At 37.9% G+C, this 72,089-nt stretch overlaps 3 protein-coding genes and 1 non-coding gene across 5 annotated transcripts; 3 read left to right on the plus strand and 1 right to left on the minus strand.

Annotated features, from left to right (window-relative positions):
• Positions 1 to 4,746: 4,746 nt before the first annotated feature.
• LOC127811818 (protein trichome birefringence-like 12) lies at positions 4,747 to 12,859 on the plus strand. The gene is made up of 4 exons (XM_052351996.1): positions 4,747 to 5,475; positions 10,758 to 10,895; positions 11,528 to 11,777; positions 12,289 to 12,859. The coding sequence occupies exons 1-4, from the start codon at positions 4,958 to 4,960 to the stop codon at positions 12,583 to 12,585; spliced, it is 1,203 nt and encodes a 400-aa protein (XP_052207956.1). The 5' UTR covers positions 4,747 to 4,957; the 3' UTR covers positions 12,586 to 12,859.
• A 240-nt stretch (positions 12,860 to 13,099) lies between these two features.
• On the plus strand, positions 13,100 to 38,397 carry LOC127811819 (fatty acid amide hydrolase-like). 2 transcript variants are annotated; one of them, XM_052351997.1, is made up of 6 exons: positions 13,100 to 13,213; positions 13,383 to 13,512; positions 13,654 to 13,731; positions 13,805 to 13,952; positions 37,681 to 37,725; positions 37,811 to 38,397. In XM_052351997.1, exons 1-6 carry the CDS (start codon positions 13,205 to 13,207, stop codon positions 37,974 to 37,976), a joined length of 576 nt encoding a protein of 191 aa, XP_052207957.1. In that variant the 5' UTR covers positions 13,100 to 13,204; the 3' UTR covers positions 37,977 to 38,397. The 2 variants fall into 2 exon arrangements, with proteins under 2 accessions (XP_052207957.1, XP_052207958.1); XM_052351998.1 differs by having other exon boundaries at positions 13,178 to 13,311.
• A 22,782-nt stretch (positions 38,398 to 61,179) lies between these two features.
• On the plus strand, positions 61,180 to 63,324 carry LOC127811039 (cytochrome b561 and DOMON domain-containing protein At2g04850). Its single transcript, XM_052350723.1, has 2 exons — positions 61,180 to 61,949; positions 62,157 to 63,324. The coding sequence occupies exons 1-2, from the start codon at positions 61,249 to 61,251 to the stop codon at positions 62,665 to 62,667; spliced, it is 1,212 nt and encodes a 403-aa protein (XP_052206683.1). The 5' UTR covers positions 61,180 to 61,248; the 3' UTR covers positions 62,668 to 63,324.
• TRNAL-CAG (transfer RNA leucine (anticodon CAG)) lies at positions 63,074 to 63,154 on the minus strand. Its single transcript has one exon. It is a non-coding gene; the product is annotated as a tRNA-Leu (tRNA).
• Positions 63,325 to 72,089: the final 8,765 nt, after the last annotated feature.

The following is a 72,089-nucleotide window of genomic DNA, read 5'->3' on the forward strand; positions in this document are numbered from 1 at the left end:
GAATGTTACAGTAAGTACCCCTCAAGTACTTAAGTAACCATTTTAACGCTTCCCTATGAGTAGGACTAGGGTTTGTCATAAATCTACTCATAGTGCTAACGACATAAGCTAGGTCTAGTCTAGTGCACACCATAAGGTACATGACAAATCTTATTGCATTCAAATATGGAATTTTACTCATATATTCCTCTTCTTCTTCGTTAACATGAGATTGTTCTTTTGACAAAATAAAATGGTTTGCTAGCGGTAAATAAATGGGTCTGCTATCATGCATGCCAAATCTTTTCAAAACCTTTAACACATATGATGATTGATGCAAAAACAATAATGAATTTAACCTATCTCTTTCAATTTCCATACCTAAGATTCTCTTAGCAATCCCTAGGTCTTTTATATCAAATTCATTACTTAAAGTTATTTTTATGCCATTAATCATCTTAACATTTGAGCCTATTAGGAGCATATCATCAACATATAATAAAAGAAACACACAGTCCTTATTATGATGTTGAAAATATAAGCAATGATCAAATTCACTCCTTTTGAAACCAATTGAATAGATAAATGAATCAAAATGTTTGCACCATTGTTTAGGAGATTGTTTTAAACCATACAGAGATTTCTTTAAGAATCACACAAAATTAGGTTTTCTCTTATCTTCAAAACCTTTAAGTTGAGACATATAGATTTTTTTTCTTCTAGATCACCATGCAAAAAAATAGTTTTCTAATCAAGTTATTCAAGTTCCTAGTGAAAGTATGCAACAAATACAAGCATGACACGAATAGTGGTATACTTAACAACTGGCAAAAAAATCTCTTTATAATCAACCCCCTTTTTTTTGTGTGTGAATCCCTTAGCTACTAATCTAGTCTTAAATCTTACAAGATCATTTTTACTAGTACCCTCCTTAACCTTAAGGATCCATTTACAGCTTACAATGGACTTGTTTTTAGGTTTTGACACTAACTCCCAAGTTTGGTTTTTAAAGAGAGAACACATCTCCTATTTCATTGCTTCTACCCACTCCTTAGAGTATTCACTTCTAATAGCCTCTTCATATGTGTTTGGCTCATTGTCAGTTAGTTCTTGATAGCTAGTATAGGCTAATTCAAAATCTGATGTTAGCCTTTGGGGTAACCTACGAGGTCTTCTTTCCCTATCTCGGGCATTGGTAATCAGTTAATGATGGTTGGTCAATAGAGTGTTCTACTACTGTCTTGCTTTCCTAATCTAACACCGGTTAACTTTGATTCTCCACCTCGCTCGAGGTCATGGGAATGAGATATTTGTTCTACTGGACTCCTCTTGAGATTTCTCATTCTCAATTTTTGATTTTAAACAGGGCATCTCAGACTCATTAAAGGTGACGTCCTTACTCACAATAATTCTCACTACATTTTAGCTTTTATCCAAAAGTCTGTACACTTTGACTCCCCTCTAAGTATCCTAGAAAAACACATTTCCTAGCTCTGGGTGCCCTGATTATAGTGAGAAAAGGTAGTACAACCAAAAGTTCTAAGATGTGAATAGTCAATGCATTTTCCATGCCATTTTTCATATGGAGTGTTACCATTTAAGGCAACTGATGGGGTTATGTTAATTAGGTAACAAGCAGTCATGACTACTTAACCCTAAAAGGACTTAGATATACCAGAACTGATCATGATACATCTAACCTTGTCCAAAAAAGTCATATTCATTCGTTTTTCCACCCTATTCTGCAAAGGGGTGTAAGGAACAGTCTTATGCCTAGTAATCCCACATTCCTTAAATAAATTATCAAAATCAGCATTGTAAAATTCTAGACCGTTATCAGTTCTAAGATATTTTATCTTCTTGCCTGTTTAGTTCTCCACTTAAGTTTTCCAAATTTTAAAACTCTTAAAGGTTTCTGATTTGTCTTTTAAGAGAAAAATCCAAACTTTCCTAGAAAAGTCATCTATGATGGAGAAGAAATATCTATTATCACCAAATGTGGGATTTGAAGTCGATCCCCACAAGTCTAAGTGAATATACTCAAGGACCCTTGTGGCCTTTTTCACACTAGATGAGAATGACAACTTGTGATGCTTTCCAAGCACACAAAGGTCATAAAAGGGAATATCGGACACACGGTCTTTACTAAAAACTCCATTATCATTCAAGAACTTAAGCCCTTTAACACTCACATGGGATAATCTATTGTGCCATTTATGTGTGTCATCAGTGTTAATTGAGGCAAAGTGGGAGCCTGATCCACCCATTACCTCGACAGTTGAGATATGAATATCATTTCTTCTAACCCCTTTACAAACCACCATTGCTCATTTAATTATTTTTAACATTCCATTTTCAATTTTTTTTCATGAATCCATTCTTTTTTTAACTCACCTACTGAAATTAGATTCCTAACAATTTTAGGGATATACTTGACATCTCTCAACTTTAAGACGTATCCTGTGTTTAACTTAATAGTGATGTCTCGAATCCCAATGACCTTATATGTAATATTGCTGCAAACTATAGCATGACCACCTTCTGATTCATGCATGTTTTCAAACCAATGTCTTTGAGCTGTGACATGGAATGATGCACCTATGTTAAGAATCTATTCTTGCACATGTGACCTAAATGCAACATTTATTTCAATAGAGTTAGAATCTAGGAGCACATATACCTCATTGTGGTCATAAGAGGTCACTACATTGGCTTATTATCGTTCTTTTACTTTTTCCTTTTGTTTGCCTTTCTCGACATAATAGTCTTTAATGAAGTGTCTGATTTTTCAACAACCGTAACACTTTCTTCCCTTCCATCGGGCTTTAGATTTAGACTTACTTTTTCCTTTTTTCTTACCACCTCCTTCTTGACTCTTAGATTGAGATCTACCCCTAATTATGTGGATTTCACCATGTTTTCTCTCATTCCTAAACTCCATTTCCTTACTCCTAAGTGAATCAATGACAATCTCAGGTGTTAAAGTATCCCTACCATACTTAATGGCATTTAAAAGAATTATGGTCTTATATTCTTCAGTCACTTTTTCACCACAATTTGTGATATTTTGAAGTAGTTTGTTAAAGACATCTAGGTTGTCATCTAGATCCTTAGAGGGGTCAATTTTAAAATTGAAAAAATTTTCAAGTAAGAAAAGTTTATTAGGAGTAGATTTCTTAACATATAAATCCTCTAATTTTTTTCGAGGCTCTTGAGTGGTATTAAGTTTACAAACTTTCCTTAAAACTGAGTCAAAGAGGTGTAAAATTATAGAAGTGAATGCAAGTTCATCAACTTTTGTATTTTGTTTTGCAGTGTTAGTTACTGGAAACTTACCATCAATGGCTTTTGAAACTTTTTGTTAAACTAGAATACCTTTCATCTTTTGTTGCCATATAGAGAAATCACCATTCCCATTGAAAACCTCAATTTCAAAATGATGTGCACTCATGTTCACAAAGAAAATGCACAACACAAAACAATATGCTACTAAGGATATAAGAAACACACAGTTTCACCCAAAGTCCTAAGTAACAAATATATAAATTGAATTCAACCAGGGATAGATATTCTAGTAATAACAACAAGAGAAAGTATCACAGATTTACTAAGTAGTATTTAAAAGAGCACTTAGCAATTAAATAGGTGTAAATAAATCACACAAAAATATTCAAATCAAAACATTGTTACCACTACAAAGATCATTAGCAAATTCTGATACTAAAAAGGGTAGAAAATCGAACCGTCGCCGGGTCCACATGTCGCTGCCAGTTGCTCCACTCGTTGTCGCTGGTCGACAAGTGGGCTTACACGCGCCACACAGATGGGAAGCCCAATAGGCACTAATTTCGAATATGGGGTTCTTTCACCCCAACTCAAAGCCTACACAAAGTAATTTAAAGAAAACAGATTCAATTCGGTCACAACTTATCGTGAAATCGGATTGAAAAAAACTCAAGGATTTTTCTGATCTGGTTTCGATTTTGCACAACCTAGAAGCCTAACAAGGCTCTGATACCATTTGTGAGCGGAAGATCTACAAAAAATTGATGTTTAGTGCAAGTATTAATTGAAATCAAAAAATAAAAAATACACAAAGTATAGAAAGAACTCCTTGGCAGTCACGATAAAGGCGTTCAAGGGTTAGATTCAGGCAACTGAATCACCGCTTAGGCAATACTGAGAATAGAACCACCAAGCCTCAACAAAACCCAACCCCAAAACACCCCTCTTTCTCTTAACCAAATCTAACCCCCTTCTCTAAGAGCTAAAATGCTCTACACGGAATAGAGTTCACAAATGAAACAACAAGTATCATAAAGATAATGAGTCAAAGAAGCCAAACTAAGAAAGCTTCCTGTTTAGCAATGGATCAGCCAAGTCGAATATAAAGAGAGGACCAAGAGCTACACAAAACAACAAATAGATGTTGCACGAAATAGCAAGTCAGGCACCGCTAATAGAGAGGAAAAGGTGTTGGCCGACAAAACTGAAGCATCGCTGGCCCACAACAAAAGGAGCATGGGAGAAAGGAAAATGGCATTGACTAGAGGAAGGGAGAGGGAGTGTGTGAATGAGTCTCCAAAGACCTATATATATGTGGGCAATTAGGGCAAAGAGATGTGGGGCTGGGTTTATCATTTTTTGAGCATCCTCTAAAAAAATGATTAATGGGTTTGTGGCTTAATTTTTATTTTAAACTATCAATAAGTGATGATATGAATTTAAGTTATACTTCAATCATGAACCGAGACGTACCAAGATTTTAGCCACCTGAAAAATCGTCACCGGGCTTATTAGGTAACACAAAACCAACACTGCTTCCCGCGCGCTCTATGCTGATCTCGAGTTTTGCGGCTATTGCTTGCTATTGATGATCGCAATCAAGACGACGGCTATTTAGGAACCAATAAACTCTCTCTCTCTCTCTCTCTGTAATCCGTATCGCGTTCGCTTAGGCTCCCCGAGATGATTAGCAATGGTGGTTCTTAAACCAATCTTCACGTGGGCCGTCTTCCCAACATGCTTGTTTATCTTCCTCTACTCCAGGCTCCTTTCTCTCCACCCACAACCTCAACCCTCGGTTCTCTCTCCCCGTCCCCCACCTTGCGATCTCTTCAACGGCCGCTGGGTCATTGACCCCAATCGCAGACCCATGTACGACGACACCTGCCCTTTTCACAGGAACTCTTGGAACTGCATCAGGAACAAGAGACTCGACATGGCTCGGATCAATTCGTGGAAATGGGTCCCCCACAGGTGCGACTTGCCGCGCATCGACCCTTCAAGGTTTCTGGATCTGATGCGGAACAAGAGAATTGGGTTCATTGGGGACTCCCTGAATGAGAATTTCTTAGTGGCTTTTCTTTGTGTTTTGAGGAGTGGTGATGTGGGTGCCACTAAGTGGAAGAGGAAAGGGGCTTGGAGGGGTGCTTTTTTCCCCAAATTCAATGTTACTGTGTCGTACCATCGCGCTGTGTTGCTGGCCAAATACGAGTAAGTAAAATGTAAGCAGCAGGCTGAAAATAACTTACAATGCATTCTTGTCATGCTTTTCATTGCATTTGCATGCTCTAAATATGCCCAAGACTTAGGTATAGTCCCTAACACTTTGCTCATGGATTTAGTATTGCAAAATCCACAAAAAACATGCACAATTCTGACCTGGAATGCAACTAGGCAATTTATATGACCTGCTGCAATACTTTCTCCTCAATAACTTAAAGTCAAATATTAATTCCTCTTTATCATGTAAATTGGTTTTTGGGATTCTTAAGCTTATGGATCTGCTCCCAAGTTAATATATTGCTGCTTGCCCCTTGGTTTGACTTGCCAACCATTTTTGTCATTTCCTTTTCAGTTCAACATGTTAGTATCTTTTTTTATTTTCTTAATAATTCAGATTGTGTGCATGACAAGCCTGCCACCCTGGTGCACCCCGGTAGCCCTCTTTGCAGCCCTTCATTGGTATGGAACTCGCCTAGGAATCCCTTGTTCACGTTGCTATCAGCACACTAAGACCCTAAATGAAGCAATGAAACCCCTCGTAAGGCATCTTATAGGCATGCAGCCCTCTCAAGTACAGAGCCTCTAGGCTGCAGGCTGCCACTCTAGCAACCTTTGTATGGCTTTCTTATCCCCATGTGAGCTTATCCCTCATGCTATCATGCCAATGCTAATGGATGCAATCATGCAAACATACTTCAGCATGTTTAAGGTGTAGGGAAGCACATTCTTCTCAAATAAATTTTATCCTCAAAATTGTCTTATAGTTAGAAAGTTATCTTGCATCAAGCCTGAACAAATAGTTGGGGTTTTCTTGATCCTCGTGTCTTCCTCTCTCTCTCCCAAGTGCCATTTTGAACCCCATCTCTTGCTATGCTCCATTTAATGTCATGCTTGCCACATAAAATCAGAGAGCAACTAATCTAGTTGCATTCCAAACACTCAATTCAACAAAATCTTGGTTGCTAGCAAGGTAAACTCTCCATTGTCTCAGGACAAGATCTAGCTAACTAATCCCAATACTCCTTTTATCTTATTTAATCATCTGGTTTTTCCATTTAATCTCCCAATTAGGTTCCTAAGTACCTGAACTTTTGCGTACAAGTCATGCAAAATTTCTGTGTCCTGCCATGCAAACCAGAAAATACACATAGCAGGCTGAAAGTAACTTGAAGTGCATTCTTTTCATGCTTCCCATTTCATTTGGATGTTTTAGAGGGGATGCAAACCTTAGGTATAATCCCTAACAAATTGGCCCTAGGTCTAGTTTCCAAAAATTCACAGGAAACATGCACAATTCTGCCACGGAATGCAACCTCTTAGCAGGCAATCTATGTGACTTTCTGCTACATTTGGCTCTTAATACCTAAAGTCTAATTTCAGTTAGTACTGAACATGCAAAATGGCTTCCTAAAATGACCCTTGAGCTTATGAATCAGGGTCCCTTATTTTCAAAGTTTTAGCAATTGTGCAGGCACCCTACCTTAGTAACATGGTAGCTATTATGCTGCAGCAGGGTCTTGGTTTGATATACTAATCAGTTGCAGTTTTTTTTCCCCACTGTCTAATAGCTATACATGTTTTTCCTTTTATTATCTTTATATGTAGTCAATAAATTGTCATGATCCAAGGATCCATAGAGGGGCAATAGGGTAATAGGCCTATAATAGTTAGAGGATATTTTAGCAATTAGTTAGAAGCACATGAGTGTGTTGTGCATGCTATTAGGAGCCAGATATGCCTATATAAGGCTACTGTAAACAAATGGGATTCTCATGCTTAATTTGATAAATGAAATTTTTATTTCTCTCTAGATTTCTCTCTCAATCTCCCTCTTGTTTATCTCCTCCCTCATTTCTGTTCTTGGTCCCAAATCATTTGGATTCTTCCGATTTACAATCCGACCCTAGGCTAAACCCTAGGTTCATGACAAATTGGTATTAGGGCAGTCAATCATTGGCCATGGTTTTGATTCGAGTTGAAGGTCGGTGAAATCAATTTCAGTGATTGAGGTCCAGATCGAGGAGGCTTGAAGGCGACTACTGTGAGGTGAGCGATTTCCCTTTGTGATTACGGTAAGGGGGATTTCAACGGCAAGCTAGCCAAACGAATTCCGATTGGGTTGAAGCTACCACTTCTAGACACGATTAATTTCCAACGTAGGACTCTTAGTGATGAAATTTGGTGAGTCGTGTTTGACGGGGAAAGGTGAAGCAATTCCAATGATATAGGCCACGATTGTCAGCGATCTAGGAGCGAAGCAACATCAGACCAATTCTCAAGGAGTTACGCGATCGAGGCAGTGAGGCTTTAGGCGATTCAAGTGGTCCAGTGAATTCAACGGAATCGATAGTCCTAACCATTGACCAAGCCGACTTCCAAGAACGAATCAGGCAGAGCGCTTGAATTCTGGAGCAATTTGAGGTAGTAGAGATTCGGAATTCGACTCGCGTATAGGAGACGAGTGATCGATTCCGACGCACTAAGGTTGAGCATTGGCTGATAATTGAGCCCTAAGGTGAAAGGTGAAGCATATCCAATCGCAGATTTGGACCGGGCGAGCGTATCTTAGATTTAATTTCGAAGGAGAAGCCGAAGATTGATTCTCGACTGCGAATTCTGGTTCCAGTAAAAGATTCGTGAGCCTCTGCTATGGGTTCAATTCAATTTAAGGGAAGTGGAGACAGATCGAGTCATAGGAGTCTCGTTTCAAATTCTGGAGGAAAAGTAGAAGTTGAACGCGTTGCGGTAGTTGTTTATAGAAACGAAATTCAGTGTTGAAGCTCTGGTGACTTTGGAAGCTGCGAGTAAGGCATCACAGAGTGAGGCAACTTGTAGGAGACTGAATTGAGTCGATTAAATCTTCGGCCAGTGAATTGGTTTTGGAAGAATCCAGGTAGAGTCGCTTAATTCCGAAGCAACTGGAAATAGTATTAGAGATGGATGATTTTCAAAAATTGACTTAGATGCCTGGGGTGATAGACGACTGTTGTTGTGTTGAGGATTGGAGTTCGAGAGGTGGACTTCATCGGCAAGCTAGCTAGGTGAATTCCAATCCGTTTAGGCTATTATTGGCCAGCATCGTTAATTTCCAAACGATAGAGCAGCCCTCAGTTCAGATGTGTGAATTTGGGAGGTGAAGCAGGGTGGAAAGAGTTCCAATTTCTTGGCCTGTGGCTGGTTCCACCTGTGAAAGTTCTGCTAAGACAGACAACATAGACGTGAGGCCATGGGAGACTCAATTGCAACAGAAGAATGCTGCATTTTTAGTAGGGTGTCCTACTTGTGAAGCCAGGGGAGGTAGTGCACCCATGAGGCAATTAGAGTCTCAATGGCAACAGGAGAAGACTGCATTTTTAGTTGGCAACAATAGGAATAATGAACAGTTTAGCTAGAAGAATCTAGCAGGGGAAAGGTTGGATAGTGAGTCTAGCCGAATTGACAAGAAAACCAACAGCGGGATACATGGAATGTGCAAGGAATTCAAACATATGTTACACGAACAGTTACAGGTGTTTGCAATGATACTTACTAAGAAGTATCATTATAGCTTTTCGTTGAATTCTTCGAGGATTATCGCGGAAGTCTTAACAAAGAGGAATTTCTTAAAATGGAGCAGATGAAGGAGAAGTTAAGAAGGCGGGAAACTAATTCACAACCTACCTCCAATATGGAGTGGAAGAAGTATACCAGTTTCAGCAGAATTATCAAGGACGATGACTGCAACATCAAAGAGGATATTGGTGGTGAAATGCATTATCCAAAGGGAATCTGTAAGGATCAGGTGGATAAGGCAGTTGCGTAGGGAGATTCCATCAAACACAAGAGAAAGGGAGTTGTTGAATTGTTTGTGGGGAATCAGGAGGTTCCAACTGAAAATCCAGTCAATATTAAGGAAGAGAGTGCTGGAACTGAAGTAAACTTGTCAAGGGTAACGCAGGATCCCAAAGAAGAAAGGAGATTGGATAAAGAGATCCGTGCAAACCACATTTTGCAAGAGCAGGAAGTTGAAATTTGGTTGAGGATCAGACTACAAATCATATTAGGGATGAAGGTTGGGATGGAAGCCATGTTTTAGCCATTGAGGATCCTATGGAACCTTCACATCCCTTCCTATGCAATCAGTATGACCATACAAGAAGGGAAATTGCTGGGAGAGACATTGGGACACCATTGGGGGAGAAAATTGCGAAGGATAAATCTGGGGTGTATGGCAGCGAGCAGGAGGCAGTTGGGAATGATAAGAGGAAGACAGCACCAGCAGGAGGAAGTCTTGCTAATCCTAAACAGTGTCATCGTGTTGCTATCATTTTTAAAGATGATGAGAAGAGGGGAACATATGTGGTAACCCGTCGGATAGGTGAATTTCAGAATGAACATCATTTGAAGGCTTTAGGGTTGCAGGTTTCAACTGCTACCTACGACAGGGAGCAGCTAAATTCATTAAAGGCACTTGATGTGGACATATTGATAGGTTTTGGAATCATAGTGGATCCTCAGACAGTGTATCAGCAATCTTAATTTGATAGCTGTTGCAAACCCAAGGAAAATGGTCTGTTACTCCTTGGAGGTAGATGCAGCCTTGATTGCAATAATCATCATTTTTGTTCTAGTTGAGAATCTAAGAACGAAGAAGCGGCCTAGAAGGAGAATCAAAGAAGGAGAATAAACTAGATAGAGAAGGTTGGAATTGGATGAAGAGCCATGGTTATTTGTTGCAAGTTCTTGGGAACAAAAACTCTCTCAAGGAGGTGGGAATTGTCATGACCCAAAGATCCATAGAGGGGCAATAGGGTAATAGGCCTATAATAGTTGTTAGAGGATATTTTAACAATTAGTTAGAAGCACATGGGTGTGTTGTGCATGCTCTTAGGAGCAAGATATGCCTATAAAGGCTATTGTAAACGGATGGGATTCTCATGCTTAATTTGATAAATGAAATTCTTATTTCTCTCTCTAGTTTTTTCTCTCAATCTCTTTCTCGTTTCTCTCTGCAATTCTCCTTCATTTCTATCTAATATCCTCCCCCATTTCTATTCTTGGTCCCAAATCATTCGGATTCTTCTAATTTACAATCCAACCCTAGGCTAAACCCTAGAGGTTCATGACATAAATACTTCTACCTAGATGATTTGTATTGAATTAGATATAAGTTGGAATACTTGCCTTTTGCTTCAATTATGCATTTCCTTGTTAATTGAGGGTGTATGAGTTGCTTTTTTCATCTCATTTTGATAGTAGCAGCCTTACATGCTCATGACTGATATGACTAGGTGGCAGCCAAAAGACTCATCAGTATCTGATCAAGATGGCTTGAAGGGAATATTTCGAGTAGATGTTGATATTCCAGCAGATGATTGGGCTAACATTACAGACTTCTATGATGTCCTTGTTTTCAATACAGGCCACTGGTAATACCTTATGTTCTCTGTTTGCTGGTCATCAAAAACTATTTTCCAAAGATAATATGTGGAATTTAGAAGCTATAATTAGCTCAATGACATCACAGAGAGCTCATTATATGGAATGTATATGGTATTAAGGGTTTGGGATAGGGTTGCCTACCACTCAGTTGCTGGAAACTGCAAAATTTTCTTTTTGGATTTGATCTCCTTTATCTCTCTGGGCTATTTTGACTCTTCATTGTAGATTAATCTGTCCCCTTGATAAGCTTGAATCGAATGTCGATTTACCAATTCAAAAATAATCAGATCATAGCTTATCTTGACGAACTGCCTCTTTCCCTAGTTCGACCATCTTTTTAATTGTTTCTCCCCATTGTCGAGTACAACATTGGTTAGCTACTGAGTAGAGGAAGTTGATAGGATAGGAAAGGGCAGGAAACAAAATCTTGATGGTTCACTTCATGACTGGATATTTGTAAGCTGCATGTGGTGTCTTTACAACTATGTTGATAAGTCAGAAAGATGTAAATTACCAGCTATTGGTAGTTCTAAGCTGGTTGGTTACTGCAGAGAAAAATTAGACACTTAACTAAAACATTATTAGTTGACAATGAAATTGTCTTTTTAACTTTTGCTAGGTGGGGTTTTGATAAGTTCCCAAAAGAGAAACCTCTTGTTTTCTATAAAGGTGGGCAACCCATAGTTCCACCCCTGCAGATGCTGGATGGACTTAAAGCTGTTCTAGATAGTATGGTTTCTTACATACAAAATGAATTTCCAAGAAAGACACTCAAGTTCTGGCGATTGCAGTCTCCAAGACATTTTTATGGTGGAGAGTGGAATCAAAATGGTAGCTGCTTGTTCAATGAACCGCTTGATGCACTCCAGGTATGAACTGACAATTTTATTTATGTACCTTTGTACAAAGTTTATGTTTAACAAGATATGAGTCTTGGTACCAGTCGCAAAAGTTTTTGGATGGGAAATCTTACTGCCAGAGCATCATTCAATGCGTTAGGGAAACTCATTGAGGCAGATGAGTACTTCTTGGCCTACCTGAGATGTTTATTTTGACCAACCTCAGAGAGAGAGAGCACTGACCAATACTTTGGCAGTACAACCAAGCCCTTGTTAACTTTTTATTTTTTGGCTAGATTGTTGTAAAATAAATTTACTGCAACTGAAAATTTTCCACGACCATAATGGGGATGCAGGGGGGACTGTTTAGACAGCCATAATGGGTTCCCTGCCACGTGGTGGGGAAACTAACTTCAGTGTGAGGCTAGAAAGATAGTGGTTTTGCTGTATAAACTTGCTCCATAATTTGGAAGGGTTTGTTTATAGAAAATGTTGGTTATTGGAAAAGGTAGAAGAGAATTTAACTTTGATACCTGGACAGCTTGACTTGTGGTTTGATCCAAGCAACAACGGAGTGAACAAGGAAGCAAGATTATTGAATCATGTAATTGAAGAGGCTGTACAAGGCACTGATATTCAATTACTTGATCTGAATCATTTAAGTGAGTTCAGAGCAGATGCGCATCCAGCAATTTGGTTGGGTCAGAAGGATGCGGTGGCAATCTGGGGTCAGGACTGCATGCATTGGTGCCTGCCGGGCGTCCCAGACACATGGGTTGATATCCTGTCCCAACTGATCCATCAGGGCTTGGAGACTCATCAGACTCTGCAACAGTGACTTGGAAATGCTTGATGATGTCAGACAATGTAAGGCCTGGATGATCACCATCCCCACCCCCCTCAATTTTCCTGTCTAAGAAGGCAACAGAACATTAATGTGGAAGATCAGCTTCTGATACAGAAATGATTAGGAGATTTGAATTGTGTAATATTTCGAAGACGATTGGTTGTTACCTATTTATTTTCAAGTTTCTGATATATATTTGTTCATGAGCATCATACTCGGAAATTTTAATTCTTAATCTGCTAGAGAGAGACAACTATACGTGACCCAACAGCAATTAATAAGCATCCTGATCGATCCTACTAGCGTTGTCTTGTCCATTGCTCCAACAACTCAACAACTCCGATGGATTGAAGGGATCCTTCAACTTTTGTTATTGTTATTATTTGCTTGCTTCAAATTCAAGTTTCTATAACATATATACATATATACTTACAGAAAAAAAAACCCGTATATACATATATATATACATACATACATACATACATAAAGTTGTGGGCTGACTCAATCCGTCCATGGCAATGCAAGCATCCATTGCCTATTCTTGTCAGTTTGGAAGAAGATGGAAAACCTGAGGGTCGTGTTGAATTAGCCTTGCGGAGTCTTCCACAGTATGATGCTGGTAGGTGCTAGACTGGTGATTTAACTCCATCCTTTGATTATTGGAAGATACCTGATTTTGCTTATGCTTACCGGTCTAGGCTGGCCACTCCATCCATGGTATCCTACTCTTTTGCCAGGTTTCATTATCCTCTTTAACTACCACAGGAATAATTTCTGTCAAAATATAGGTTGCAGAACGTGTGATTTCAGACATGGAAGAGTTCAGCAATAAGAAGCCCCCGGCACCATTATTGATTTCTTTTGATGCCGAAGAAGTAAGAAAGCAAGCTGCTGCTTCTACTCAGAGGTTTGAGGAAGGTACAATGATTTTATATTTCAACTCCCATTTTCTTACCTATTGAATGGGTATTGATTTATAATGGCTACCCTTGTTTATGAGTGCGTTTAAGTTATGCTGAGTTCTTTTATGCAATTGCCAAATGGCTGTTGGTTGTGCAGGAAAACCATTGTCAATCCTGGATGGGATTTTTGTCTCAATCAAAGATGATATAGACTGTTATCCACATCCCTCAAAGGGTATATATAAATTTTCATTGTTGCACTTTTTCTAAATAAAGTAATAATTTTTGTCACTATGCCATGGCAATAGGTGCAACAACATGGTTTCATGAGGTGCGCCCTGTTAAAAAGGATGCAGTTTCTGTATCAAGATTACGTAGCTGTGGTGTGATTTTTGTTGGAAAGGCAAATATGCATGAGCTGGGCCTGGGAACGGCTGGAAACAATCCAAATTATGGGTAAGTTATCATGTAATGGTCATAAACAAATAGCTAAATATAGTATCTGTATTCAAATATTTAAAAATGCATGACAATGTGATCTCAGTGATCAATTGGCAGATAAATTATTTCAGTAGTTACACATTTGACTGTGATGGGCACTGTTTGAATCAACACCTATGCATATGAGCTTGCTTTGCTAAATTGCTTTACTGTATTTGCTCTTGCAGTTCACAAAATTCATACCTTTTGTTTGGCATGTTTTTTAAATTTCAGTTGTACTTCTCAGGTGTGATTCTTGTGATATGTTTATTTCAGTAGTTACACATTTGACTGTGATGGGCACTGTTTGAATCAACACCCATGCATATGAGCTTGCTTTGCTAAATTGCTTTACTGTATTTGCACTTGCAGTTCACAAAATTCATACCTTTTTGTTTGGCATGTTTTTTAAATTTCAGTTGTACTTATCAGGTGTGGTTCTTGTGATATGTTTATTTTAGTAGTTACACATTTGACTTTAGCTTCCACTTGTCCCCTTGCATCTCTCATATAATTGCTCTATGTATCCAAAAGAAACAACTGCTGGTGCCTGAGGGTTATGATGGCTTGACTCAAGATGAGGGGTGAATTGAGTCAATAAAAAAATTTTCAATTTTAAATCTCTTTTACATTGTTTATCTTGTTAAGTGCTGAATATAAAATGAATAAGCAAACCAAACAATCACATTATGCACAAGTCTTTTATAGTGGTTTGGTGCCACTTGCACTTACATCCACTCTACAATATTCAATCTCTACAATATTCAATCCAATCTTGTTGTTTCACTATTCAGACATTGGGGTTTTTCTCACCCAAGCTCACCTCAAAAACTTGTACAGCCCCTAGATTCACTAGCTCTAGGTATCCAACACACCACAACTAGTAGGTCACTGCTTGCCTTTACTAGTCAAATAAAGTTTAAAATGATTACAACGTTTTACTTGCCTGGCACTAGCAGGTTACCAACACAACCTTTATGCTTCATTTGGATTGGTACTCACTGTGATAAAGAGTAATTTATTTAATGCTGGAAGTGTTGAGGTGATTATTTAATCCGCAAGCATAGGTTATCTATCCAAAATGAAATCATCATCATTGGAAGCCTCAATCCTACTAAGTGAGGTTGGTCACATGAATTCTAGCTCTCCAATTATCTTTATCCATGGTCATATTTTCGGTAGGGTCATTATATCTTATGTCATGTCAAAGCATTCTTTTACCAAAATTTCTTCAGTCTTATTACCTCTTTTATTCCATTCTATCCACTCGCTTAACAAGTGTGTCTGGCCTTGTCACATGTTTTATCATCTTAACAGCATCTCATGCATCTTATCTTCCTGAGGCATATTTATCTAAAGTGTTAACAGAATAATCTTCTATATTTTTATTTATATACAGCTTTCTGGTATATATGTACAAAGGATATCTTTATAGGGAAAAGACTTAGATCCTAAATCAAAGGAATTGACTCCTAAATAAAAGGGATTTGGAAATCAGATCCCAAATCATGGGGAAAAAAAAATATGAAAGTTCAATCACATATTTATTATTTACATTTAAACTAAGAGAGAAATTAGAGATTTCTAACACTTCCCTCAAGCTGGTGAATAAATATTAGTCATTCCCAGCTTGCTTGTTAGTTTCTGGAATCTGTGTACAAAGTCCCTTAGTTAAAACATCTACAATTTGTTCTTCAGATGGCACATCTGGTAGGCTAATAAGTCCTGCTTCTATCTTTTCTTTGATGAAGTGTTTGTCTATATCTCCACATGTTTGGTTCTGTCATGTTGCATCAGATTATTTGCAATGTTAATCGCTGACATATTATCATAGTAAACCTTCATCTTCGTATTTTCCCAAATCATCTAAGATGATCTTAAGTCACATTAGCTCACAAATACCAAGTGCCATTGCTCTGGATTCTGCTTCTACATTTGATCTTCTCCACATTACCAAATTATTTCCTAGGAAGTTGCAATAGACCAAGGTATATCTTCTGTCAGATAATGAGCCTGCACAGTTAGCATCAGTGTATGCTGTTAGGGATAGATCTTGGTTAGGTCGTGTTGGAAAAAGATAGAGATAAGCCAAAAAAAGGATCTATAAACCGAATGGATAAGGGTCAAAGGTGATCACAACAAATCAAATTAACAGATAAAGAAGAATAAGGATAAAGCAGCCTCGGAATCAACTAAAGATATCCAAGTCATGCTAATCCAAATCTATAAATTAGTTAGCTAAATTTATGTTGAATCCCTTGGATCTGACATAGTTCTCTCCTCTTTGTAGAGAGAATTTAGGTAGAAATTGAGATGGGGGGAAGGGAAATTAGAGAATTAAGGGAGAAGAATTGAGAATGAAATAAGAGGGAAGAGAATTAGAGAGGGAAATTGAATGAGAATCAATTCAAATGGTATTCAATGATTCACAATGAGTTTAGGACGAGCCTGGCGGGATCTGACAGAGTTCTCTCTCCTCTTTGTAGAGAGAATTTAGGTAGAAATTGAGATGGGGGGAAGGGAAATTAGAGAATTAAGGGAGAAGAATTGAGAATGAAATAAGAGGGAAGAGAATTAGAGAGGGAAATTGAATGAGAATCAATTCAAATGGTATTCAATGATTCACAATGAGTTTAGGACGAGCCGGCGGGAGGTTGGCGCCAATAACGGTTACCACTTCCCGCATTCAAATTTTACACTTCTCCTTAATTACACTTGTCCTACTGACATTCTTACTTATTACAATAGTCCCCCTTATAGGTACACAACAACTCCCCCCTCCTTAAGCTATTTCTTGTCCTTAAGAATGCTAAGTAAGCTGGCCGCGCTTGGGAATTGTTGGAGGAACTATGGTAGATACTCCCAAGTGTTGTTGTCAAGGTGCAATGAGGACCATTGCACTAACACTTGGGTGAGTGGGTTGGAATTTCACCCTCTTATCCAAGATAGCTACTGGTGTGGCTGTTGGTTGCCCCTCTTTGAGTGGTGGTGGGAGGAATTGATTGGCTGTCTGATTCCAGTTGCCTTTTTTGAGGAGGGACACATGGAACATGGGGTGAATTTGTGTTCCCTTGGGTAGTTACAGCTGGTAGGTTATCGGCCCTACCTTTGCAGTGATGGTATAGGGGCCGTAGAACCTAGGGCTTAGCTTAGTAATAGGCTGCCTTGAGAGGGATCTCAAATGGGGTTGACTAAGCTTGAGGTATACCTCCTCTCCTACCTCAAACTTCCTCTCACTCCTCCTTTTATTTGCCAGCTGCTTCATCCGGTTTTGGGCCTTGGCCAACTTTGTTTTTAAGGTCTGTAGGATGTCCTGCCTGTGTTGCAGATAGGCATCCACAACAGCTACTAATGTTGGCTCCACCATAGATGGTAGTAGGTTAGGCTTGTATCCATACAAAGCCTCAAATGGTGTCATCCCAATGGATCTATGGTAGCTGGAATTATACCACCATTGTATTAGAGACAGTCATTTGTGCCACCCCTTAGGCTGCATAAAACAGAAACACCTCAGATAGGTCTCAAGGCATTGGTTAACCCTCTTCGATTGGCCATTAGTCTCCGGGTGGTAGGAGGTGGACATGTGGAGCTTAGAACCCAACAATTTCAGTAGATCTTGTCAAAACAAGCTAGTGAACACCTTGTCCCTGTCCGAAATGATGGTTTGGGGCACCCCATGTAATTTCACCACATGGTCCAAGAATACCCTGACCACTTCTTGTGTTATGAATGGGTGGGACAGACTGAGGAAGTGGCTATACTTAGTCAATCAATCCACCACCACCAAGATACAATTCTTCCCCTCTGACCTGGGCAATCCCTCTACAAAATCTATAGTTTTGTTGGCCCAAGCCTGATCTGGGATCCCTAAAGGCTACAGGGGGCCTGGCCTTGCCACCGACTCGTGCTTGCACCTCTTGCATGTGTCACATTGCAATACAACTCCATCACTGCCTTTTTTAAGCCAGGCCAATAGAACACCTGCTTTACCTTTCGGTAAGTGTTCTGGATACCAGTGTTCCCCCAAGGGGGAATCATGCATGGTCTGGAGGATTCTTCTCTTCAATGCCTCACAATCCACTATTAGGAACTGCCCTCGGTATCTCATTAAGCCATTGCAAATGGTGTACCCGTACTTGCTATTGCCATCCAAGCTGAGCTGCTCCAATAGCTCCCTTGCCCAAGTCTCTTTATCATAGCTTGTTGTCACCTCTTGGTACCAATCTAGTACCAAAGTTGTGATAGTTGCATAGTCTCCCTCCTCATAGCATCTTGATAGGGCGTCAGTAACCCTTGCGGGCATAACCCAATGGTCAGGGGCGAGCATGTCTTTAGGATGTTTAGACTGTAGCCGCTACATAGCTGGTGAGAGGTCCCATGTTCGATCCTTAGCTGTTGAGTTCCGTGATTAACCTCCTCTCCCCATATGTGGGGTCGGCAGGGAGGGGCCCTTAAGGTAAGGGATTTCACCTTTTTTTTTAGGGCGTCAGTAGCCACATTTTCTTTTCCTTTTCTATACTGAATCACAAAATTCAATCCCATTAGTTTAGCCATCCCTTTCTTTTGCAAATTGGTATGCAACTTTTGCTATGAGCAGAACTTGAGACTCTCATGATTTGTCCTCTGATTGTGAATTGTCCCCCCTCCAAATAGTGTCTCCACTTATCCACTGTCATAAGCACGACCAATAACTCCTTGTCATAAGTGCTGTGTCCTTGATGCCTTGAGGCTAAGGCCTGGCTCATGAAAGCCAAGGGTCGGCCATCTTGTGATAAAATAGCCTCTACTCTCGTTCCACTAGCCTTTGTCTCCAAGGTGAATGGCTTACCAAAATTAGGGATCCCCAACACGAGCATCTCACACATGGCTTGCTTCAATTGCCCAAAAGCAGCCTTTGTCTCTTCACTCTATCTAAAGTTATCCTTTTTTTTAATAATTATGTCAATGGTTTGCTTATCAACCCATAGTTTTTCACAAAACGTTTGTAATAGCCCGTCAACCACAAGAACCCCCTCAAGGACTTGATGTTCCCTGGTCTAGGTATAGTCGAAATTTTCTTGGGGTTAGTGCTAACTCCAGCACTAGAGATAACATACCCTAAATACTCCACCTGCTTCCAAGCAAAGGCACATTTGGACTTTTTGATGCATGGCCTATTGAGTCTAAGGACCTGAAATGCAGTCCGAAGGTGTTCTAGGTGCTGAGAAAAGGTAGGGTTGTAGATCAATATATCATCAAAGAACATTAGCACAAATTTCCGAAGGTATGTTTCAAAGATGTGGTTCATTAGGGCTTGAAAGGTTGCTGGTGCATTAGTTAATCCTAACAGTATCACTGTAAACTCATAATGCCCATGGTGAGTTCTGAAAGCTATTTTGGGTATATCGATTAGGTTCATTTGGATTTCATGATAGTCGGATCTTAGGTCAAGTTTGGAGAATACTGAAGCATGGCTCAATTCATCTAAGAGGTCTTTAATAATAGGAATAGGAAATTTATCCTTGACAGTGATGTGGTTTAGCTGGTGGTAGTTGTCAGCAGCTAGGGTTTCCCTAAGTAAAAAGAAACAACAGCAAGAGTAATGTTTCTGTATTGGGAAAGATGGCAGCTGATATGGAATGATTCAATCATTGATCGGTGATTGATTAATTGATGATTGATTGATTGATGATTCAATCATTGATTGGTGATTGATTAATTGATGATTAATTGGTGATTGATTGATTGATGATTCAATCATTGATTGGTGATTGATTGATTGATGATTGATTGGTGATTGATTATATATGTTTCCTAGATTGATTGACTGTATATATTATTTCCTAAAAGTAAAATTGTATCTTGTAGATTAGATTATGTTTTTTATCTTGGTTGTATCCTAAATTGTATAGATCCTAGGATTCTTTCCCAAAGTTAGTTGTTTCTTATTTTTGTAAAGAAGCTTGTATAAATCAAGCTTTTCTAGTGAATAAAAAAAGTGAGACAGTAAGGTTATTTTTTTCCAAAACTTAACATGGTATCAGAGCCTTAGGGGTTGTTTTTGTTCTACAATTCTTTGGGATCTATAAAGCCTATCCTTACCAGTCTTCCCATCTTTCGTTTGTCATCTGAATCTTAGCCAAGAGATGTCTTCCGTCCAAGAACCTACATCAGGCACAGCCAATTCTTGCCATACCTCAGAAGTTCCAATTGTTGGAACTCAAAATGGGACCTTGGGAGGAGAATTGCAGTCTCTCCAGGCAGCCTATCGTTTGAACGGGAAAAACTATCTAAAGTGGTCACAGCTGATCCGGACCTTTCTTAAAGGGAAGGGGAAGCTTAGCCACTTGTTAGGAATGGGACCAAAAGAAGGTGATCCAGCATTCGTAGCATGGGACAAGGAAGATTCCTTGGTAATGTCCTGGCTTTGGAATTCCATGGTTCCTGAGATCAGTGACACTGTCATGTTTTTTACCACAACTAAGGATATTTGGGAGGCCATAAACTTGACCTATTCCAAGGTTAAAGATGCAGCCCAAATCTATGAAATACGGGCAAGGGTGGCAGCAACCAAACAAGGCTCAAAGACCATCACAGAGTATGCAAATATGTTGCAAACTCAATGGCAAGAGCTAGATCACTACCAATGTTTGAAGATGAAATGTAGTGAGGATGCTGCACTCCATAAGAGATTTGTTGAAAAGGAGCGGATATATGACTTCTTGGCCGGCCTCAACAGTGAATTTGATGTGGTTAGAGTACAGATTCTTGGCAAGGAGGATTTACCTTCCTTGAATGACGTAATCTCCTTAATAAGGGCAGAAGAAGGGAGAAGGGGTGTGATGCTAGAAGCTATCTTTGGTAAGAGTTCTGCCAAAACTCATAATCAAAACAAAGGCCCTAGGGATGAAAAGAAACCAGTGGATAGGTATTCTTTATGGTGTACCTTTTGTAAAAAACTTAGGCACACCATAGAGAAGTGCTGGAAGCTCCATGGAAAGCCATTTAGAGGGGGACCAGCAAGGAGTCAAGTGCATATAGCAGCAGCCAACGGTCAGCAACAACTGGAACCGAGAGGATTGGAGCATGGGGGACAATCTGTTGAACTCAACAAGGTAGAAATTGAAAGACTAAAAAATTTTCTGGGATCTCTAGACAAAAAGGCAGAAAAAGGTAGCTCTCTTGCTTTCACAGGTATTGCTTCCTTCACTTTTTCCCTACATGCTTCAGAAACTTTACACCAACATTGTTGGATCCTAAACTCGGGTGCTTCAGATCACATGACATCCCATCCACAATTGTTTACTTCCTATAATCGTTGTCCTAGCTCTAGAAAAATTACAATGGCAGATGGCTCACTCATTACCGTTGCTAGTCAAGGAGATATTCTTTTCAATGATCACCTAACCCTCAAGAATGTCCTTCATGTCCCCAAATTATTTGCTAATCTTATATCTGTTCAAAAACTTTTTGAGGATGAGATGTGGTTACAGCATTATAGAATGGGTCATCCCTCCTTATTTGCCCTAGTAATGGATGAACTCACTAAAGATATTCAGACAGATGTGCTATGATGTATGCTATTTGCAGATGACATAGTGTTGGTGGATGAAACAAAAGAAGGAGTGAACACTAAGCTTGAGTTGTGGAGAAACAATTTAGAATCTAAGGGATTTAAATTAAGTAGAAACAAAACAGAATATATGGAATGCAAATTTAGTAAAAATGCAAGAGTGGATGATGTTATAATAAAATTAGAAGACCAAATCTTACAAAGAAAAGACCATTTTCGATATTTGGGATCAGTGATTCAAAAAGATGGAGAAATCCACAAGGATGTCGCACATAGAATTAAGGCAGGTTGGCTAAAATGGAGAAATGCATCGGAAGTGTTATGTGATAGTAAAATCCCATTAAAATTGAAAGGAAAATTTTATAGGACAACTATAAGACCAGTCTTGCTGTATGGCTCAGAATGTTGAGCAGTCAAATACCAGCATGAGCAAAAGACGAGTGTAGCGGATATGAGGATGTTAAGATGGATGTGCGGACATACAAGAAAGGATAAAATTAGAAATGAAGTTATTCTTAATAAGGTAGGAGTAGTTCCAATCGAGGAGAAGATGAGAGAGACTAGACTAAGATGGTTTGGTTATGTGAGAAGGAGACTAAGAGACGCTCTTATAAGGAGAGTTGATGAAATGGAACAATTAGTCACAAAAAGAGGTAGAGATAGACCCAAGAAGACTTTGGCAGAGACTTAAAATTTGATATGAAATATATGGATTTAAATGAGGATATGACAAAAGACAGAAATACATGGAAGTCTAGAATTCATGTAGCCGACCCCACATAGTGGGATAAAGGCTGGATATGTTGTTGTTGTTGTTTTCATTGTGCTGATTGTGAACTTGCCAAACATAAAAGGGTTTCTTTCCCTCTTTCTAATAAAAGGACTGATTTCCCCTTCTCTTTAATCCATAGTGACATTTGGGGTCCATCAAGTGTTCCCAATATTTCTGGGACAAGATGGTTTGTCTTATTTGTTGATGATTGTACTAGAGTGGTGTGGTTATATTTGTTGAAAGTCAAGTCAGAAGTAAACCATGTTTTCCCCGATTTTTAAACATAGTTAAGACTCAGTTTGGGGTAAATGTAAAGTGGTTTAGATCTGATAATGCTAGAGATTTCTTCAATCACACTCTATCCGCTTTTTTTCAACAAAAAGGTATTATTCATGAGTCTTCTTGTCCTTACACCCCTCAACAAAATGGGGTGGCCGAGAGAAAAAATGGTCATCTTCTAGCTGTTATTCGAGCACTTCTTTTTCACCATAATGTCCCTCAACATTATTGGGGAGAAGCAGCCCTAACTGCCACCACTCTTATCAACAGATTGCCATCTAAAACCCTAGAATCTCAAAGTCCTATTCAACTATTGATGAGTCATTTTCCTGACTTCCATGTGACTAGTAATTGGCAGCCCAAGATATTCGGGTGCACGGCCTATGTTCATATTCCAACAGCCAATAGAGGGAAACTAGATCCTCGTGCCTTAAAATGTGTATTTATTGGATATTCATCTACACAAAAAGGCTATCGATGCTATCATCCTCCCTCAAAGAAATATTTTGTATCTGCTGATGTTACCTTTGCTGAAAATAAGTCGTACTTCAGATCATCAACTATTTTAGAACAAAATCAGACCTTGATTAATAGGGATTTCTCCTTTCTTCCTGACCCTAATATGCTATCCTTGAACCCATCTCCTAGACATAAAGACTCGAAAAACATGACACTTGAGAAAGCTTCACTTTCTACTCCTCGGCCTATGCAGGTATACTCAAGGAGGAATAAAACCGAATCTAGTCCTATGTAAGCTCCTGCATCCTCTACAAGTCCTAGTCTTACGGTCTCTACAAGCAGTAGCACCGACAATCCTGCCATTTCAGAGTCATCACCAGGTATTCCCGCAACCAATTCTCTTGATATGACTCATATGAGCTCTACAAAATCTGCTGAAGCTATTGTCCAACTAGATACCTATGACCTTGATTAGCCCATTGCTCTAAGAAAAGGGAAAAGAACTTGTACCAAGCATCCATTACACCTATTTCTTTCCTTTTCTAAGTTGTCTCCTACCCATAAAGCCTTTCTTACCAGCCTACATACCATCCCTATTCCAAAAAGTTTTTCTGAAGCTATAGGGAATAAGAATTGGAAGGATGCCATGGAAGCTGAGATGACAGCCTTGGTAAAAAATCAGACTTGGGAAGTGGTAAAATTGCCTAAAGGAAAACATCCAATGAGTTGTAAATGGGTTTATACTGTGAAATATAGGTCTGATGGATCTCTAGATCGGTACAAAGTAAGATTGATTGCCAAGAGATATACACAAGTGTATAGGGTAGACTATTTGGACACTTTTGCACCGGTGGCTAAACTAAATACAGTTAGAGTCCTTCTTTCGTTAGCTGCTAATCTAGGTTGGCCATTGCATCAGTTTGACGTGAAAAATGTATTTTTACATGGTAACCTAGAGGAGGAGGTATATATGGAAATACCACCAAGTTATGAAATAGCCACACAAGGGTCGGTTGTATGCAAACTAAAAAAAGCCATGTATGGACTGAAACAATCCCCACATGCTTGGCATGGGATATAGACAAAGCCAAGGAGACCATACTCTTTTTATTCAACATTCGGCCACAGAGGGAGTAACTGTGTTAATTATGTATGTAAATGATATTGTTTTTACCGGCAATGACAAAGAAGGGATGACTCAATTAAAGGAGTGCTTGTTAAAGGAGTTTGAAATCAAAGATTTGGGGAGATTAAAATATTTTTTGGGAATAGAGGTGGCTCATTCTAAAGAGGGCATATTCATATCTCAGCAAAAATATGTGGTAGACTTTTTAAAGGAGACCAGATTGCTAGGATGCAAAGCAAGTGACACACGCATTGACCCAAATCATAAGTTGGGAGAAGCTCTAGAAGGAGATAAGGTTGACAAGGGAGTTTACCAAAGGCTGGTTGGAAAGCTGATATATTTGGCCCATACTCGGCTAGATAGCCTATGCTGTGGGGGTGGTTAGTCAATTCATGCATAACCCAAGGGAAGTCCATCTTAAAGCTGTGTATCGAATACTCCACTATCTAAAATGAGCACCTGGAAGAGGCATTTTGTTCAAAAAGGGAGAAGCTATGACCCTTGAGGCCTACACAGATGCAGACTATGCCGGCTCTGTTGTAGATAGAAGATCTACTTCCAGATATTGTACTATGTTGGGAGGCCATTTGGTAACGTGGAGGAGCAAAAAACAAAATGTGGTGGCTAGGTTAAGTGCTAAGGCAGAATTTCGTTCCATGGCTCTAGGTATGTGTGAATTATTGTGGCTAAAAATTCTTCTAAATGATCTCAAGATTGAGTGGACTACGCCTATGAAGCTCTACTGTGACAACAAATCGGCAATCAATGTCGCTCATAATCCTGTTCAACATGACAGGACAAAGCACATTGAAGTAGATAAGCACTTTATCAAGGAGAAATTGGATAGTGGGCTGATATGCACACCATACATCTCATCACAAGATCAATTAGCAGACATGCTAATTAAGGGCCTGCGTACACCAGTGTTTAACAGGATGATAAGCAAGATTGGGATGCAAGATATACACGCTCAATCTTGAGGGGGAGTGTCAGCAGCTAGGGTTTCCCTAAGTAAAAAGAAACAGCAGCAAGAGTAATGTTTCTGTATTGGGAAAGATGGCAGTTGATTTGGAATGATTCAATCATTGATTGGTGATTGATTAATTGATGATTGATTATATATGTTTCCTAGATTGATTGACTGTATATATTATTTCCTAAAAGTAAAATTGTATCTTCTAGATTAGATTATGTTTCCTATCCTGGTTGTATCCTAAATTGTATAGATCCTATGATTCTTTCCTAAAGTTAGTTGTTTCCTATTTTTGTAAAGAAGCTTGTATAAATCAAGCTTTTCTAGTGAATAAAAAAAGTGAGACAGTAAGGTTATTTTTTTCCAAAACTTAACAGTAGTCAATACAAAAGCGCTAGGTTCCATCTTTTTTTTTTTAACTAAAAGGACAAGAGAGGCAAATGGGCTTCTATTGGGACAGATAATAGAGTTGTCCAGCATTTCTTTGACTAATTTCTCGATTTCAATTTTAAACTTTGGGGAATATCTACAAGATCTTATGTTAACTGGGGTAGCTTTGGGTTGTAAGGGAATGGAGTGATTAAATGGCCTTTTAGGGGTTAGATCCTTAGGATCTGCAAATAAGTCCCTAAACTCAACAAGTAATGCATTGAGGAAGCCAACTCATGTACCTGCCATGGGGGTGTGGTTAGCTAGTTGGTGGTCATCGAGCACTGTCCCTCCTATTCCCCTTGCTCCTCGGTCTCCTCATTGGCCTCAATCAAGAATAATTGAGCCACCTGAGAGAGCCTGCACTTGAGTAGCTTGTGCAACCTCTTTCCCCTAATCAAATTGTAGGCCCTTTTTTCCACATTCCGCTATAATGTGATTCTCCTACCTTCATTCTCCAATGTAACCTCCATCTTATTAAAGTCGAAGTTGATAGGACTTACTCCTTTCATCCAATCAACCCCGAAAACTTTCTGGCAGCCTCCCAATTTTAGCAACCTCAAGTCTGCTTCAAACGTTTCTCTTTGCTTTATCCAACAAAATCCCAGACAATCTAATTTACTCAGTACCTTGCTCCCATTAGCCACTGTTACCGATAGGGGTTAGGTGCTAGACAACTCACAATTCATCCTCCTTGTTGTCCCTTCGTTAATGAAGTTGTGGGTACTCCCACTGTCAATTAGCACCATGAGGGTTCCCTCTTGCAGCTTCCCTTCAACTTTGATAATCTTGCTGCTAGCCACTGTCATAGGCTGAGGTTATATGAGTAATTAGAATAGCATGGGCAGTATTGTAATAGCTGGGAGAGGAATAATTCAAATTCCTCAAGTGGGCGCGTGCTGGGCAGTTAGTTACTGCCGCGCCACTTGTATCTTGCTTATAAATAATAGTTGATCGAGGATGGGGAAATCATGTGAGGATTATTCCACAATTTCCTTTCCCTCCCTTTCTCAATTTGCTCTCATTTCTCTCTCTCTCCGATTCTAGAACTTACTCTCCCTCTCCTTTTCCCTTCTCAATCTTTCCCTCCTCTCGCATTTCCTTCTCAATTACGGAAGGAACTCTCCTGTCAGATCCGAGTCTGACAGCCACTCCTTTTTATGGCATGCAAGGATATAATGTCATTGTCTTCTTCTTCCCAATCATCCCCCACAACCATGACCTCTCCTTCAGCGTCCTTCTCCATCTCTCCCCCTTCCAACAGGAGCAATTGTAACAGCCCACCTCCCGGAGCCCCCGTGCACCAAGAGGATTCGTGAGAGGGTCATTACTAAAATGATACCGAACAAAACACAACTACAACTCATGTAAAATCCTTATTAAAATCATATTCTTTTTATCATTTCACATCTCATAATCATTTTTACAAAATCATTCATCACTTGGGCCCACTTAGGCTTACATAACATATGACAATCTCAAAAACGTAAACATTAACCTTAACAAAGACACGATGACACCCAGGATCTAGTTTCGGGAGAGCTCTACACTTGCTACCATGACTTGACGGCCTGGACCCAAACCCCGCTGAACGTACCTGCTATCACAGGCGTATCTCTTACCTGGAATGATGGAAAACAAACATGAGTTGCGAGACTCAGCAAGTTTATGAAAGGAAGGCTATAGGTTTAAGGTAGGACTCTTCCCATGACACCCCATGCATTTTATGTCAATGCAACCATGCCATGTCATGATCCATATATACCTTACTTCTACATGCATAACATAAAGTTAACTACACATAAGGAACCAGGGGCTCACATAAGTCACACATTGGCACTCGGGTCCCGCATACAAACCTGTTGTAGCCTAACATAGGCTACCATATCATCATTCTCTTAGACCAGCCTTTTCCTGACATGGTCTGCTTTTCCTAACATTCAACATTTGGCTTTTCCTAATACTCGTTACATGCTTTTCCTGATACCCATCATACCCTCATATGTTATTCCTGTCATACATCACATTATCATATACTTTCGCGATCTTGGTCTTCCCTTAGGCTAACCCTGAGCTAATATCTAAGTTGAGCCGAAGCTCACATGAGTCGGTACTCCTGACACTTGGCACGGTACTCCCGTCCAAAATAACAGTAACAATAAAACCATGCGATGCAACACATAAGAAATGCAATGGGCTTTGTAGCATAAACGTGATGACAAGGCCCCCATAAACCAAGCATCAGGCCCTGCTACGTCTCACATAGGAATACACATATGCAGCATGCTCTAAATGCATATGCTCACCTAGGATACCCAAGTTGGCTCTTAGACCAACCGGGTCATACCAATGCTCATACATCCCATCACACAAAGCATGATCCCACGTGAATGCAACCCAGCCCCCTGTAGCACACACATCATGATATGCACAAACCAAGGCGGGAATCTGGAGTACTAGCTCTTCTGGCTCGTCTAGCGCTTATCGTAACAACTGATGACTGACGCTCATACATCTAGCCATCAACTGCCACGACCCACGGTCGACAGTCAGTGGTTTTGTACCCCATACCCCTAGACACACTTACTGACACTATTAACTTTATATCTTCTAAACTTAACATTACCCAACATTTCTCCATAACTCATCATGTACATAACCACATAACATCATGATACCATTCTCATTTGTAGAAAATCATCTCAACATATATAATAGACTTTTAACATATTTTCATATTACCAGATTATTTTCTAAGAACCTAGCCCCAGTGGGTTCGACATCATTCCCAAGGAAAGCAGAGCGATACGAAGCTCCGTGACGGTCGAAAAGAGAGACACCAAGACATCATTATTTAACTCATTCCATTGACAATAAACTCATTAATAAAACATAAGTCATAGGGTGGTTACCACGCGGATTATAACTATTAATGCGTGGAACCGAGTCACGGTGAGGGAGGGTTTAAAATATCAGAAATAACGAAGACTCTCGCAGGAAATGAAGATCATGGGGAGGGGGATAGGAGCTTGCCTGAAAACGGTTGATTCCTGCCTCTTTTGTGCTTCCGATGCGAAGTAAAACGTTTCCTAACAATTAATACAACTGTGACCTAAATTAATTAATTTTAACTACGTAAACTATATAATTTAACCGTATAAAATTTATAATTTAAACATATAATATTTATAATAATTTTACTCACTTACCTGAATACTTTAATCACCGATAAATCCCTAAAATCTCTTGATTTTCTCTAATTTTCTTCCCTCCCATCTACTGCTCGCGAGCCCTTCTTCTCCCCTTATTTTCTCTCATTCCTTTCTCTCATTTACTCCCTGTTTCTTGGCCGCAAAAGTGGCCGAATTGGCCTTCAAATTGCCTTCAATGCTTGCTGCCCAAGCCTCCCTTGGTATATATCAACTTAAGTGGCTTTTAAGCCACAAATTGGAATGGCCAAGGATGGGCCACGCCATGCATACACACACACACACACACATATATATACATTAAGTAATTAATTTAATTTAATTTACTTTTTTATTATTATCATTATTATTATTATTATTATTATTATTATTATTTCTATTATTATTGTTATTATTTTTATTATATTTTATTTTATTATTTTCATAAATACTTCCAATTAATTTAATTAATCACCTTAATTTCCTATTTCTTCAAAATATCATAAATAAATATTTTCTCAAAAATCTCCAAATATTCTAACATATCCTCAAACACCCAAATTAATTATTTTTACTTGTCTCCAAATTTTTGGGATGCTACATTTCCCCCCTTATTATTAGAATTTCGTCCTCGAAATTTGCTATCGATCCATTTCCTCAAGACACGCTTGCAATTCTCATGAGATTACTCAACATCACTTCTGGAACATTCCATATCATCATTTTCCAGTATCTCACTAGCCGTCTTGTGTCACCGAATCATCCTCGAGGTCTCGCCTACACTAGGTTCCCCTCTTTTCTTTTTCTTCATGCACTGAGTCAACTACCAACCTCAATTTTCCTTATACGACTTATGACTTCCAAATCACCTTAATATTTACTTCATTTATAGGGTTAAACCTACTCTAGTTATCAGCACTATGCACTCTGCCCACCGAATTCCCATTTGGGAGTTCCTATCGACTGCAGATTCCCTTAGGTGGGTTCTAATATCTAACTTTCACTTATTGGCTTACTGTAGCTCTCCATCGACAGTCACACCTGCTACCCTAAGACCATCAAAGAACATACCCTCAACAACTTGTGATCATCCATCATGCACTTAGCCTCTCACTTATATCGTGCCTTTCATTAAAGCCGCAAACTAATACGAATTGAGATGCAAACACTAAGATTATCCTAGACGTCGAGCACGTACCTTGAGCGGGGTCTACTCCTACCATGTACTTGTGGCAAACCTCAACATCCATAGAATCCTGACCTGAGTCATTAGTCTTCCATCATGCGTTCCGACATTCCATTCTTCAACACTTATTTCCTGCGCTACAGCCATATCCAAATTTAAAGATTCTAACTAAGCTTAACTTACACTAGGAATATAATCCTAACCTTATAAATGAGAACACACTCTTAACTCTACCCGACCATCCTATGTGTGCAGTCTCCTTTCTTAAACCTAAACTTGCATGTAACGAGTATCAGGAAAAGCCAAATGTTGAATGTCAGGAAAAGCCAACCATGTCAGGAAAAGGCTGGTCTAAGAGAATGATGATATGGTAGCCTATGTTAGGCTACAACAGGTTTGTATGCGAGACCCGAGTGCCAATGTGTGACTTATGTGGGCCCCTAGTTCCTTATGTGTAGTTAACTTTATGTTATGCATGTAGAAGTAAGGTACGTATGGATCATGACATGGCGTGGTTGCATTGACATAAAATGCATGGGGTGTCATGGGAAGAGTCCTACCTTAAACCTATAGTCTTCTGTCATGTACCTAGGAGTATAGGAGGGTCAATGTTGTAATAGGAATATAATAAAAGGGGGGTAATCTTGTAATAAGTTTATAATAACTGTTAGGATATATTGTTAGCAAGTGGTTAGGCTGTTAGAAGTCAATTATGCCTATATAATGCTGTTGTTAGGAGTTTATTGGACATACTTGATTTGAATGAATGAAATCTGATTTTCTCTCTTAAGACTCTCCAATCTCCGTCAACTTCTCCCCCTTTCTCTCAATATCTCTCTCTCCTTCTACTGATCTTTCCCTCCTATAATTCTAATTTCTCCTCCCAATTCCGATCACAACCCTAACTAACCCTAGGGTTGTGACAATTGGTATCAGAGCAACCAATCCTTGGCTGTGATTTTATTCGATTTGAAGAGAGTCGGCCATTCAAGTTGTGAATTCTAGCAGTATGTGTTCAAATTTTGCAGGTTAAATCAGCCTCAGTGATTCCGTTGGAGGAATTCTCGGTTGAGAATCTAGATTAAGGTCCAGATTGTGAAGACAAGCAAAAACGACTTGGCTAGGCCGTTCCGTCGGTGCTTCCAAGAACTCTTGAAGCAATTTCAGCTAATCAGAATTAGTAGGCGAGCAACCCAGGCGATTTCAATAGGAGAATTCCGATCGATTAGTTGGCTATAATTTCAGTTCGAAATTTGAAGGTGATTAGGTCAGGTGGTTGAGTGAACAACGATTTCGACGGAGGCGACGCGAACATAGGAGCGTTCACAGTTGGTGATCGGAGGTGAGCGGATAGTTTTTCTGCTGGAACCAGGCATTTTCCTTGGCGATTATGTGAAGCAATTCAGGTGAAGTCCATAAATGAGCCAATGGTCGCAACCAGTGGACGGTGATTGGGAGGGTCGCGGCTGTTGCAAGTCGGAAACAGCAGGCAGAAAAGGTTCCGTAATCCACTGCGACTTGAATATTGGAGGCAACGCTCCTCGGGGAAGAAGCAACGACTGAATTCAGAATTGAACTTGGATTTGGAAGGCGTTGCCGAGTAGAGCAAACTCGGAATTGAAAAGCAAAACCGAGCAAAGCCACTTCGGCTCGGAAGTGAAGACAATGCAGGCTAGGAGAGGTCCGCAGCAATACTGAGTTGAAATTGGAGGCGAATTCGAGCGGCACAACGATAGTTTCGTGGCTAGAAACATTGCTAATCTCAGCCTAGATATGAAGACGTGTGAAGCTGAAACATACTTCGGAAATTGATGCAAATTAGGAAGTTGACGATGAGAAGCAAGTTCCTACGCCACTATTGAACATAAGCGAGTTGCTGGTCCCGAGGCGTTTCAGAGAAGTGATTGGGTGAGGCGAGCACAAGCAAACAAGTTCGATCCCAAACGGTGAGAAACGATTCTGGGGGTCCTCCAAGTCGGTTTGGGCAAGAAGGGCGAATTGAGGCAGAGCTGATCCGATTAATTGAGGTCCATCATCGATTCAGTTAATCGGAATTGAATCAGATTTGGAGGCAAAGCAGATCTAGATCTCAGTGATTTCGTGAGATGAATCTAGAAGCTAAACCAATCCAATCAAGTCTGGAAGTATTAGCACAGCAGCACTCAATCAAGTCCGGAAGTGTTTGCACAACAGAAACGTTGGATTTCGAAGTATACAGTTTGTGAAAAAAATCAGCCATGGAAAGCAATGCACGCATGAGGCAATTGGAGCTCCAATGGCAGCAAAAGAAGGCTGCAATTTCAGCGGGAAACAACAAGAAACAGGAGAAGGGGATCAGCCAATTGGACAAGGGAACAAGAAGTGTGGTATATGAATTGAGCAAGGAATTTGGCCGGATGCTACACAAATAATTGCAGGAGTTTGCAATGATACTTACTAAGAAGTACCATTACAACTTCCCTGCAGAATTCTTTGAGGATTATCATGAGAATTTTAACAAAGAGGATTTGCTTAACATAGAGCAGCCGAAGGAGTACAACTACAAGTTTCCAGCAGAATTCTTCGACCAACCAAGAAGAAATGTTTTCGATGGCCAGCCAGGAAGTTCCCACCAGAAGATGATTGATTCAAACAAGCCAGGATTGAATTTTTGTAACAGAAGATTATTGGAGAAGGAAGCTGTGGAGAGCAAGCTTCTGAAATATTCTGGTGAGCAAAAAGAAGAAGGTGTTGCTGAAGTGGAGAATAAAAATGTTGAGATTGAGCTTCGGGAATATTCTGAGGAACAGAAAGAAGATGTCGTTAAATTACCGACAGGGGCAGATGGTTTGTTTGTTGGAAAAACTCCATATGAGGACATTAAGGGTCTGGATTTCTTGGTATTGGAGCAGCCAGAAGTGACAATTTTGAGTGGTCATGTTAAAAGGAAGACGATTATTGAGCTACATTCACATCTTCAAGTAAAAATTAAGTTAGCTAATGATCCATTCAAGATTGAATCCACCTTTCCTCTGCCTCTTTCAAATTTCTTTCAAGTGAGGGGCTTTCTTAGGGACAAGCACCTTCTGTAGCTTGGGTCTCCTATTTCATCAAGCACTCACAGATTTGAACTTGAAATCATTGAGGCCAATCAGGTTGCTTCTATTGCAGCTCTAAGCCAAATTATGTTTGGGATGGATCTTGCAAACTGAAGAAGAGGCCTAAGAGGAGAAAGAAGGAAAGACGAATGAAGCAAATAGAAAAGGTTGGAATTGGATGAAGAAAGAGCAACTCAATGATAATAAGTTTCTTGGGGACAAGAAACATTTTAAGGCGGAGAGAATTGTCATGTACCTAGGAGTATAGGAGGGTCAATGTTGTAATAGGAATATAATAAAAGGGGGGTAATCTTGTAATAGATTTATAATAACTGTTAGGATATATTGTTAGCAAGTGGTTAGGCTGTTAGAAGTCAATGATGCCTATATAAGGCTGTTGTTAGGAGTTTATTGGATATACTTGATTTGAATGAATGAAATCTGATTTTCTCTCTTAAGACTCTCTCCAATCTCCGTCAACTTCTCCCCCTTTCTCTCAATATCTCTCTCTCCTTCTACTGATCTTTCCCTCCTATAATTTTGATTTCTCCTCCCAATTCCGATCACAACCCTAACTGACCCTAGGGTTGTGACACCTTCCTTTCATAAACTTGCCGAGTCTCGCGACTCATGTTTGTTTTCCATCATGCCAGGTAAGAGATACGCTTGTGATAATAGGTACGTTCAGCGGGGTTTAGGTCCAGGCCGTCAAGTCATGGTAGCAAGTGTAGAGCTCTCCCGAAACTAGATTCTGAGTGTCATCGTGTCTTTGTTAAGGTTAATGTTTACGTTTTTGAGATTGTCATATGTTATGTAAGCCCAGGTGGGCCCAAGTGATGAATGGTTTTGTAAAAATGATTATGAGATGTGAAATGATAAAAAGAATATGATTTTAATAAGGATTTTACATGAGTTGTAGTTGTGTTTTGTTCGGTATCATTTTAGTAATGACCCTCTCACGGATTCTCTTGGTGCACGGGGGCTTCGGGAGGCGGGCCATTACAGCAATTGTCTCTTGCATTAGTGTCCTAGAAAGTACCTATCTCCACACTTGTAACATAGCCCATAAGGCCTCCTCTACTCTATCACTCTTCCCCCTTCTTGCCCCATATTAGTAGGGGGTGGTATTGCCGGCAACTTCGGCATTGCCCCATCCTTGTAGGTCTCTCTTCCTAGCATCCTCGCCATGGGTGGCGATAGGACCAAGCCGTTTCCTTTGCCCTGATTCCTCTGCTTCTTCATCAGGGCTTCCACATTCAACTCTTAGAGTAGAGCACTCTCCATCGGTTCTTGCACTATTCTTGGCCTTGTCATCTTCACTGCAAATCTAAGTTCCTGGTCGCTAAGGAAGCTTGACACGAAGTAGTCTTTGGTCATGTACGGATTTCTGCTAAGCATTAGGGATTTCATCTCCTCGGACCTGAGATGATACTCCTGCATCGATCCACTCTGCTTCATTTTGTTGAACTCCTCAACTACATCCATGGTTCTCTATTAGCGTAGATCTCTCCTCTTAGAATGATCATTCAACCCTCAAAACACACCCGAAACAATCTCTCAATCTCACAATATAAAAGTGAAACAGAAAAATATAAGAATTGAATCAAGAACATTAAAGAACACAAAAACTTATCCTGGTTCAGTCTCAAATGAGACCTACGTCCAAATTGGCTTTGCCCTTTGCTTTCTCCACTATCTTTGAATGATAATACATGATTACATGTGCTTCTTACTCCCAACTCTCAAAGCCCATAAAACCTGAAAGCTATACGGAGTTGATTCCCGAAAGATATACCCTCTTTCACACATAGCACATACTCGCACAAGACAGTATAAAATCACAATGAAAGCTAATCCCAAAGTCTACCTTCTGACCCCTATTTATAGACTATAGAGGCAGGAATAGCTAACCTGACTGACTGCCCCTAAATGACAGTTAAAATAGAAACCGATCAGCCTTCTAGAAATATATCCTTCTAGAAGAACTTATACAAAAAATAAATCCCTGACATCTCTCTTACATTAAAACCCCTAATCTAGTACAAATGCCTTTTAACATTCTCTTCTCCCCAAACCTCGCATAATCCCTTGGCAAACTTCTCCCAGTCGCACTCTTTTCTCACCCTCGACCACCCCTGATACAACACATCTCCTACATCATTCAAGTAGGCCACGGCCAAGTTGATCTTCTGATCTTCGGCCACTTGATGTATCCCAAACAATTTCACACTGGCGAACCCACCAATGTGGCTTCGTCTCATTGAACACTGGCAACTCCAATTTCAAGACAAGGAAACTGTGGTGGTTTGAATTCACTTGGATCTTCGGTCTTCCCTCCACTCCATTGTCCCCCATGACTGCCTCCACCTCCAACGAGCTGACCACCCTTTGGTTTGTGCCAACTCCTGACAGGATTGGATCCGATCTTTCTCGCAAGGGAAAATCCAGGGACATCCTCACCTGTGCTTGGCTTGAGAACATGAGCATAAACTGCTGCATCTGATCACGCAATATATTGCTTTGTTCCCTCATCTCCTCTCTGATCTAGCTGCACATATCTCCGCGAAACTGATCCGATGCCTTCTCGAACTTCTCATCAACCACCATTCCAATGGCATCCTCCATGGATCCAACTCGAGTCTACATGTTCATCACTGTGCCCGTCACCTACTGGAGTTGCAATTCCATTTACTTCATGCGAGTGTTGTCTGCCATCTCTTTGAGTTCATCGAAATTCTTGGGCCAGGAATGATGCTCTTATACCTATTGTCAATCACTTGGATCTGACAGAGTTCTCTCCTCTTTGTAGAGGGAATTTAGGCAGGAATTGAGATGAGGGAAAGGGAAATTAGAGAATTGATGGAGAAGAATTGAGAATGAAATGAGAGGGAAGAGAATTAGAGAGGGAAATTGAATGAGAATCAATTCAAATGGTATTTGATGATTCACAATGAGTTCGGGACGAGCTTATATACCCGGTCCTGGCGGGAAGTTGGCGCGAATAACGGTTACCACTTCCTGCATTCAAAGTTTATACTTCTCCTCAATTACACTTGTTCTACCAACATTCTTACTTATTACAATAGTCCCCCTTATAGGTACACGACAATTTATTGTTATCAATTCCTGTAAATTAGGTGAGTTTGTAGGAGATTTTTTAGGAGTTTTCTGTATATAAGTCATCCTAGATCAATGAAATGCATACAGTGGAATATTTTACAATTCCCCTAATTGATTCTTTTAGGTCGAAACATAATACCTCTTCCTGGAGTTGATTTCCGATAGTGGAGAATTTTGTGAACTGCTTGCATATGATCCATTCCTAGATCATGCATAAACTGGCTAACTAACACTAACATCAAAGATCTCACATATACTTTCATTGAGATAGAAAATACCTTACTTGAAGTAGGCCACCTTAATCCTGAGAAAGTATTTTTGTCTTCCAAGATCTTTGATTTCAAACTGCTTAGCCAATTTTTCCTTTAGACAACTTCTCTCAGCCATATCATAATGTCATCCACATAGACTAGAAAGTGCAGTAACTTCTCTGAATCTCTCTCTCTCTCTTCTCCTTCCAACAAAAGTAATTGCCTCTTACACCAATATCCTGGGAAATATTTATTCCTTCACCACTAGTGAACCAGATCCACCCAAAGTCCTCTGCAAAATCTGTCCCACTCCTCTGCTTCTTCTTGTCTGGAGAATCCAACCTCTTTCCAAAACAACCATCCTCTTTTCTTTTTCTTCTTCTGGCAACGAGCTCAGATGCAGCTGAAATTGATCAAACAGTTGGAGAAGTGTCTCTCTCCCCCTCCCTTCCTCAAACAGTGGGTGACCTTTTTCTATGGTTCTGTGCATACACAACAAAATTGTCACTTTAAACCATATACAATTTGGTATTCTCTGGATAATTCTTTCATTAAGGTTGGCAGTTGGTTAGTGCTGAGAGAGAGGGAGGTTGGAGCTTTGGCAGTTGGTTGGAGCTAAGAGAGAGGAGGCTGGAGCTTTGGCTTGGCCTGAGACAGTTTAATTTTTAATATTATTTCATTTTTATCTTCTAATATATATATGTAAAGCTTAAAACTACACATTGGTTTGATTTGTTATTTTTTATTTTTTTAATCGTATGTTATTTTTTTTTTAGCTTATAATGGTAAGGTTTATGACCAAAATAGAATTTTTAAAGATTAGGGAAAAATAGTCCTTTGACATTCATAATTAAATCCATCAGATACTTTGACAGGGAATTGACGTGATTTATGAAATGGAGAATGCATATCTTTATGAAATGCAGGAACACTTTGGCAAGGAACATTAATTTCTTGGTAGTGGGATTATAGGTTTCTCATATGTTGTTTGTTTATCAGATTTGTTGAAACATTAATTGTGTGTTCAAGAATGGAGCCAATTTACAATTAACTTGCTCCCTCAAAGCAAATGACAATTTTTTTTTAATCTGCTCGGTTGCTTTTAAGCTCCTATATTTGGTGCAAACTACTTAACTTACTGCTGTTTGGGATCAGAAAATGAAAAAGTAAAAAATAAACTTATACAGTCCGCTAACCATTGCCCTAAATAAAATTAGGATTTACATGAACTTACATAGTCTGCTTTATATGCTTTATATATAATTTATAATTTGTTAAATTATTTTATGTAGTTTTACAAATTGCAAGCTTCGTTCTATGGCTATTATGGACAGTAGGTAAACTTCTAAATTCATGGCCTACTATTGAACTCCTCTTGGTCATCCAAAGGTTCTTGCTTATTATTACTATTTGGTCCTACAGCGTGTTAGGATCAGATTCCTCAACAACTAACTATCCAGGAATGGTCCCTCCTGGGCCTGACCTCCCTAGTGCGGCTGTGGATGATGATGTTGTGAATGATGAGAATACAGAGAAAAAAAATATCCAATTCTGGATTGTCTTTAACAAAAAATGTCTAGTCCAGTAAGCTTTACAGGGAACATATTGCTACGTTGAATTGAAGCTCTCCTCACATGACAACATGATCCTTTCCCGGGAAGACACTTGTAATGTATGCATTTTTGGATTTACAAGATTCTGCAGTCAATTTTACAGAAGGCGCTGGAGTTTTACTGGTAAAAGAACAGAGGTATGCGTATCAAGCCGCCAGCTCTTTTTCTAGTCCAGAAATGGGTTGCATGTAATGTAAAGTTGTGATGAAGATTGTACTGTACCTTCTCAAATTTTTCTCGTGCATCTGAAACTGAAAATTGCTACTGCTGTCCTTATATTTCTTCTTATATATATATTCAGATGTATTCTTGCAACTTTTGTATAATTGAGGGCACTCCAAATGACATTGTTTCACTTCCCCCTTGCACCCCGACTATATTAATAAAGCCATCAACTTCTGCCCCCACTTTGCATGGATTGTGGCCAACTGTAATGGCTTGCTTTCTCACCAATGGCCTGCGTTGCATTTTACTTCTGCGTGGCAATGTGCTTGTAATCCCTGGGACTCATGCTAAGCTAAGCTGCGCTCTGGTGTGTGACCGTTGCATTGGTTGATTTGTGTTGTGTGTTGGCATGCAATTGCAGTGGCGCAAGGGATGTAAGGATAGGATCATATGGTCATAAACAAGCTGGACAAGGGTTGCAAGGTACTTAGCTTGCAGCTGAGAAGCTGCTGATCTCAGCTTACAGCAGGCTAATCTCAGCTTCGATTAGGGCAGGGGCTGCATGGTGATAGTGGGTCTGCTAGCAGTCAAAAGTGAGGTCCATAAGGGAGCTAAAGAGGGATTAGATTAATCAAGAGTTAGCGGAGATCTCACTAACACCATGGATTTCTCCTCTCAATTCATCTAAGCTTCTAAAACCCCACATGCATGGCTGCCATGCTTTCTCTACAGTCTGGCCCTTTTAAGTGTGAGAAATCTGTATATCTCAGACTTTGTTCTCTTAAGCTAGAGACGAGAGGAAAAAGGAGCTACTGGTATGAGGACGGCAGCAAGGGTCAACTGTTGCCTCAACAACATAGGCCCGACACTGAGAAGGTGAAGGAGCTTCTTCAGGGTAAGTAGGTATAGAGAAAGGGATCATTCTGTTCTAAGGATGGTTAGCCTGAGTAGTTGAAGGAGAAAGGTATGCCATGCCTTAATGATTCCCTGCGTGCAGTCATATTTCCTGCAAATGGCAACTCTGCTTGTTAAATTGCATATGCTGTGATCGTTTGACTCTGTTGCTTTGTTGTGAAAATGTGTTTATGTTGTCAGCACAACAGTGTCAAGGTACACGGTCATGCTATGACTTATGAAGGGAGAAGACGGTGCTTAAGGTATAAGGACAGCGATCCTTCATGCTAAACATGGGATAAATCATTGGTGCTGGATGGTGAGCCTTGATGATGATGTTTTTGTGGTTTGCATGTATGCCTGGATGCAAGCTACGGCTGGATCCTTTTTTGGGCATTGGATTCTTACTGTGGTAACAAGAATAATAAAGTAGCAGGTGAGGTGTGACATAAGTGGTAAAGCTCTCAAATTTTTTTAGAAATGGAGGAGGATCAATTCTCAGTAAGGGTAAAAATGTCACATTTAGTAGAGATTGACCACGTGTCTGTTAGAGAGTGTATAACCTTGTAATCGCATCCGATTTGCTCGGAGGTCAAATCAAGGGGAAGGTCGAAATTTACCCCCTTAATAGGTATATAAAAAAGAGACCACTAATATTGCAATTTGAATGAGGGGCAATATAATGTTTATTGGGAAATACGGGTGCCATTAGAGACCACTAATATTGCAATTTATTCTAGGTACCCTAATTGTGGACAAAATAGACGGCAATATTTCCCTAAGAGGGGTGACGAAATTTACCCCCTTAATAGGTATATAAAAAAGATTTTTATATTAATATTAAGGATAGTTTTGTCCATACATTATAAAACATTTTCCACCCATTTCTTTTTCGTCCATTCTCGCCCAATTTGGGGGAGACCAAAATTGGTGATCTGAAGATTAGATTGAAAGGGTTAATTTCCACTCAATTCCATTTCATTCCAAGACTAATACCTCTCGCAAACAAAAAAAACCCCTTCCCTTCCTTTCTCATTCCATATCCCTCTACCAAACGCACTGTAAGAGAAGAAGAAATAAAGTTGGATTTAAATTGGGCTTGAATTTATCAAGGAAGTTGAATTGAACTTAAATTAGATGCAATGTGATTCAAGTAAATTGGCTTAAGGCAGGCCCTAAAAGCTTAACTGATTCTAATGGGGTTAAAATAATGGATTAGGCCCAAAATATTTCAAAGAGGTAAGTTGGTGAAACAAAACTTATAATCTATCGTCTTTCTAGGAGTCTTTTCCGCACAACATAAAGGGGGAGTTCATGGAGACGGCAATTGTTTCTCAAAGATCCACTCCGAATGTATATAGATTGTAATCGTATCTGAATTTATTCGAAGGGCGAATCAGGGGAGAAGATCGCTCTCTCTCAATATTAGTCGGGCGAAGTGCGGAACCTAAGTCACCAAAAAAAAAAAAAAAAAAAGATCAAATATAGAAGAGATGTCTAATTGAATTTTATATGATCTAAAACCCAAAATAGCTGAATATTATACGATTGAAAAAATAATCTAAAGCCCCAAATAGTTTAATTTTATATGAGAGAAGGTAATGGGATATCTAAGTAGCCAACAGCACAAATAGTGCTTCATTTGTAGTTTTCTGGAAGGACTGATGGCCAAAATTTTCTGGGACGGGTTGGAGCAGTTCACAGGAAAGATAAGGTGGTAATTAGGGGCCTAACCAATAGTGGCTTTAAAAGATCCAAGTGCTTGAAAATTAATGGCGAGCTAGAAGGGGGAATTTCGGCTTTCCCAATAAAATATTTGAGTGGAAGAGAAGCAATAAATAAATAAATAAAATGACTTAATATTTAGAGTAAATTGCACCACCCCAAGTGGTTTAATGGTAAATCATGAGAATCTTTAGAGACATTATTAAATCACAGGGGTTTCGTGCAAATAGCCCAACTATAAGGGGTCTAGGTGCAATTTACTCTTATATTTACCTCACATTAATTAAATTGATCACCAGTGAACTAAGAAAAAACCAAGAGAGAGTTGATTGGAACCAAATGACAATTGATATAGAACTGAGGCAACTGTTATGTTGTCCATTGTCGGGCAACATAACAGTTTCTCGACTGAGAGAGAGGGGTGGGCCCCTTGTATGTGGGGTTCACACCTCATGCATAGACCCACCCTCCTCTCTCTCAATTGGGCAATTGCTATGTTGCCCCGATGATGGGTAAGATAGCAGTGCCCATAAAACTGATAGCAAGAAAATACATTAGAAAGTGTGAAGGTTGACGGATTTACTTTCTCTCTCATTAACAAATATGAAATCTTTATTTGCATATGAGAATAAAAGATGCATGTAACTTACAGGTACAGAAATAGCTGGGAGACCAAGAAGATTTGCTGCTATAATAAAACGCATAAGATTACCTGAAATCAGACCAAACCACACACAGAAACATGTTAGAAGACAATAAGCCACATCAATAAAAGGAATCAATCAAACCTAGCTCAGCTACAAAACTGGAAGTTCCACAGATAATTGAGATGATTTTAGAGTAGCAGGTCAGACTGGTTCTTAAAATATCATGAAATGTCAGCCTTTCATGGAGTAGAATAACATACCCAAGGATGTTTTTAAAGAAAATAGCAATGTAAATTACAACACTTATTTGGTAATAATATTGGACTTGGATCCCATCCATTTCTGTAGCAAAAGTTATGGCATGCACATGTTTTATCCATACCTGAGGTGCATGGATCATAGTTACCTAATAACCCCCTCCTCCGGGAACCACGTTCTAATACGCGCGCACTAGAATGCGGTGCGTTTGCGTCTTGGAACGTTTGGGGACACGTCCCAGTTCCCTTGTAATGAAGACCCGGATCTTTGATGCCATTAATTTTGGCCTACACTCAGCCTCGCCATTAACCCTTCCTCAGACCCTCTCTTGCTCAAGCGCCCGCCGCCCAGCCATCCACTCCTTCTACCCTTCTCCCTCTCTCGCTTCACTCCATTGTCGATTGCAGGCTGCTGTCTCTTGCTCTCACTCGCTCTGGCCTCCGTGCCTTCGTCGGACGACTCGGACCGTCGCTGACTCGCTCGCCCTCCTCGGTCGCTCGCCTCGCTCAATCGCTCTTCCTTGCTGCCTCTCTCTAGCTCCGTCGCTCGCTTGCGTCGCCACGCCCTTACCCCCCTGGCCCTCTCGCCCTCGCTGGCCGTCGGCTCTCCCCTCGGTCTCTCGCTTGCTGCCTCTCTGGCTCTCTCGCTCCGTCGCATCAGCTGGTGGAGACTCCCAGTTGCATCAGCTGGTGGAGATAATAAAGCTTAGCCTCTCTCTAGAGTTGTGATTTCATTTTTTGGCTAAAGCTAGGACTCCACATCTCATTCTATTTTTTTAAATTTTATAATTTTATAATTATTATATTAATATTTATTTATTTAATATTTTATTATTATTAATATATTTAAAAAACTAAGTGATGAACCAGCGAATCGAAGAAGCCTACCCCTTCACGTACCACGTTCCGCGTACCGGACGTTCCACGAACCAGGTAACTATGGGATGGATGGCCTAATAAGTTTCAGCTTGTGAAACAATAACATATTGCATTCAAATGGGATACAAGGTCATACATTCATAAGCCAAAACTATGTAACATAACATAGTCCCAATAAAAATTTGTGTAATTTCAGACTTTCCACAAGACCACCTTCATTAGAAAGAAGCACACCTAAGACAAAGAGACCATGTCTCAAGCATGTGGTTATCTCATCAAATGACTGAAATCTAGGGTGGTGGATATTAGTAAATTTGATACAAACCTGTACATAATTTTTAGTTTTCATGTTTTTTTTTTTTTTTCTAATTGGGTGTTAGGGTTATTTTTGGTAATTTTCAGCTTTTGAGGTATATTTTGGTGCAAGTTAGTTTTTGGGATGTCTTTTTGTAAGAGAAAGTGTTTTGTTGGAGTTCCTAAAAGATTAGTGAATTTTAGGACTTATTTGTAAATAGGAGTTGGCTTCTCTTGGAAGCTTGAGGGCTGGTATAAATGGAGCTTCTTAGCCACGTTTAAAGGACTTTTAAACATTTTGAAGACATAAATCTCTACATAGAGTTTTGTCATGTACCTAGGGCTGTGAAGAGTTGTACATTGTATACAAATCGATTCTTCTAGAAGATAGCTTAAGTTGTTGTGCTTTAAAGGCATATTCAGTTGTACTCCATTTTAAATTTGGCAACCTCGTTGGCGCCAATACCCAGCTAGGATTAGTATATAATAATCGACCCAGCTTAACTCAATCATCGAAGAATCAATTGAAGAAATTTTGATTTCTCGCTCAATTTCTCTCATCTCTCGATTTCCCTCTCTCATTCTCTATTCTTCCCTTTCCTCCTACCTTTCTCCCAATTCCACCCCCTAATTTCCTGCCCCAATTCTCACCAATTAAGTGAGAATCCTCTATTAGATTCAAGGATCTGATAAGTTTCAACTCCAGACTAGTTATGATTTTGAAGATTTGGAGGCTTGGGTTTTGAGGGTTCAACCCCACAGCACCTACTAATCCTTTCATAGCTACCATAGGTGTGAGAGACTAGCAAGAAACTAGGGCTAACTTTGCTTTTCTATGTTCGAAAATGTGTGATTTTAGTTGTTTTAGTGTGTTGCTTGCTATCCATTGTTTCAAGACTACATCCTTGTGTTTATTTTATTTTTTTGTTCCTATTTGCATCAAATTGGTATCAAAGCAAGTTGATCTTGAGAGTTAATGGTTGCAAGAGGTGGAAAAGGAAATAGAGGTGTAGAGGTAGCTATGTCATTGTTGAGATGTTTGAAGAACTGCAAGAACAATTTAGAAAACTTACTAAGCTTGTTACATGAGTAATGAATCTTCTAAATCATAGACATGACAGTGATGATGAATCTGATTGTATAGGAATTAAGTAATAGGCATAATCTGAAGTAATTGACAGATCCTAGAGTCTTAAGAGTAAAGTAATTATCCAAGTCACAAATACAAGACTTAAGTGTTGTAGGGTTTGAACTAGTAATGAGAATATCATCAACATAGACCAAGATGAACAAAACATAATCTGAAATGTGTTGAATGAATAAATAAGCATAAGAGGTAGCTCTAGAGAAACCCCAACTCTGTAACACAGTCATCAACTTTGTATACTAAGCTCGAGGAGCTTGCTTAAGATCATAGAGTGACTTTTTTAAACTACTAACATATGAGGAAATTAATTGTGAACTTACAAACCCTTCGGGTTGAGTCATAAAGACTTCTTCTGTCAAATCACCATTAAGAAAAGCATTACTTACATCAACTTGTTGAATATCCTATCCAAAAGTAACTGCTAAGGAGAACAACACTCTAATAGTTAGAGTTTTAACAACTGGATTGAATGTTTCTACATAATCTACCCTTAGGTTTTGAAGAAAACTTTTGGCAACCAACCTAGCTTTGTATTTAAGAATAGACTCATCAGAATTATACTTAACCCGAAACACCCACTTACATCCAATTAGGTTTATATCCTTAGAGAAAGGAACAAGATCCCAAGTATGATTGTGGTGCAAAGTTGAAAATTCTTCCTCCATAGCTTTAACCCATCGTGAGTTTAAAAGAGCCTCATGTACTGAATTTGGTTCAAGAGAACTCACTAAGGCATGAGGAGAAGAGGTTAGAAGTTGTATGGACTTTGATTTAGTAACCATAGGATGAATAGATGGTGCAAAAGCATCTTGGGGTCTAGATAAACAAGAGTTAGGTGCAGGTAGTTGTGTCTCAGGACAAGCAGTCACATATCGAGTAAGAGAGTCTTAAGAATAAGATGAAACAGAGGTAGACATGACAGGAGCTAAAGGTTGTGCTACTTGAGGAGAGGAAGAAATAGAGATGAAAGTAGGAAAAGATTGAAAACCTAAAGTAGAAACCCAATTGGAAACTAATTGAGAAGTAGAAGAAGATGAGGAGGTGGAAAGAAACAAATTGGGAAAAGGGAATTCATTAGGATTGAACTGCACGTGTCTAGAAACATACATTTTACCCAATGGATGCAAACACTTATAATCAGCTTGAGTGTGACTATATCCAAGGAAGATACATTTGGTAGTGTGAAAATCAAACTTATGCCTGTTATAGAGTCTAAGATAAGGAAAACAAGCACAACCAAAAGGTTGTAGCAAGAAGTAATTAAGTGATTTGTGGTAAAGTAAATCAAAAGGTGTATTAAATTTGAGAAGAGAAGCTAGTAATAGATTAATTGTATGAACAATAGTTTGGAATGCTTCTATGCAAAAATTTAATGGCATATGAACATGAGCTAATAAAGTGAGGCCCATTTTAGCTATGTGTCTGTTTTCTCTCAGGCACACCATTTTGTTGGTGAGTATAGGGACAAGTAAATCAAGGCTATATTCCATGGCTGTGAAGATAGGGCAAAAAGGCTTTGAATTCCCCCCCCCCCCCCTTCATTATCAATTTGTAACGCCTTAAGTTTAGTTTGATATTGAAGCTCAGCAAATTTGTGAAAGATTGTAAAAATGGATAGAGTATCAGACTTAAGTTTTAGGAGATATAGCTTGGTGTATCTAGTGTATACATTCACAAAGACTATAATATTGATATCCTTCAATAGACATGACAGGTGAGGGACCCTATCAATCCAAATATACCAACTCCAATGGTTTAATTAATTTGATTTCACAACCAACAAAGAAAAGCTGATGCAATTTATGAAGTTTACATAAATCACAAAAGGAAAGATCTGAATGTTAAAAAGGAATATGAATTTTATTCAAAACATATCTCAATACATTTGAATATGGATGCCCTGATTTTGCATACCATTGCTAACAAATATTAGTACTTTGGGCTATATTTTCACTATGAGACAACTCATGACAAAATGAGTTATGTCTATTATATTTATTTAAAGGAAAAACAACATTAGGAAACAAAGGCTTGATGGAGTGGACTGGAGTGTTGTGTCCAACATGGCCAAATGCTAGAATCAGCTGATATAGCCCATCTTTAAGGTGTTCCTAGAGTAACACATACCTCGAACTCTTGTCTTTGATCAACCAAGAAATAGCATGAAATTCAACAATAACATTGTGATCACGCACTACAAAAAATTAACGTTTTAGCGACAAAAAATTGTCACTAAAATATCAAAATCTGTCACTAAATTTTTTAGCGATGGATTTAATGACGAGTACATTTCCATCGCTAAAAAGAGCGTCACTGAAATGTAGCGATGGGGTTAGCGACAAACTTTTTTTAGCGACTGAATCAGTAACATAATTTCTATCACTAATTAGCGACGAAAAACAATTCCGTCACAAAATCAACACGTGCTTGCCAGCCCTCCCCTCATGGTCGCACCTCTACTTGCCATGTGGCAACGCTGGGATTATTATCCCAACAATAAAACAATAATCCCAAGCATTGCACCTTGGAATCGAGCCCCCAACCTCTAAGGACCAATCACCTGTATGCGCGCGCACAAGTCAGCTGATCTAGAAGCCTACTTGACTATTAAATTGCATAAATTATATTTATAGTACTTTCTTCCAAACTTTTTAGAATTATATTTATACTCTAAAATTTTTCAAACTTATTTAATAAAATATTAATTTTAATATCAATGTTAGTAGAGGAAAATGAATATTAATTTTAATATTTATTAATTTTATTTCATTACTAATTCAAATAGAAGTTTATAAATTTTATTTCATTACTAATTTTAATATTTATTAATTTTTTTATCTTTTTAGTGACGGGTATAACCCCATCGCTAAATTTTAAATTTTTTATTTAATTTTTTTCTGTTTTAGCGACAAGTATAACTCTGTCGCTAAATTTGGAATTTTTTTATTTAATATTTTTCTTTTTTAGCGACGGGTATAACCCCATTGCTAAATTTTGAATTTTTTATTTAATATTTTTCTTTTTTAGCGACAAGTATAACTCCGTTGCTAAATTTTGAATTTTTTTATTTAATTTTCTTTAGTGATAGGTATAACCCCGTCTAAATTTTGAATTTATTTATTTAATTTTTTTTAGTGACGTGATTTCTGTCGCTAAAATATTTCCTTCACTAAATTCCGTCGTTAGAAATTATTTTTCTTGTAGTGACGAGTAAGTTGTGAAACATTGATTAGGTTTTTCTTCGTACCTAGAACATGAAGAGTATTAGGCAAATGAAATAACAAAAGTATGTTGAGTTTGAGTATACAATCTACCAAGACCTACATGAGAAATAGGCAGGGTCTTATCATTTCCAATTGTCACTTTGTCTAGACCATTATATGTTGGGTTTTAAGCCAGTTAAAAATAATTCTTGATTAAAAAACGCAGTGGATAAAATCAAAATTTTCTTAAAACCTAAGCCAGGATCATTGTTAAAACATGTTCATGTTGAAAGATTACGAAATCTAAATATTATACAAGGTTAAAAACTGTTACCTTCGTAGCGAAGATTCGATTGCAACTATCGTTCTCGGATGTCACCCAATTGTAAGTCGCTTACACGTTTGGCCTCAAATGGTGATCAATGCAAAACGATTCCAAAGAAAACCCCTAATCACTACAGAGGAAAGGGATAAGAATTGAGAAAAATAAATCTACTAGGATTTATCTTTTCCCTTTAATACTTGAATTCGGTTAAAGACTTGAACACTCCAAAATTTGTTTCAATCAAACAAAATTTCTCTCTTTTCTTACTGTGCATGTTACAACCCTTTTTGCAAGCAAGCAAGCTTGAAATTTTTAGAATATGTATATTCTTATACACGGCACACCAAAAGAAAAATAAAGCCAAAATGAATAGGTTTGAATAAGAGAGAGAAAGAGTGTTCATGGAGAGATATTGTAGGAGATTAGTGGAGGAGTTACAAAATTTTGAAACCTCTTCTTTAATCCACTATGATGGTTGGTTCGCCATCTATTTCTCTGCCACCTCCTTCATCTACCATATTTATCATGATCATTTAGACCAGCTCGCAACTGATCATGCCGCTCCACATGATGAACTTTAGAAAGTTCGGAGTTCCCTGATCGATCTTCAGATCTCGGCGACCGACATGTTACATGATATCTTTCGAGTCATCGACAGTCGTCTTCCCCGTCGTCTGAACCAGCTCGATGACTCTCCGGCATGGGTTTCTTCACCACCTAGATATGCCTAGCTAGGTTCTCTTTTGTATTTGGGACAACATCTCTACTATTTTTTGTATGCAATGCTGCTTATGATATCACTTTTTTTTTTTTTTTTTGGGGGGGGGGGGGGGGTTGTCTTTCATATACTGCTTTATGCCTCATGATGATGTATATTCCGAAAATTATTTTATTCATTATAAACTTGTTACTTTTATCAATATTATGCTTGGATACTTTCTCTCATGGTTTATATGCTTACATCTTTATTCCCCCACTCAGTGCCGTACCTGAGATTTGGGGGCCCTGCGACGAAATGTAAAAATGGGCCCCCGAATCATAGAGTATATTTAAAATTTATTTTTTTATAATAAAATATAAAATAAATAAATAAATATTTATACCATATCAAAGAATAAAATTGAAAATTTTCTAAATTATCAATTAAAAACTACTCTCCTTACAGTTTTGGAGGCAAAAATATCAATCAAGTTTACATAATCAAGCTGTTCTAACATTTTTTTCTCAATAGACAACATAGCCAATCCATTCAATCTATCTTGTGACATAGTTGAGCGGAGATAAGTCTTGATCAACTTCAACTTGGAGAAACTTCTTTCTGCAGATGCAACTGTAACTGGTATAGTTAACAAAATTCTGTACGCTACACAAGCATTTGGGAAACACCCATCCATTCTCTTCAAATAGTTCACCACATCAATTGCTTTTTTTGTTTCTTTCAGTAAAGAGTATTTCAAGATTGTCAACTCCAAAAACAAATCATCTCCATCAATATCAGAATGACCATTATGCGTCAAGGATTTTTCAAGATTCTTACAAGACCCCAATAAAGTATCATCATCAGCACACTTCAACCTCTCCAAATTAAACAAAAATCCAAATGTTTCCTCATATTTTTTAAATTGTTCAAATCTAGTTTGAAATGAAGAACGAGCTCGATCAATTATGAAGAGAAAATAATTTACTCTAAAAGAATCTTCTGCTGATTGTGTTATCTCATCACTGCCATCCTCATCAAACTGTTTCTTTCTTCGAATCATACGTTTTTCTCGAAATACAGCTTCAACTCCTATTTCATTTGCTATTTGTTTCGCTTCAACCATGGCCTTATCAAACCCAGATTCTCTATAGTCATCAAGAAACAAAAGAAGTCCTTCTAAAAGACTGATAGCAACATCAATATCCATATTTTCAGCTTGAAGGAATTTACTTACAATGTTGATTGCATGCAACAACTTGTACCAAATTACCATGCCAAGCAAAAACTCAAAATTCTGAAGTTCATGTGTTGCTAAGGACTCAGCTTCGCTCTTTGTTTTAGGATCTTCACTAGTATCTACCAAATCAAATAAAGCATCTATTATTTGTACAGTTTGCTCTTTTATAGGCCTCACACTTTCAACATGACTTTCCCAACGTGTTTGTGACAATGGCTTAAGTGTAAGACCTTTCACATGATCTTTGAAAATTTTCCATCGCTTGGTAGATGAAGAAAACAATGTATAGATGCGTTGTATCACTCCAACAAATGACATAGCTTTAGGACAACAATTTGCCATATCACATAAAGTCAAATTAAGACTATGACAACCACATGGAGTATAAAAAGCCCTCAGATTTATTTCAAGTAATCTTATCTGTACACCTTTATGCTTCCCTTTTATATTAGACCCATTGTCATACCCCTGACCTCTTATATCATCAATGTCCAGCTCAAGATTGGTCAACATGTTTTTAAGCTCAGTAAAAAGTCCAAGCCCTGATGTATCATCAACCTTTAAAAATTCTACCCAATATTCTTCTACCATTACAGAGTTTGTTGAATAATCCACACATCGTATTACAAGGGACATTTGCTCCTCATGACTAACATCTGGCGTACAATCTAATATGACCGAAAAATATTTTGCTTGCTTAACTTTTCTAAGAATTGAACTTTTTACCTCATTTGCCAACATTTGTATCAATTCATTTTGAATTTTAGGGCCCAAATATGTATAATGAGTCTCATGTGCTTGAATACGTCGAATGTGCTCCTTCATAATCGGATCAAACTCAGCAATCGTTTCAATCATTTGCAAAAAAAGACCATTGTTTTCTACATACAACTTCTCACAATCTCCTCGAAATGCCAAGTTATTTTTTGCCAATCTTTGCACAACAGCTATTATCCTCTTCAACACTTGTCTCCAGTGTTCTCTTTCTTTATTGATTTCAATCTGCACACTTTGATCAATTGTCTTATTTTTACTCAGTCTTGTTTCTAATTCAATCCAACTAGTCATGCAATCTATATGCTCCTTACTTGCTTCATGATTTTTAAGGCCTCGACCCATATTATGCCAATCTCTGTATCCTTAATTTCCCAACGGACCAATTTTACTCATTGTTTTTTGAGTCTTGAATAACTTACAGCAAAAGCAAAAAACCTTGTCCAAATGAACTGAATATACTAGCCATCTCCTGTCATTTGTTTCCCCATTGAGCAATACTCGCTTATATTGTGATAATTCAAAATGCCTACCACTACTATCTTTAGGAAACAAGATTCCATCAACTCTTTTTGGACCCCTCTCTACTAACAAATCTCTCATATTTTGGTCAATTTTATCCCAACACCCTGGATCATAAAAATTAATCAATAAATCTTTATGTTGAACATTGTCTTCTTCTTTCTCATTTGATTCATTGACATCAACGTGATCATCTTTGTCTTCATTCAATTCATCAACTAAGTCTCCTTGATCATTGACATTATCATTCCAAGTTTCTTGTTCCTCTATTGAAGTTTCACCCAAGTTTTCAACTATTTCTTCTCTCTGTGTTACTTTGCTGCTATTAAAGTATTTAAACATATCACCGGCTTGATATTGAACTAATACTTCTTCCCTCTGTTTTCTTTTTCTTTTTTGAGCTCCAGACATATGTTTAGGAGGCATGATTTGTAACTATTGCTTAAACCTAACAAAAGTCAAAAGAAAAAAAATATTATGACATCACACGACACACTTAAGCAATAATAATGTTAAACTTAATTTTTATCTCAACTTGTAATAATAAGAAGAATAAAATGAACCAAGCATCTCTAGACTCTAATTACAATTTCTAAGAATAAAACAATTATCATGTATATAAACAAAATAAAGACAACAATAAAATTAAATTTTATTTTACCAGATTCAGCCACCACCAATAAAGCCAAGTTAGCCAACATCAATAAAATAGACACATAGGCAGCTATCAAATAATCCAAATCTCCAATGTATCAGTATCACAAATGAAACGAAATGAATCAGCTATCAAATAATCCAAATCTCCAATGTATCACAAACGAAACGAAATGAATCAGCTATCAAATAATCCAAATCTCCAATGTATCACAAAGCTATCAAATAATCCAAATCTCCAATGTATCACAAACGAAACGAAATGAAAATGATTCGTGAAAGAAAAACTAACCGCTGAAAAAGTTGAAGCAATGAAATGAAGATAAGCTAAGTAGATCTTCTGGAGAAGCACTGAAGCAGATCTGCTTCAGCCTTCAAGGACCGCTGAGTCGCCGACGCTGATTGAATCTGGAGGCTCCAAGGCTGGAGCGACTGTCGAATGAGAGGCGAGAGCGAGGCAGCGAGCCACCGGACCACCGGTGACCGGCCACGAGGGCGAGGCTAGCGAGCGACCGCCGACGCCGACCGAGCAGGCGCAGCAAAAGGCGACAGGCGAGAAAGCGAGGGCGACGATCTGACGGACCGATGGAGCAGCGAAATGAGAGAGGCAGCGAAAGGCGAAAGCGGAGAGCAAGGGCGAGCCACCGACCGACGGCGAAAGCGAGGCGCGAGGCGAGGATGAGGACGACGGACGGAGGGACTTGCAGTTACAGAGCGATTGAGCGAGAGAGGGCAGCGAAAGCGAGAGCGAGAAGGGCAGGGGAGACCGCGAAGCTTCGAAGGGAAGGGGAAAATCGTGGGCGGTTGGGCTGGGCGGCTGGGCTCACCAAAAAGGGGGTTCCAATTTATGGGCCCCCAAATTGATTAATTTTCATGGGCCCTGAGGCAGCTGCCTCACAGGCCTCATGGAAGGTCCGGCCCTGCCCCCACTAACATTGTCTCTTTTGAATATGACAAAAATAAGGAGAATAATGAGATTTTATGTAAGTATGAGAGTTTTCATATAATGAGAAATTGCATGTATGCAAGTTAATTAGGCATTAGGCAATCAGGTTATTTGGTCCTTAGCATTTTTGTCAAAATATCTTTTCATAATCATTTATTATGTTTTTTTATATGTTTGAAAGGGGGAGACTATATTATAAAATGAAGGGGGAGCTCAAAATATTTTTAAAAAATTAATCTTTTAAAAAATTCCCGTTTTTGTCATCATAAAAAATGGGGAGAATGTTGAGACAACTTGCTCCATTTAATCTCTAAGTTAAGTTTTGATGATTAATAAAAGGATATTCTAAGTAATATTTAAATTGTAGACCCTAATTATTTTTGATTAATTTATAATTTTTTTATAAGATATGTATAATCAAAAATATTATTTTCTATTAAAATTATTTCTCAAGTAAATATAAATTGCATAAAAAAATATTTTTTCAAAATTTGGACTAAGAAGTCGACTTTTGCCTTGGAAAGTCAACACTTGGTATACCAAAAGTTGATTTTTTTATAGTTTTAATCGACCTAGCTAAGAGCAATTTATGCAGAGTCGATCAAACTAAGAGTTGATTTTTGGGAAGTTGACTCTTGATTGGAGAAGTCATCTTTCAGCCTTGGAAGTCGACTCCTTTTTAGGAAAGTCGACTTTCTGAGCCCAACGGTCATTTTTTTTACTATTGTGCAAATTGTTCAACAATGCCTATAAATATTTAGGGCTCCAAATAGTGAAAGAGTTTTAGCATTTCTGAAAATCTAAAACACACAAGCTCTCAAACTCTCTCAATCCAATTTTCAAGCAAATCCAAGGGTTTCAAACTTCATTACCCATCCATCCAAGAGCCTCAAGGCAAATGAAGTAAAGCTATTCAAGCCAAATCCGAATATCTCCATCTACTGAGTTTACTACAATATTTTTTATATCATTGCCTTATACATTTATTTATATTGATTGATTCATTTGTGTCCAAATATGGAAAAATACTTGCATTTATTTAAATTATTATTGTGGATTGTATTTGTTGCCTAGAACCGTTTAAAATTTAAGTGTGTAATACTTTTCAAGGTGAGTTAAGGAAAACTTTAGTGTCGGATTTAGTAAAACCCCAAGAGTTATTAAACTTTGGAGAGTGGATTAGGTGTTCAGAATACACTGAACTGCTATATATTGTTTGTTGTCTATTGTCATTCTTTCTCTTGTCTTGTTATATCTTGTGACTTGAAATATAACATTTTCAAACAAACTCACTTATACATATACAAGCTTAGCTTTCATAAAATTATATATCAAGGATTTTTATTAATAAAATTACAAAAATTTTAATCATTCAATTTGTAATACCCCATGTTGCAAAGTGTTAAGTAAGTTCAAGGAATTGAAAATCAATTTGAGAATTTAGTTAAGTAATTACCGAATCGACCGGAGAGATACCCTGGACCCTAGATTTTTAAGGGAAATAGTATGGTAATGACAAGTAATATGAGTTATGATTTTAGGCATCAAAAGAAGTTGGATCGGGAATAGTTTCCGATACAGCTATCTACCAGGTTGAGAAAATCGAATGATCGTAAGGGATGTAATACTTGAGATTCTTAGATTCAAATACTTGAGCAAATAGGATGTTTTAAGGGATTGTAGATGTTTGGAGATAAAAGTTTAATTTTTGAGCCAGGGGCAAAATCGTAATTTTTGAGGTTCGGGTAAAACTGTAATTTACCTAAAAATTAGGGGTATTAGCGTAATTAGTCCATTTTTTAAGGACTAAAATACAATTAAAAATTAATCTATGACCATGTTGAAAAGGGTCTAAGTGCAATTATCCAAAAGTTTGGGCCAAAGTGTAATTATTGAAACATTTTTATTAGGGGCATTTGAGAGATTAGGAAAAGTCTCATAAATGACTTTAGAGATAAGGATGAAGTGTCATGATGACATTAGAGATAAGATGAAGCCTCATGATGACATTAGAGATAAGATGAAGGCTCATAATGACTTTAAGGACAAGATTTGATAAGATTTGATTGGATAAGATAAGATTTGGATAAGATTTGATTGGATATGATTTGATTTGAATAAGATTTGATTTGGATAACAATGATTGCAGAATATCTTAGAAGATTTGGTAATTATTATATAATATCTTGGAAGATTTGATAGTGATTGCAGAATATTTTAGAAGATTTGGTAATAATTATATAATATCTTGAAAGATTTGGTAATGATTGCAGAATATCTTAGAAGATTTAGATTTGGTAATGATTATATAATATCTTGGGAGATTTAGAATGATTGCAGAATATCTTGGAAGATTTACAATGATTGTAGAAGATCTTTAGAAGATTTGGAATAATTGTAAAAGATTTTGGAAGATTTGAAATGATTGCAAAATATATATTTCTTGGTGGCTAAGTTTTCAAAACCTATAAATAAGGGTTCATAACCAAAGCTTTCCTATTCGAAATTGTGAGAAGTTCGTGCCAGATAAGAGAGCTTCGGGTTTAGTGGATAGAGGGTTTTTTTAAGCATACACGAAGCATCACACGCGCAAAGCACTTGGGCAGCGCGTAAGGGCGTGTAAGAAGGTTGTTTGATCAAAATACTTGAGGAGTTACATAAAAGTCGAGGTTGGGCACAAGATTTAAGGTGTTCAGAGTTTCGTTCAAGGTGAGTGTTCGCCCCCAAAACTTGATTTATTGTGCTTATTCTATCTGAACATGTGGAGATTTCATGCAAAATGGTTTTGTGCATTGAAATGGTAACCAGTGACGGTTGGTTTTATGGGGGAGGTTCGTCCCTAAATGTTTTGAAATTGGCATTACATTTTATAAAACTGTTGTTTATATGATGCATTGAATTGTAAAATATGGCATTGTCTTGCTTTTTATGTGTACGTATGGAATGTCAGCCTCGGATGTTGTCTGGATAGTGTAGTCATAATTCTCCAAGGGCGTGACGGTATACTAGGGGTATCTGATGCTGGTGTGCATGTCAGGATAGTCGCCTTGGTTTTCGTGCCAGACCGTTTGGTCAGGGAAGTTGCACTAGGATGACTAGGTGGTCCATACTGTGTTGTTCATGTGGGATGTCAGCCTAGGATGTTGTCTGGATAGTGTAGCTGTAATTCTCCAAGGGCGTGACAGAATAATAGGGGTATCTGATGCTGGTGAGTATATCAGGATAGCCGCCTTGATTTTCGTGTCAGGCCATTTGGCCAGGGAAGTTGCACTAGGATGACTAGGTGGTTCATGTAAAATTTTGGAGTTGGGATTGTGTGGTGGTTCCTGGATGCTTAAGGTGGGAACGTATTCTGGTGAGATGCGTTGGCAGCCCCATTTAAGCTAGAATCGCGTCGTGTCGTCGAGTCGGTATGGTGGCATAGCTTTTAGAGAGATTGCTCTTTTCCCGTGGTAGGGTTAAGCGCTAGGGATTCTCTTGGGCTAGGGCTTACCAGGTGTATTGGTTTATTTCATGTCTTGCATTCATTCATGAAAAATGTGATTTTGAACTCTCACTTAGATGATTCAGCATCTAATTTGGACTATGTCCCTAGAATATTCAAACATTCCAGGTGAAGGCAGCGGTGTAAAAGGAAAGGGAATTGCCAAGGAGTGATGGCGACTAGCTGATAGTTTACATTATGTCCTTTCAGTTATGTTATTTATTTTGAGAATGTCATGTAAACGTTGGCTCAGCTTTATATTATAAATAAAGTGGTTTCAGTTATGACCTGTTAAGGTTTCGATCTAGTTTCCGCATTTGTGTTGGTGAACCCGTCTTAGTTATTGATTGTTCATAGTTGATATACTGAGAAGGTGTAACGGGATCTTCGAGGAACGATTTATGTTAAGTTTCTGTTGTTTATTGAAAAAAAAAATATATCCCCGGAATCTTACGTTACGTAACGCCCCTTCCGAGAATTGGGGTGTTACACAATTCACCCTTCTCTTGAGTGACCATTCCCAAAGAAACCTTGGGACGGGAGGGTACTTCTAGTGGCTATCGGGATGTCTTTCCTCATGATCGTCTTTGCTAGCTCCGTGCCCTTGCAGCAGCCTTGGCTGGGCTGGGGGGTGCCCCTCACCGCTACCAAGACTGGTCCGTGGGCCGTTGTGCCTTTTTATCGTTGGGTTGGCCTGTGTATTAATTTTTTATTTTACACTTTTTTTTTTTATATCCCGACATATTAGTCACTAATTAGTGCATGGCTACCATGCATGGTTTTGTTGCCAAATGTACATAATGACACAAACAAACAAAAAATGAACTATGTCACGAGGCAACCAAAAGAGGATGATGCATGCTCAATATGCTTAAAATGAAATAAAGAACAAAATAACCATTCATATTGATTCTTGTGAAATTTGGTGTTTTAATATTGCATGTTATGCCTTGTTTTGTGTGTCAGAGGGTCTCTCAGATCTTGAATTTAACTTGGTATATGTCTCGAGTCTCAAAAAAAAAAAAAAAAAAAAAAAAAATTAGAATTTTTTTTTATTTTTTCCAAATCTTTTCTATGTTTTTTTTTCTTTTTCTTTATGTATTTTTCCATGGTGCACATGTAGTGCATGTGCCCACACACACACACATGCAGCAGCCCACATGCAACTTCAACTCGTCACACACTTGATAGCTTTCTTCCTCGTCTTCTTTTTCGGTCTTGTCCTCTAACTCTAATCGTCATTCGGTCGCCTGTAATATTCTTTTCCTTTCATTTTCTTCCTTCTTCCTTCTCATTTTTGTCTCATCTTTCCTTCCCTCCTAGGCTCCTCCTTTCAACTCAAAAAGGCTATTGGTCATCGCTATCGAGCCAGTGGCATAAAAAGTTAAATTTTTTGGTGACCATCTGTTTTTTTAAGGCTCCAAGCCTGAGCTCACCAAAACTCTTCCTAAAACACCAAATCCCTTACTCTATTTTTTCCCCATCATCTTCTAAAAAATGTTATGTTATTTATGTAATATAACATTTATCTGACACGAAGGGCGTGGTCCTTAAGAGATGAGACTCACACATCCATCCTCTACATGTTGTCGTGTCGTGTTGTCCGACGCAAACAATATAACAAGTTTCATCTTCTTTTACCCTTTATTTCTAAAAATTATATGTTATATTACCCTCAATTATTAGTTTGTTAAAGAAGATAGACAATTAATAACTAAACACTTATTGTAACAATATATTGCACTAACGATATTTTATATTAAATAACATGTTATATGTTATATTAAAACTCTATATTACTAAAAATATAAAAGTAGGTAAAAATTGACCAAGATTGTCATGGCTGAAGGACCAGCACCAACGTAAACAACCACCGCCGCTTGCTCCACCTTGGAAGCATCCATCTCCTTTACCTCCCTACTCCGTTTGCCGATTTACCACCATGGCCACGCCGCCTTCTCCCTCATTGGTCTCTCTCTCTCTCTCTCAGCCGCCGCTATCCCTTACCGCCACAAGAAGCCACCTTCGTAACCACAGGTGACTGCCATCTCCAAGATCTCCTTTCCGATTTCCTTCACCGGGACTCTAGATCTCATTTTCCTTCATTCCTGAGAAGCATAGAGTTAGGGTGATTGGAGAGATATAGAAGAATGGAGGAGCGACGGCAGCGAAGTGGAGCAGTACGGTGGGGTTTGAAGAAGACGGTGGCGATGAGCGAGATTGGTGGAGTTTGAAGATGACGGCAACAGCCGCGGCGCTTCGTTCTTCCGACGGGGTAGCTCTGCTAAAGGGGGGAAGAGAGAGAAGGCTAGAGCTTTCTCCCTAATGGGCCTGCCTCTCCCTTTTTCTTGTGAGGCCAGCAACCCATAGGCTGCCTGCCCAATTGGCTAGCCCATGGTTCCATTTTTATTTTTATTTTTATTTTTCTTTATTCTTAAATAATTATATTTTTTTATAAAATAAATAAAAATAAGAATAAAACTACTTTTAATTTGGATTACACTTGTTTTTTTTGTCCTCCGGGTATGAAAAATTAATTATCTTTAACAATTCTTAAAATTACTGCCTTTACGCGGTCTTTCATCACTCGTGCTTTCGATTTCGACAAAAAAAGTAAATCGTAGGTAGAGATTTTGTCTTACTGCGTAGGATAAGGAGTCGAATCCATGATTTACTGATAGGAATCCCAACTTATCATGATTCAATTACTTGATTTGTGTCCTGAGACATATTTAACAATTATTTATGCTTATACACTATGTTTTAAATAGACACTTTAATGAAATATATAAGAATAAAAAGTTACTAATTTGAATTGAAAATAGTCAATCTCATAAAATATATATAAATATATAAATCTATACAAATAGATCGACATATTAATAACAATGGCATAAAAAATCATATTAATAAAAATACTTATAATTACTAAAAAAATAACATAAAATAAATAAGAAAAACCTTTTTATCTATTTATATTATGATGATATTTGTTACAATTTTTTATGCCACTAAATGGATTAAAAAAAATAAAATTTTAGTTGGCAAATAACGAGTCATTTTAATGACAAATTGATGGAGAAATATCAAAAAAAAAAAAAAAGATGGAAACCACTAGCCATCCAGGAAGATGAGTAAGTCCCATTCCACCCCACTTGTCCCTATCAATAACCAATAGGGAGATAACATGTCTCCTCATCAACTTTAGTTTTAAAGAATAACTACTACCATCTAAAACATATATTCTCATCCTTCGAATCCAAGAGTAGCATCTATGCCTATCTAGTTCGAGTCAATTTCTGTTAACCCAAGATCGTCTATCACAAGAGTAATTGGAGATAATTTCAAATATTTAACTCATCTAATTTTTAAAAAGTTCAAGAATAACGTTTATCTTTATCGTCTCACCTAATTTTTAAAAAATCTGACATTGACATTATCTCTTTTTAAGTTCGATAAATTTTTTTAACAACTTGAGATAATTGAACATGGGAGTATTGAAGGTGAACTCTGAATATATCAGCTCTTTTCATCTTTAGAGAAACAAGGCTTGACATTATCTTTATTTTATCCAATGAATACTCCTCCAACTCAAGATGATCGAGATTGAGAATTTCTGAGATTGATAACTCTGTGTATCGATCCCCTTTTACCTATATAATGAAATCTTTACAAATAAACCAAACTCTTAGCATTCCTACACATTTATTATACTAATTTGAGTGTTAAAGACTATGTCAAGGGAACAAATCGCACACATTTTTACAAGTGCTCGTATTGAGGAAGAGATATGGTGATGCATCTTAGATACTATCGTCGCAAATTTAATTAATTTCTGAATAAAGATTATAAAATAAATAAAATAATGTGACACTAATTGGATTATATTATGCAATGCATTTGTTTGGGTCACATATATAGGTTGAAAGTTAAATGGAGCTTTGGGTGACAATTGAAGATTTTTGTGATAATTTTGCAATGGCTATTTGGAACATATTTTGTCGTCGCCAATGCCAAATGGATTTCAAAAGAGTGACAAAAGATCTTGTAATCAATGTGGTTAACATTTGATTTGAAGGCTATTAATGCTTGGATTGGATGGATGCATTGTATCTTCAATACGAGCTTTGATTCCTCAAATCTCCAGTAACCCTTTTTTGGGCATTTTCAATTGGCAGCTTTTTTTTTCTTCTTCTTTTTCTTTTACATATATAGTAAATATCGAAAGAAATTCCAATACTTAAGTTTTTGATAAAAAGAGTCACTTTAGTTCCTATAACCTACGAGTTCTAATCAATCGAGTAACAACTGGAGACCAGGTAAGCCCGGGTCAAAGATTTGTGCCTGTGACCCCTCATGTAACAACTGCTGATACGAACTATATTGTTCAGAATTCAAACACACAATATTGACATATCCAATATCTAAATCTTGTGTATTTGACCACTTGAGCTACCCGCAAGGGATTTAAGCTCGTGTCTTTTGTCGAGGTTGGGTCCAAAATGTTGAAATCAAAATAATCGAATATATGTCAAAAATTTAATTGAATTAATCAAATAAATGCAAAAAATACCCAAATCGACCATAAAAACTGAATAATAGAAAAAATCAACATCAATTAACCCAACTTAAATTATATATCATCATAATTCTTGACGTGCAAGTTAAACCCCCCCTCCCCCCATTATAATTCTTAACTTCAGTTGTACATCAATTCCCCCTCCAAATAAACACAAATCAATTCATTATATTATATAGAAAGACACCCAATTAGTTCAATTGAAAGTGAAACTAGTCGAGATCAAATATTGTTCCCGGAGTCGAATACCAAGCAAACTGATGACGGACACTTACCACTTAGCCCATCAACAATGCTGCCACTGGCTAGGAGTTGGTTGCATATATATCCATCGATCTATCTCCCTCTAATCCGATCAAATAGTATTTCAGTACTGATTATAAAGTAAAAGTAATTACTCATATGGTTTAATTTGGTTTGGATGGGGTTTGAGACTCCACAAAAACTAGTCAAATAAACAGCGCTTAATTAGGAGTTGAAGAAGACTTTGTTTTGCAGCAGAAGCCTCCATTGTCGTCGACAATGATTTAATCCCAGACCTTTATTTCATCCCGCACCCCACCAAACCAACTCAAGAATTGCTTAACTTCAAAGCGAAGCACGCGCCACAGTTAGGCAATTCATTCCCCCCCTCTCACTACTCATTACACGTCCCCATTACTTTCGTTATCCACAAAGAATCATCATCTCTCAATACAACAAACATATATGAACGTAAATATTCATATATATATATATATATATATATAGTTAACAGAAACTTCTCTTTATTTCTCTGATCAAGACCCCTTTTCAGCTTAATTTCTTCCACTGCCATGCTTCTCCTCTTGCTGCTTCTCTTTCTCCTGTCTCCCCACCACGACACTGCGGTTTACGGCCACTGCAGCACCAGCACCGCCACCAGAACCTTCCAGAAATGCATGACACTGACGTCCCAGCAAGCCTCCATAGCCTGGACCTTCCACGCCCATAATGCTACCTTGGACATGGTGTTTTCCGGAAGCTTCATATCCCCCTCCGGCTGGGTCGGATGGGGCATCAACCCTACCTCCGCCGAGATGACAGGAACCCGGGCCCTGATCGCCTTCCCGGACCCCAACTCCGGCCAACTGGTCCTCCTCCCCTACATAATTGACCCTTCTGTGAAGCTCCAGAGGAACCCCCTCCTTTCTCGCCCTCTTGACATCCACCTCCTGTCCTCGTCAGCCACCCTGTACGGCGGTCGGTTGGCCACTGTCCATGACGGCGCCGCCGTTGAAATCTACGCCACGGTGAAACTAGTTCCCAACAAGACCAAGATCCATCACGTTTGGAACCGCGGCCTCTACGTCCAAGGCTACTCCCCAACCATCCACCCAACCACCATCAACGACCTTTCTTCCGTCGCCACCGTCGATGTCATGTCCGGAACCGAAGCGGCCGGACACAGCAACCTCAGGACGCTGAAAGTCGTTCATGGCATCATCAATGGCTTCTCCTGGGGAATCCTGCTACCAATTGGAGCGGTCACTGCCCGGTACTAATAAATTATTAACTAAGATCTCATCTAAAAAATTTCTAAAATTTCATTCTGTTACAGATAACATTTTTCAAAATTTTCTATCTTTCTGCAATTAATTAAGCCCTGAGCTGCTATAGCCTATATATACATACATACATACATACATATATAGGGAGAAAGGAAACTTAACTTTTATATTATTACGATTTTTATGTTTAATAGGTACCTCCGACACATCCAAGCCCTAGGGCCTACATGGTTTTACGTCCACGCAGGCGTCCAACTCTTGGCATTTTTCCTAGGAACCGTAGGGTTCGCCATTGGAATAAGACTTGGCGAGCTCTCACCGGGGCAGGTTTACGGGATTCACCGGAAGCTTGGCTTCGCGGCGTTTACCCTTGGGAGTCTTCAGACTCTGGCGTTGCTGTTCAGGCCCAAGACAACCACCAAGTTCAGGAAGTACTGGAAATCATACCACCATTTTGTTGGGTACGCATGTGTGGTGCTTGGAGTGGTGAATGTTTTCCAGGGATTTGAGGTGATGGGAGAGAGTAGGTCTTATGCGAAATTGGGGTATTGTTTGAGTCTGTCGACGTTGATTGGGATCTGCGTGGCGCTGGAAGTCAATGCTTGGGTGATCTTTTGCAGAAAGGCTAAGGAAGAGAAGCTGAGAAGAGAGGGAGTGCTTGGGGGATGCGAGAAGGCGAGTGCATCCTCATGTTCCCATGGTTGAGGTGGTGAATACAGCTAGCGTATTAAGTCTTTTATCTTATTATGTGAAGTTTTGGCCTGAAATTATTGCAGTTTAGATGTTCAAATTAACCAGTGAAGATGGGGATTGTGAGCACACTTGTCTTTGATCTTCATTGAAGAAATTGGGCTTTGCCAATGAATTGTGAAGACCATACTTGAAGGGGGCAAATGGGCAGAGCGAGTGATTTTTTGCAATATCTACATATATATTGATCAGTTTCTTTTAACACCTGATATGTGATGATAATAATTAAGATGGAGATCGAGGATGTATTTTTCATAGCTTTGGGAGGCTGAGGTGTCTTGTCGCTGACGGCATTCATTCAAAAAGAAATATAACATCACGCGAAATGGGTTGTTGACTTAAAAAAGGTATGTTTTTTTTTTGTCAAGAATGGGATTCGAACCCATGCCCTTTCGGACCAGTACCTGAAACTGGCGCCTTAGACCAACTCGGCCATCTTGACCTTTATGCAAATTTGGCGTGGAGAATATATATATATATATGGTAACTAACATGTACTACTCATTAAGTACTCCAACAGTGTTGTCCCAATTCCATGTATATCTACGTGAAACAAAATGTCTACACATTTTATATTACATCTCTTAAGTGAAATTAAAACTCAAAATTATGATTGTGATCAAATTTTAATTACATCTGGATCACTAATGTTGTCCCCCTCTATTAATCTCTATCGTTAACTACTAATACGAACCGTGATATTGAGTCTGTACTTAAAAGTTGAAAAAGGACAACGAATCAAATTTTTTTTGCTATATCATTTATGTGAGAAACCTAAAACATCCCGGAGAAATTGCATCGAGGAGAGAGAAGAAAAAAAATCCTATTAGGGGTGAACATGCATGAAATTAAGATTTTGATGAACTTGGAATCGCAATGATCCAAGTCGATGAAGATTTTGGGTTGTAATATCTAGGGGGAAAACTACCAAGTGAGAGGAGTGGGTTTCAAGATTTCCATTTTAAAGTTGGCAAAAGGGATAACAAGAAAAGTATTTGGATAAAGAAAATGTTATTGGTACATCACGGGTTACATCATGGGTTACATAATGTAACTAAAATATCTAAAATGCCCCTCATCTAAGGTGAGACGGTGTGAGACGATGAGGTGCATGATTAAAATAGCCCTCACCCAAGACAGTGAGGCGACACAAGGCAATGAGACAAAACGATAAGGCGCGATGGATATTTTTATCATTTTGCATGCAAGAGGTACCAATAGCATGATGCTTTGGACAATAGCGTCGAGCTTCCCAAGAGAAAGCAATAAGGGGAAAATTGGACATTGATGTTGCTCGGAGGATTGAGTCCAAAACAACATTAATCAATTTCTTGTAAACTCGAGATTTATATTCTTTAGTCAATGAAATTAGCGCTTGCTGACAAGAGAATGAGCAGAGTAAAGAATAGAAAAGCAAAATATATATATATATATATTTCATCTCTAACAAAAATAAATTTTGAGATGGAAAACATTTCATCTCTAATAAAGACATATTTTGAGATAGATCACCAAAATAAATGAAATTTCTTTTAGAGACGACTTTAAAGATAGAAAATTTTGTTTCGGAATCAAAGACAAATTTTTTTCTCTCTGATATAATATTTCATCTCTAATGAAAAAATTATCATTCTGTCTCTACTAGTTTTTCCATTCAAAGACATAATCAAAAACGGAAGAACTCAGAGACGAAATTTTTTCCATCTCTGAAGTCTTTCTGAAATTAGAAACGGAAATTTTTTCGTCTTTGAAGTTTTCTTGATATCAAATACGAAAAAAGTTTCATCTTTGAATTTTTCCTGATATCTAAGACAAAAACAATTTCATTTCTAAAGTTTTTTCAAAATTAGAGACAAAAATGTTCCCATATCTGAATTTTTCTTGATATCCTAGATGAAAAAAATTCAATTTATAAATTTTGCTTGATTTTTATTAGTGATATGCTCTAATGTTAGATTTATATGGTGTCTAGTAGGCATGTAAATACATTTGATGTATCTGTGTATATATTAATAAAGACAAGTTTTTCATCATTCATTACTCTTCAGATTGTTATATGAATGAGTCCCTAAATTTCTTGTTTCAGATTCTTATCCTCAAAGTGTTAAGAATATGTGACGAAACTCTATAGCTACGGGATTTCTTAAATGTTTATGATCCTTAGATTATTTAGATAGGGATTTTGATTTATCAATTACGGACTAACACGTAGTTTATAATTATTTTGATTAATATGAGATATTAATGGTTAAGGGTGGGAAATCACATCCTGCATAGCATGTGATGCTAATAGTAAACTCATAGGTGGTTGTTAGAGAACAATGTACTGAACATGACACTGATGATTAATTACATGGCATGATGGATAACAATCTTGTCATCAAATTGTGATTGTGTAACTTGATAGCATCCTCATACCCTTGTAATAACATCACAGAGTCATAGTTTTGAATGTGATTGCGAGGATTGTCTTTTCCTAAATAAGTAGCGAGCTGGGTCATCTTAAATTTAGGAGGAAAGGGTTCTTTTTTGACTTCAGAAGTAAAGGGAATATTCCTCGTATGTCAGTCCTCCTCCATGGATACTAGTTTCTCTTGTTCTAGCACTTGGTAAATCATTTTCTTCATTTCAATTGCTTCTCGAGCACTGAATATAGACTAATTATTAGCCTCATTTTCTTTCCTAAGCTGATTTCCTAGAGGTATCTAGTCTTTCCCTATAGTTGTACTCTCTAGATTTCTTAGTATTTTTGAAGTTGTGTTGTCCTTGCCTTATCTCTAGTTGCTACAACCTCATTGGGTCAAACTAGGTCTGGGAAAGTCTCTCGATTTCCCTCTCTCGATGGGCCTTCAAGAAGGGTGGATTCTCTCACTAAAGACTCTCTCGCAGGGTCTCTCGTCCAGTCATTACTTACTTTTGCAAGGTAGGAAAGGAAGGTGCATGAGGTATGACCTTTTGAAGGAAAACCACCATCTCTTTGAAGGCCTTGGTACTTTTTTCATGTTGTTCCCATAGTGCCTTGTATTCACTAAGAATGACAATCTACAAAACAGTCCCTAAAGGCTTCAAAGGTTATTCCAAGAGAGTTTCTCAAGTCTTTGGAGGATTCCAGTGATTATTGACATTGAATCCCTCCTCGGTTTACCTGTTTCTAATAGTTTTTGTATAAAGCATGATGAAGTTATTTGGCTTTTTGATCAGTTTTCAATAGATAATGTCAATTGTTATTGACTAAATACAAGAATAGAATTTAGACATTGGGGAATCATCTTGAAGCCATTAAGATTCTACAAAAAAGAAAATGGTCAGAGGACGTAGGGCATTCCTCGTGCACTCTCTCCAACACTTAACTCAGACTCATCAAAAATTAGAAAATCTTAAAGAACATTTTTAGAGTGTTTTTGGCATACCTGGAGAGAAAGGATCACCCCTTATTTATAAAGATGATGACTGACAAGTAAAAAAGTCTCTAATTATCTTGGGATTGTTCGTTCTAACTTTTCAAGAGAAGACTTTGGAGATATTAGTTTGCATTAAAATTAGGAGAATTCCCTCTAAGAGACTATTTGAGAAAATCTGTTAGGATATCCTTTGATAGGGGTGCAAATTAGCTAAGTCATTTGGGCTCGGCTTGGTATTCGACTCAATAAAAACTCCTTTGAGTTTGTTTGTTAAGATAAATGAGACAAGATTGAGCCTAACTTTGAATCTTGATTTGTAAACGAGCTGAGCTTGAGCTCAGTAAAGTTCGACTTGTTAGTTCACGAGTTAGCTCAAATAAAGGTTCATGAATTCACTCGATTATAGGCTCGTGAGCTATCTGGAATAGGGACTCGCATGCTAACTCGCTTCTAGGCTCGTGAGCTAGCTCGAGTAGAGGCTTGCAAGTTGGCTCGTAAATAGATTTGTTTACAAATACATTAATAAAATTATTTATAATTTTATAAAAATATATTTAATATAAAATTATCAAACTTTACTTTATTATAATAATATCATAATAAGAATGTGTTGATAAAAAGATTTGTTGTGACTTAAAAATTAATTAACTAATATATTAATTTAATAGAATAATTATTATTTTAATCGAGTAAGAAAATGTTTAATTGAGTAATAACTAAATATTGTACTCTACTGATTTTTTTTTTAATCAAGTAAAACTTAAACATTTAAGTGATTAATTGACTATATAGTTGTCTTACTCGAATAGATGATGGAATAATATTAATTGAATAACTATAACATTTAATTGAGTAACAAATCTGGATTAAAATGACAACTTTATACTTGTATCATTAATCGATTAAGAATAAATGTTAATTATTTCACTCGCTTAGCTTAACAAACAAACTTGAACAAGCTTTTAATGAGTTGAGCACACAAATTTGATGTTATAATCATCATTCTTAAATAACCAAATTAAAAATATCTTTGTTGTGCTGTAATTTTGATTATATTTGTATTTTGAAAATAACTAGACAAGTAATTTGATTATCTTTTTGTACAGTAAATGATATTATGCTTATTGTAATTTGTGAAATTATTATTACTTAATTATCGTGTCGATGTTATATTTATTGATTATCAAGTTGGGTTCATTTAGGTATATTTATTGATTATTAGATTTATATTTGTTTTTGTTGTACATCAATTTATTAGGTTTTTAAATAAAACTTTGATAAATTCCAACCCAAGCCCGAGCTCGAGTTGGGGCGCTCGCTCAAGCTCGAGCTTAGGCTATGCTAATCGAGCTTAAGCTCAAGCCAAGCTTCCAGGCTCGACTCAAACTCGAGCTCGAGCTTAAGCTTGAGTGTAATACCCAAGAACATTGGGTAATTATTTTAAAGGAAAAATGAAAATTCGAGAAAAATAGGTATCTGAAAAGCCTAAAAAATTTATCAAATCAACCGAAGGGAGTACCCTAAATCTTAAATGCCTAAGCAAATAGGAACACCTTTAACGAGCATATTAAGGCATGATTTTTAAGACTAAAAGAAATCGAAACAGAAACCGTTTTCGGTACAACTATGGATCGGGCTGAAAAACTGAATTCTTGTAGGAGACTCCCAAAATGATGATGGAAGCCTCAAGAAGCTTCTATTCTTCGACTAGAACAACCCTTCAGTGACATCAAGAAGAAACGAGTAGGTTTACGGCTAAAACGAAGAGGCGAGCCTAAGTGTAATTTTCCAAAATTGTTGGAAGAGGTCAAAATGACATTTTTTTGAAAGTTTCAAGGGAATTATGGAAAGATTAGAACTTGAGGGACTTAATGAAAATGTTCAAAAGTGAGGGGGCTTTTGTGAAAGAGGGCCAAATCAGAAAAGAAAAAAAAATAGTAGGACAAAAGTGCAAAAAAATGAAGATCTTAGCCATGGAATCTGATCACCACAAGGGGTCGCCGAAAGCCACTGGGTTCGCATGAGAGGTGGTCAGGGGGGGCCAAGGAGTGATGATGAGCCGACAATGGCCACTGGGGTGGCCGAATTTTCAAGAAATTCGGCCAAGAAAGCTGGCCGATTTAACAATGCCTGCAACTTGCTTTTTTAGGCCCGGGTGGATGCTTTTAGTTCGATCCAGGGGAGGTGAGGACGTTTAAGGCAATGGGTGAGACGGCCAAGACCATTTCAAGCTTCAACTTCGCTTATAAATACAGTATGTGTTGGCTAAAAATTTCAGAGAATTGAAGCTCAAAATCGAGGCCATTTTCGAATGAATTGAGAGGCAAGGATAGAGGGATTTTCTTGCCCATAGGTTGGAGAGCATTCTGGAGAATTTGGTGAGCAACGAAGCAGAAACGAAGGAGATCCGAGGCTGGTGAAGCCTAGGCGGACTGCTTGGCCGAGTCTTCGAGCTTTAAGTTGACCGGCTTCCCGACCTCCTTTCTAGCTATCTCAGGTACCATCGTGATTGAATTGGTCTGGGCTTCGTCGAGATGCATAAATCTCAATTTTCTGGTATGCCGTCGCCAAGGAATATGACCGTTGAGTGAAACTCACATGCCAGTCTCACTAGCCCTATCACACGCCTACGTGTGCGGGGGGCATGGGGCCTTGTTAATTTTTTAAATTCTTTTTAATATTCTTGAAAAATTATTTTAGGATTTTCTGTGAAAAAAGATTTGGAAAAAAAAAAAGTGATGTAGGTATTTATTTTGGATTGTTAGTGAAATTAATTAGAGAAAAATAGAGAAAATGGCAAGAAAAATGAAGAAAAATAGTGTTTATTGATGATTTAAATAAATATCTTGCCTAGGGAGCCTTGGGATTTGAGGTGAAACAAATGGTACAAACTTTGAAATTGGCACAAAAATGAGGCAAGTCACACGCTTTTCGAGATATCTCGATTTTTGATAAAGGTGAGTGGTTTTGTCCTTATAACCCGTATACGACATGAATACCTTTCTATGCATGATATTATGTATGTTATGATCATCTTCGTCATATTTGTTCATACTCTATTGCATGAAAAATTGTGATATTCACATGATACAATATTATTGTCATATTGAAACTCGCACACGGGATTGAGATGTCACCTTAAGAGTGTAGCAATAATTCCCCAAGGACAATTGATGGAACAACATTAAGGTTATCTTGCAGAGGTTCGGGATTCTGCCCAGGGTTTCGTGCCGAGCTGGTGGGCCAGGGAAGTTACATTAGGATATTTGTTTATAAATGTTCATACATCATTCATTCATTCATGCTTATCTAACCCTTACTTAGAAGATTTCATCTTCTAATATTGGACTATGTCCCTGGAATATTCCACATTTCAGGCAAGGCAAGCAACCAGAAGGGTAAGGAAGTGATCGAGGCCTGATCGCAACGGAAATTTTGTGGGTCCCATGTAGGACTAGAGCCATATATTTCATTCGATTGTATTATTTAGATTTTAAATAAATGCTTGTAAGGATGTGTTGGGTAAATGATGTTTATAAACCCATGTTATGTTTTTGAGGTTTCATACAGATTCTGATCTTGCTTCCGCTTATATTTTAAATGTATCATTCCTTCGCTATGTTTGGGAGTGTTATATATAAAGGTTATGTTGAGAATTTATTGTTAATTTATGTATGGAAAAAAAATCCTAGCATATATTTTAATGCCCTGGAAGGCGGGGTGTTACATTGAGCCTGTGATAAAATTTATCGAGATGATTTGAGCTAATCGAAGCTTGACTTGACTTATTTACACCCCTATCCTTTGAGAGTTTATCAAAAAGATCTCTCAAGAGCCCTTCTCATATCCTTATTCATTCTTCTTCTACCGCCGTGGCAGTCTAACTTTTAGATCAAGTTTCCCATTTGTCCACTCATTTTTTTTATTTTGATTAACTTTAACTAACACCTCAAATTAAAAATATTGAAGTGACTTAAATAAATAATTTTTAATAAGAATATAATTTTTAATAAAAATATAATTTTTATTAAAAATTATATTTTTATTAAAAAACTTGTTAGAAATTAAAAAAACTGAAAGAATGTTTCTAGAGTGTTTTTAGTGTACCTGGACAAAAAGGGTTCCATTATTTATAAAAGTGATGACTTACAAGTAATAGAGTCTCCAATTATCTCATAATTATCCATTTCATATTTTTAAGAAAAGACTTTGAGTATAACGATTTGCATTAATATTAAAAGGAATATCCTTTCTAAGAGATTACCCGAGAAAGTCTATTAGGACCTTGTAACACCCAGTGTTGCTGGTGTTAAGAAAATGAGAAAGAAAGTGAAAAACTTTCAAAAATACCCTTGAGAATGTAATGGATTCTTGAGAATAATGGTACTCTATGAGAGGGACATTTTGGTAATTTGGATACTGAAGTCTAATAAAGGGTAATTTGGTAAATTGAAAATAATTCATAGGTGGAATTAAGTACGGAAGTGAATTAATTTTCTGTTTTTGGTATTTATGTGGAGATAAATAGGATTAATAATTCACAAAGGGTATTTTAATAATTTGGAGTAAAATTCCATAAAGGAATTAAATTATGAAAAATAGAAAAAATAGAAAATATTCATTTATGAGAAAAAATAATTATTTTTTTTCCTAAATTGGTGAATTAATATGGTAATGGCACATAAGTGGCTTGAATTGAAACTTGGTAGCCAAGATTAGTGTCTAAGGGTGACACTTGACAAACTCTTGTCTAAGATAATTGAGAGATTTAAATAAATATAAAAGAAATAATTTAGTCTTTCAAGCATTTAATGAGAGGATGATTATGATGAATTAAAGAAAATCCAAAAAAATAGTATTTAGTCACTATTAATGCCTTGAAAAATATGGGGATTTAATAAATTGAGAAAGGAAATAGAAATTCAAGATGATTCAAGAGTGGATAATTATTCTTGAAAATGGGAAGTGATCTAAGGGATGTGATAAAATCCTTCAAGTTAGCATGGATTGTCAAATGGGTTTAGAAATTTCAAGAGAAAGAGAATGAGTGGTGGAGATTTAATCTCCAAATTAAATGAAAGGCTAGGATTAAATCCTAGTAAAGCATTTGGATTGTGTTTGTTCCAATGGTTTGATAGAATTGAAATGATATGACACACACCAAGAGAATGTGTGAATTGGTATATTAAAAATAATTTTTGAAATACAGAGATGTTGTTTATTAAGGCCACGGATTCGTTAAACCTCAAGACCTTGAAATGGTACGATGAGGTATCAATCGTGTAAAGACAATCTCGTTTTGTGAAAAATAAATATGAAATCTTCTGAATGAATAAACGAATTAAGTAGGAATAAAAATGCCAATTGAGACAAATAAAAACAGAGAGCACAGGAGACCAAGATTTATAGTGGTTCGGCTTTCTAAGCCTAGTCCACTACCTTAGCTACCCACTAAGGATTTTGAAATAATTTCACTATCAACCCCCTACTCAATACGAGCAAGTCCTCTAGTCATTGACTAGAAAGTGTACAACCCTCCCAATTTAATGGGCCCTCTAACTTATACTAGGAAAATTACATAAATTGTGAGAATGAAAGTCTAAGAGTACAACTCTTAGTTACAGGCTCTCTCTAAATGAATAATCGAGGCTTAAGATGAATGGAACAATGAGATACAAAAAGCCTCAGAAATGAAAATACAGAAAGAGAAAAATTTAACGCTCGATGTAATAGTGAAAGCTCGATGGTTGAAGATATTCAATGTGTTCAGTAACCGCAATCAATTCTCTTAACCCATATTTATAGTTGATGGTGGATAAGTTTAAATTTTGGACCGTTATGGGTGGTTAGACGAGCATTAATTGTACCAAAAACTAGCCGTTACAAGTTTATGAGAAACAAACTGTCCACAGATAAAATTGGTTAGTCGACTATATTTTCAAATAAAACAAGGCATAGTTTACAGAAAAGAAAGCA

This window comes from Diospyros lotus, chromosome 10 (assembly GCF_014633365.1).
Source record: "Diospyros lotus cultivar Yz01 chromosome 10, ASM1463336v1, whole genome shotgun sequence".
NCBI classification, from domain to species: domain Eukaryota; kingdom Viridiplantae; phylum Streptophyta; class Magnoliopsida; order Ericales; family Ebenaceae; genus Diospyros; species Diospyros lotus.

Coding starts and splice junctions, on each gene's coding strand:
- LOC127811039 (XM_052350723.1), top strand. CDS start 61,249: ATGCTTCTCCTCTTGCTGCTTCTCTTTCTCCTGTCTCCCCACCACGAC. Junction 61,950..62,156: donor ATTGGAGCGGTCACTGCCCG/GTACTAATAAAT, acceptor TATGTTTAATAG/GTACCTCCGACACATCCAAG.
- LOC127811818 (XM_052351996.1), top strand. CDS start 4,958: ATGGTGGTTCTTAAACCAATCTTCACGTGGGCCGTCTTCCCAACATGC. Junction 5,476..10,757: donor GTGTTGCTGGCCAAATACGA/GTAAGTAAAATG, acceptor TGATATGACTAG/GTGGCAGCCAAAAGACTCAT. Junction 10,896..11,527: donor GTTTTCAATACAGGCCACTG/GTAATACCTTAT, acceptor AACTTTTGCTAG/GTGGGGTTTTGATAAGTTCC.
- LOC127811819 (XM_052351997.1), top strand. Junction 13,732..13,804: donor TTATCCACATCCCTCAAAGG/GTATATATAAAT, acceptor CCATGGCAATAG/GTGCAACAACATGGTTTCAT. Junction 37,726..37,810: donor ATGGCTATTATGGACAGTAG/GTAAACTTCTAA, acceptor TTGGTCCTACAG/CGTGTTAGGATCAGATTCCT.